The 59,865-nt window shown below is 36.4% G+C and overlaps 8 protein-coding genes and 1 pseudogene across 8 annotated transcripts; 6 read left to right on the plus strand and 3 right to left on the minus strand.

The window, feature by feature from the left end:
• Positions 1-4,317: 4,317 nt before the first annotated feature.
• Positions 4,318-12,184, plus strand: LOC103319476 (Protein kinase superfamily protein). The gene is made up of 15 exons (XM_008221019.2): positions 4,318-4,474; positions 4,769-5,067; positions 5,155-5,299; positions 6,785-6,900; positions 7,390-7,598; positions 8,185-8,679; positions 8,790-8,830; positions 9,258-9,326; positions 9,454-9,554; positions 9,643-9,727; positions 9,812-9,910; positions 10,001-10,069; positions 10,717-10,848; positions 10,967-11,061; positions 11,759-12,184. The coding sequence occupies exons 2-15, from the start codon at positions 4,829-4,831 to the stop codon at positions 11,853-11,855; spliced, it is 1,992 nt and encodes a 663-aa protein (XP_008219241.2). The 5' UTR covers positions 4,318-4,474; positions 4,769-4,828; the 3' UTR covers positions 11,856-12,184.
• Positions 12,185-13,304: 1,120 nt separating this feature from the next.
• On the plus strand, positions 13,305-14,373 carry LOC103319477 (uncharacterized). Its single transcript, XM_008221020.3, has one exon. The coding sequence runs from the start codon at positions 13,576-13,578 to the stop codon at positions 14,230-14,232; it is 657 nt and encodes a 218-aa protein (XP_008219242.1). The 5' UTR covers positions 13,305-13,575; the 3' UTR covers positions 14,233-14,373.
• A 1,043-nt stretch (positions 14,374-15,416) lies between these two features.
• Positions 15,417-16,556, plus strand: LOC103319531 (agamous-like MADS-box protein AGL80). The gene has a single exon (XM_008221081.2). The coding sequence runs from the start codon at positions 15,693-15,695 to the stop codon at positions 16,380-16,382; it is 690 nt and encodes a 229-aa protein (XP_008219303.1). The 5' UTR covers positions 15,417-15,692; the 3' UTR covers positions 16,383-16,556.
• Positions 16,557-20,252: 3,696 nt separating this feature from the next.
• Positions 20,253-22,794, plus strand: LOC103319532 (agamous-like MADS-box protein AGL80; annotated as a pseudogene).
• Positions 22,795-24,805: 2,011 nt separating this feature from the next.
• Positions 24,806-29,628, minus strand: RGTA1 (RAB geranylgeranyl transferase alpha subunit 1). The gene is made up of 7 exons (XM_008221021.3): positions 28,862-29,628; positions 28,609-28,769; positions 28,386-28,490; positions 26,564-27,358; positions 26,285-26,465; positions 25,561-25,747; positions 24,806-25,399 (listed from the first exon to the last, which is right to left on the minus strand). The coding sequence occupies exons 1-7, from the start codon at positions 29,138-29,140 to the stop codon at positions 25,011-25,013; spliced, it is 2,097 nt and encodes a 698-aa protein (XP_008219243.2). The 5' UTR covers positions 29,141-29,628; the 3' UTR covers positions 24,806-25,010.
• A 2,775-nt stretch (positions 29,629-32,403) lies between these two features.
• On the minus strand, positions 32,404-36,114 carry HYL1 (dsRNA-binding domain-like superfamily protein). The gene is given in 4 exon segments (XM_089046796.1): positions 32,404-33,406; positions 33,409-34,179; positions 34,300-34,562; positions 35,711-36,114. Coding segments are annotated over 4 exon segments (1,686 nt in total). The 5' UTR covers positions 35,736-36,114; the 3' UTR covers positions 32,404-32,779.
• A 3,560-nt stretch (positions 36,115-39,674) lies between these two features.
• On the plus strand, positions 39,675-43,177 carry SIC (hydroxyproline-rich glycoprotein family protein). The gene is made up of 3 exons (XM_008221024.3): positions 39,675-39,874; positions 40,542-40,886; positions 41,401-43,177. Exons 2-3 carry the CDS (start codon positions 40,547-40,549, stop codon positions 42,345-42,347), a joined length of 1,287 nt encoding a protein of 428 aa, XP_008219246.2. The 5' UTR covers positions 39,675-39,874; positions 40,542-40,546; the 3' UTR covers positions 42,348-43,177.
• A 408-nt stretch (positions 43,178-43,585) lies between these two features.
• On the minus strand, positions 43,586-48,330 carry LOC103319482 (VIN3-like protein 2). The gene is given in 5 exon segments (XM_008221025.3): positions 43,586-44,649; positions 44,934-45,227; positions 45,230-45,252; positions 46,244-46,910; positions 48,117-48,330. Coding segments are annotated over 5 exon segments (1,887 nt in total). The 5' UTR covers positions 48,166-48,330; the 3' UTR covers positions 43,586-43,795.
• Positions 48,331-54,985: 6,655 nt separating this feature from the next.
• Positions 54,986-57,203, plus strand: CER2 (HXXXD-type acyl-transferase family protein). The gene is made up of 2 exons (XM_008221026.3): positions 54,986-55,457; positions 56,225-57,203. Exons 1-2 carry the CDS (start codon positions 55,041-55,043, stop codon positions 57,086-57,088), a joined length of 1,281 nt encoding a protein of 426 aa, XP_008219248.2. The 5' UTR covers positions 54,986-55,040; the 3' UTR covers positions 57,089-57,203.
• Positions 57,204-59,865: the final 2,662 nt, after the last annotated feature.

Genomic DNA, 59,865 nt, shown 5'->3' on the forward strand with positions numbered 1-59,865 from the left:
TATTGGGATAGATATTACAACGCCTTGAAACAAAAAGAACATAACATGTTCCATTTGGTGACGTCATGGCACGCGGTATAACAAACCAAGCTTTTTGAGGTGTAGGATTTGATTCAAATCATACAACAATACGAAATTGATGACAACGCCCACGATAGTTTAGGCACACATGGTTTTAGTTTCTTCAATAAGGGAGTGTTTGGAAACTCAACTTCAAACTTTTGTAACACTTGAAAAAGAAATGTCACTAGCTAAGAGCTAATTGATAGCCCGAAAATCCTCTTCTTCGTAAAAACACTCTAGAGCCATTTTCACTTTGAGGGGAGAGGATGCCATTGTTCTTCCTCCCTCTCCCCTATCCCTTTTCCTCTCTTCTCCTCTCTCCCTATATTTTCAGAGACAGAAGGTTTCCCCTATTTGTCTTTGTTTTGTTATGCTTTTCCTTCCACTCGTCATAGGTAGATGCATCTCAGCATCAGATCTTCACTTGTGTTTCAATGTCAGATCATTACCACCATCTTTTTTGTGATTTTTTCATGTTTGAAATAAGTCAAAAAGGCTCTTTGGGGTTTTTGTGTAGTTTTTTCCTCCCATTTTGTGAGAATTTTTCACCTCTCCTGGTACAGCCTCACCTCTCAGACCTGCCTCTCCTCTCAGACCCGTAAGCCCAACATCTCGAAGGCCCACTTGGTTATGGTACCAGTGTCCTTTGTCTTTCCTTAGCACTAAGAGAATAACAATGAGTAGCATATCTACCTTGGGATTGTTGCCACATGTCCCCAATCATCTAGGGTTTCCTTGTCTGTATCTATAAAGATGTAATGAGTCGTTTCTTGGCATAGGCTGAATGTAATTGAAACTTTCCTTCATTTCCTTACTCTTTCATTAACGTCTTCTTGTATTATTCTACTCCTTTTCCATCTTTCTATAAAGCCATACTCTATCATCTCCTTTATGAGAGTTTTCCACATCTATTTTGTGAGAGTTTTATTTGTATTGTTATGCTTTATTTTTTTCAAGCTTTATCTATTTTTTATTGTTTTGAGTTTGCACTTTTAGTTGGGATGTCTATGCGATAGTTTCTTCAATCATGTGTGATCATTAATGGATGAGCTTTAGATTGTCTTAATTTTGATGTTAGATCGCTCCGTTATTGTAATGATCATTTGTGACTAGTTTGTATTAGTCATTTGTGTCTAATGGTGTTTTTTTTTGCTGAATTATGAATGCAATTCCAGAATTTCTCAAATAAAACAGGTGATTGATAATTTTACTTGTAATTGCGCAATGGTCTATATCGAACTATGATACTAATGTAATGACATGTTACTTACTTAGAATTTGAATAAGACAGAACCATAATGTAAAAGCAATCAAAATCAAAATCACAATAAAATTGAAATTGACATTAATTTAAAAAAAGCAAAATATTTAAATGGGATTTGACCAAGTTTGAATGCGTCAACCATTTCAAACTTATGCTCACTAATCTTTACTAAATCACCCCACATTTTGATTCATGTTTCTTTTCAGTTTAGACCAAGTTGTTGTAATAAAGTAATCCATATAAGTTGGCTGAGACTGCTATTTCATGTGATGGTATGCCCCTGTGGATTGAAGATGGTCCACAAAGGCGGGATGCAAGTTGTTTGGCTATAAAAGGACTGAAAAATTGTTCGATAAACAAACATTTTTAGAAAGATATTTAAAATAAGGATATTCAGCCTATACCAATTAGTCTTTGAATTAGTGGTAGTAGTCTAAAAAGAGGTTAAAAAAATTTAGCTCACATAAATTGAATGACAATACTTATTTACGGTGAATTCAAAATCTGATTGTAACGGATATGTAATTTTGATTAGATTGAATTATCCCGTTGTCATAATAGACATAAATAATATATCTCCGCTTATATTTTCTTTTTTCTTCTTTATGTGAAAATCCCACGTATCTTTATATCGTAATATACCAATTACAATCACATTGCCTGCTCAAATGAGGCACTTTGAACTTCCAATATAATAAACAAGCAAATTTTATAGGATTTGGATCCTCATGCCTTCAAGATAATATTTACAAATTGCTTGGTACGGACCAATATCTTATCCATAATTCCATGACAGTCAAACAACTAGGCAGAGCTAGAAAGATAAGATATGCACGCAAATGCACTCTTGGAAACAATAATTAACGACCCTAATTGTAGCAGAGGCTAGATTAGAGAAAACAACAAAAGAAGAAGAAGAAAAAAAACCAAGTCGATGATAAAGTGGAAAGCATCACGCATACCAAGTGAATGAGAGAGAGAGAGAGGAAGAGGGTCAAAAAGATTACCCACCCAAAACGCATTAACCTCCAAAACATAACACCCAAAAACGACGCATCACCGTCACACGGTATCAACCCCCAACAACCCCGTCACATGCCAACATATCCAAAAACAGCACAGAAAAAGGCGACAGGAGGCGGGGGTGATTCCGTCATTTCACCACGTGTTTTCCGAAGACGATATCTCCCCGGCGTTGCCATTTCTGTACGACAGAAAAGAAAGAAAACAGTATTTTAATCACGCAACGCGAATCATAACCCCGCGATTCGAAGCCTGCCCCGCTCTAAGTTACGCCGGGTGCGCAGTGCGCGCGCTGGCGTCCTAGGCTCGCGTGTCGCGAGGAGTTTGGTTTATAATTTGACGTGGAGGGATTTTTAAAGGGGTGCGCATTCACTCCCCGTGCGCTTTTTAGCCTCTCACACTCTCTCATCATCCTTGGTGAAGAACTCCTCGTGTATTATTTTTCTGGGGATTTCACTAAAATATTAAAAATAGGAGCTGAAATTATAAAAAAATTCAACACTCAAAACACTTTATAAACACACCTAAAATCTATCATTACACACATTCAAAACTCATTTATAAACACACTCAAAAAATATACAATTGTTAATTTGAGATTAATTTTAAATGTGTTTCTATGTTTAAATAGTATTTGAGTTTTTTTATAAATACATGTAGGATTGAATTTATTTATAAATTTGTATATTTTTTTCATCACCTCCCATTCGCTTAAAATACTCCAACGCCCACTTTGGCCCTCTCCATTCTCTCTCTCTCTCTCTGAAACCGAAACCGCCATTGCTGGCTCTCTCTCTCTCTCTCTCTCTCTCTCTCATCTAAAGCATTGTTTAATTCACACAGCTAGCTCGCTAGCTAGCTTTTCCACCGCTTCAAGCTTGGCCTCAACAACCAAAAAAAAAAACACAGACGAAGCGAAGCTTGGGATAATTTCAGAGCGGTCGATCTGTTCAGAAATATTTATTCACCTGCAGCTGAATGCGCTTTGGTTTGAAAACAAAATACAAACCAAAGCCATACACAGCGATTGTACTATCAGTAGGGTCTTCTCTTTGAAGCACATATATATATATATATATATTTATTTATATATATATCTTGAGATCGTTCTTCTTCTTGTTGGGGAGTATATTGGAGTAATCTGAGTCTGGGAAACGACGTCGGAGGAAGTTTTCGGGTTGGCGCACGTGAGGTGGCACGTGACGGTTAGGACTTTGGGGGAGTTTGTTATTATTTACTATATTTTCCCGGTCCCTGAAAAATGCCTCACAGAACAACTTACTTCTTCCCGAGGCAATTCCCGGATCGCAGGTTCGACTCGTCTTCCAAGCAGCTGTTGCAAGAAGATCACAACGATCACGAGAAGCGCAAAGACAGCGACGCTTTTGAAAATGGAGATCACGATCAACAACACCAAAAGGTGCCCAAAACTGCCACCAACAACTTGTACAAATCATCAGCTGCTTCCAGAGATGACAGTGCGCAGCCCGACATTCAGTACTTCACGGGCGGCCACCTGAAGAAGCCACAGTTGGCGGCTTTCTGCGACTGGTTCCTCCATGACAAGAAGAAGGGTCCCAGCGCTCGATCCAAGTCGAGCGCTGGGCATAACCTGAGGGCTACGAGGCTGTCGTCATCCTCGATCTCCTCGTGCCACCTGGTGGATGAGGATCAGGAGCTGTTGATCCCGCAGCCTCATCATGATGATCATGATTACCACCATGAGGCTGCTGCTCCGCCGCAGCCGCCGGAGTCGTCTACAACGACGACGGCTCAAGGACAGGAGCGTTGACCGGAGCTTTGACCGGCAGGTGTCGCTGCCGAGGTTGTCGAGCGGGAGTAGCTACGCGGGAGCTTGTTCTCTGGAACGACGACGTTGGATGGGAACTTCTCCGGGGATGTTAAGGACTCGTCGGCCACGACGAGGAATATGGAGGAGGAGGAGGAGGAGGAGAGTAGTAAAGTGAGTTTGGTGCAGAAAGGTATAAAGAGAGCTATTATCTGCAGCTTCTTTTGGCTAAGAGGCTTAGTTCTCATGCTACTCTTGGTAGTGAATCATTGCTCTTGCATGAGAGTGCTGCACTTGAGGTTTCCGATGCTGAAACGGTGTCGTATCGGCTCTGGGTATTTACTCTCTCTCTAACACACTCTCACTCACTCTCATCTTAAACAAACATGCCACTCAATCTGATATATGGTTTAGTTCTCAATGATCAATATCAAAGTATTTTTCTGTATCAACATTACGTCCTTGAGTAAAATATTCCATATATTAAGATTTTGGGGAACTGGTACAACTAGACATGTTTCTTTGAAGTTTAAGTTTGGAATTTTGACTTGAGATGTTTTCTAAATTGGTACATGTCTAACCTTAAAACTGATGTTTAATGCGTAGATTGTTGCCTGTATGCTTTTCAGGTTAGTGGCTGTTTGTCATACAATGAAAAGATATCTGATGGTTTCTACAACATTTTGGGAATGAATCCATATCTATGGGTGATGTGCAATGATGTCGAGGAAGGTAAGCGAATGCCGTCCTTGACGTCGCTTAAAGAAATTAAACACGGTGAGACGTCAATGGAGGTTGTTCTTGTTGATAAACAAGGGGATTCTCGTCTGAAGGAGCTTCAAGATAAAGCACATGAACTTTCATGTGCTTCAGAGAATACTTTAGTGTTGGTGGAGAAACTTGGCAAGCTTGTTGCCATTTACATGGGGTGGGTTTCAATTTTCCCCCCTTTTAAAACTTGACACACATATTTGGTTCGTTGATTATAATTTTTCTGAGTCACTTCAATTTGAAGGGGTAATTATCCTGCGGAGCAAGGAGATCTGCACATGCGTTGGAAAGTGGTTAGCAAGAGATTGAGGGATTTTCATAAGTGTATTGTGCTCCCCATTGGCAGCCTATCAATGGGGCTTTGCAGGCATCGTGCCATTCTTTTCAAGGTACCTCATTGGTTTGTTTATTTATGTTTATAATCTTCACCTTGTTCATTCTGATTGGCACTACTGTACCAATTGTAAATTAATTGTTTTCGACATATTTAATGTTGTAGATAACGAGTGGTATGTTCTACATTTAAGTTGATGTCTTTATTTGGATAAAGAAATTGAGTCATCTATATGTCGATTAGTTTGCCAGTAAATCTATTGTAGATTTGTTTTGATCTTTTACATGACGCACATGTGCGATATGAGAATGCTATCTAGGAGAACAAACATATTATCATTGTATATGTGGGAAAAAAGAAGAGTCTAGTGACTCCCTTAGTGTGTCATAGAGGCAGTCATGTAAATGTCTTGCAGCAGCTTATTCATTAGAGTTGAACTGGCCAAAAGGGGACATCACTTCGTCACCAATTTATTGTGCTGCTTTAGAAATTGTAGCCCCCAGAATACTTGTCAAAGAACATCCTGGTTTCTTTTGCTGAAGAAGGATATAAATGTGAGGTAGCAGTGTCATAGGGACCAATTCTTGTTAGATAGAGAACTAGCCATGGTCCTAATTGACTGTAAAAGTATATGAGTGTTATCTGAAAGGTAGTACAAATTAGTTGCCTTCATTCTAAGGCACAGTTTTCCATAGGGACGTTTCTTGGATTACATCTTATAGCGTGTTTCACCCAGGATAGCAATTCTAACTTCTGATTTTGTTCTAATTTACAATTATGCATGCCCTTGTTTACAAGCTAATGGATAGTGCACTTGTTGTGATATGTCTTTCTCAAAATTCATTTTCTTGCTTCAAAACTGATTATTTTGCTGAATGTGTCTCAGTAGTAAAATTCAGGACTCATGTATCCTAATTGTTACGAGAACTGTTTGAGCATACATGAATCTGTGAACAGGATGCATGGGTTTCACATGAGAATGCAACTGAATTAGAAGCATCAAGTGACACACAATTATATAGAGCTATGAGTTTTCATCCTCTGATCATTCGGTGAGGTATATGTAGCTTTTCGAGGTGAACTAACAAAATTCTTGGCGATATGATTCTTATGGGGTTTAAATGGGAAGATCATGCCTATTCCTGTCCTTCTGCACCTAGTCAAATGTTTTGCAAATTTTAATGTTGTTGTTTCTTGTTTCGTCATCTACTTTTGAGTATATAGTGTACAAATGAGCAGTAGATGGACAAAGAGCAATGATATATCTTGGAAATGACAGAATTGTGTTAAAGGAGCCTACAGGACTGCTTATGTCATTTTTAAACAGAATGAATTGATATTGAAATAAACCCACATAATTCATGCAACTCTCTTGCGTTTTGATTGGTCAAAATGAGGTACATCGACCATCACGTCGCCTGTGGGTTCGTATATGTTTGTGTGGTGTGGGCTGATCATACTTCAAGGGCATATGAAATATTTTTCATTAGTTTGACATATTCTGGAGTTAATATCTGAAGTCTATATTTTCCATGTGCAGAATTTGGCAGACCACATAGGTTTGCCTTGTCGGATAGCTCGTGGTTGCAAGTATTGTGTGGCAGATCATCGGTCTTCTTGTCTTGTCAAAATTGAAGATGACAGGCAGGTTTTGAGGTTGGCATTTTAATTGTGTGCAATGCTTTGTTGCTTGCAGAATATTATGTTGTTAATATGATTTGGCATTTAAGTTCATTCTGAAACGCAGATATTGACAGTCTAATTCATCGCTTATGTTCTTTTAGTATCTGTTGTTCGAATGTTGTGTAAGAATATATTCTTTATAGAATTATAATTTAAGGGTGTCAATCTGTTGTCTTTTGGTCTATACATTATCAGAATTGGTCAGTAACACACTGTTGTTTCTCAAATTCACTGTTCCCATAACATTTGATGTTGAAAAGATTTAGGCATAAGCTCAGAATGACTTAATTTCGTGTCAAATACGTTCACTTTATCTTCTGTCATACCAGGTTGTGTTAATGGCGGACCTTGATATAATTGATTCTATGTACTATGTCACATGTTCAGTTTTTATTAACTTAAATTAATTTACAAATGTTGTTTCATGCTTAATTTGATGGTTGTATATGTATTTCTTAACAGGGAATATGTGGTTGATCTAGTTGGGAAACCAGGAAACCTCCATGGTCCAGACTCCTCAATAAATGGAGGATCTCTTTCTACGATACCTTCACCATTTCAAATTTCTCATCTAAAAGAATTCCAACAACCTTACAGGAATAATGGATTATGTTGCCAACTTACGAACTCAAAGCACACACGTGCTCCTCCCGAAGATCCATTCTATTCAGGTATGTTATGTTTTTCATATCTTGAAGATATATGTTCCACTACTTTAAGTATTAGAAAACAAAGGGAAGCTGAATGAACTGGGTGAAGAAATCGTTGTTACTTAACGAATATATAGAACTTTATTTTTACATATAATTTGTATCTCTGATAGGATACAGTGCTGTTGACTGATTCATTGACGTGGTGATCCATATCAGTGATAAAGATTTAATTGCAAGTTATGATACTGGATGGGTCTTTGTGCGTAGCATTAAATTGCCACTTTGATATGAATGCATAAATATTTGCGCTCCCTGGCTATATTCCTTTGCCTCTTTGCCTTGAGTTCTTTGACAATAGGCCAATATCGTTTTTGGTTTTTTTGCTTATATTTGGGTAAGCTAACGTAGTGGTTGTTGTTAGCAATATTGTTGGTGTTGCCATTAGACTTTATGTTTTGTGTATTGATACAGAAAAGAAAACATTTATCATGTAGCCTGATTTCACTTATGATGGCTTGCAAAATGCCTGTTACTGTCTTTATCCTTTTTGCAAAAATAAAGCAAACCTTAGCTTCTTAAATGGGTAAAGATCTATCTCTTGCAGGCGGTGGGGAGGGAGGTCAGGTCATCACGGAAAGCAGTTTGCTTCCAGTTGATCAAACTAAATTTGGGATGGAATCTTCTCTGGTGCCTTTGGAGTTGAAAGGAAATGCTCAAAATTGCCTTCTTCAAAGTACCATGCCATCTTGTGTCCAGGGTGATGCTTCTCAAGCTCTTGATGTTGCGGATGCTGCTGCTGCTGCCGTGGCATCATTAGAGGAATCTGCTAGAATTGGCGAAGAAAATATTGTTGTACAACAAGCGTACAGAAAGGAGATTGTTGTATCAAGAAGTCAGGTTATAAGCAACAGTGTCAAGCAACCTGAAGTACGTGTGTTCAATCAATCAGAGATAGAGGGGGTTCATGGTGAACTTGTGAAACAAGGTAGAATTACTGCTGTGACTATCCCCAGGTACTTGAATCTTGAACCCTCTCTTGCAATGGACTGGCTTGAGATCTCATGGGACGAGTTAAATATCAAAGAGCGCGTTGGAGCTGGTATTTCATCTCCCCCTTTTTCTTTTATGACACGGATATATCTTTACATTTTTTATTACTCAACCACTACTTCTTTTCCTCATGAAATCTTATGCTTCGTTTTTTTCCAGGCTCATTTGGGACAGTGCATCGTGCTGAATGGAATGGATCGGTTAGTAATTTGTTCCTTGTGATTTGATGGTGATTACTTGTTTCTCTGAGTAAAAATTCGTTTGGATATGACATGAATACTTAATCTGCTCTATATGCGTGGCCCTTTCAAGTGGATTAATTTTATGAGTGATGCATATAATGAGATTGCTTAATAGCATGTCATTGTAGAGCTTGGCCTCTGTGTGTGCTCTATTTTTTATTTGTGTCTTTGGGGTAGGTTTTGTAACTTTTGGTGTTTCCACCAATTTGATTAGATGGTTGAGTGGAATTTAGTTTTCTGCTTAATATGTTCCTTACTCTTGAGATGTCTTCAGTTGGATGCTGAATAGCTTCCTTGCAATACATCAGTGCAGTTTTCTGTTAAAGCTTTTTCTTTGTTGAATATTTTCCTTAAATTAGTAAAATTTAGTGATTGTCCAATGCAGGATGTTGCTGTCAAGGTGCTAACTGTTCAGGATTTCCATGATGATCAATTGAAGGAGTTTTTACGAGAGGTAGATTTCCATGTTCTGTACAGATCATCAGATTGTAGATGATCACATCTTAGCCTTTATTTTACTATTGTGTATTGTGCTTTGTGTTTATGATCATACTTGAAGTTCACTTTCACATTGTATTCAGGTTGCAATTATGAAACGTGTCCGCCATCCGAATGTAGTCCTTTTCATGGGTGCAGTTACAAAGCGTCCACATCTGTCAATAGTGACAGAATATCTGCCTAGGTATTCAATTCATTTTAGTTCTTCTGTGTATAATTCCATAGCCATTCTTGTGTCTAAACCTTTTACAATCCTGGTGTCCGTGGAGCAGGGGTAGTCTATATCGCCTCATACACAGGCCAGCTTCTGGGGAACTTCTGGATCAGAGGAGGCGGTTGCGCATGGCATTGGATGTGGTTCGTATAATTAATCATCATTGTTTTTTTGTTCACTTGCTGTGTTTGCTGTTAGTGAAACTATATATGCTGTTTTCAATGCAGGCCAAAGGGATCAATTACCTCCATTGTCTTAACCCTCCTATCGTCCATTGGGATCTTAAATCTCCCAATTTGTTAGTTGATAAAAATTGGACAGCGAAGGTACGTTAACAAAAAACGGTTTAACATTTTGCTTTGAGTTCTCCAATTGGCATGCTGTGGACATAATTAATCTCTTTCATTTATCCTCAGGTATGTGATTTTGGGTTGTCCAGATTTAAGGCGAACACTTTCATCTCATCTAAGTCTGTCGCAGGAACAGTAAGCCTCTCCTCTCTCTCTCTCTCTCTCTCTCTCTCTCTCTCTCACACACACACACACACACACACACACACAGAGGTTGCGCGCAAGTGTGCACAACTAGCCTTTGGGGTGGTGCCTATAGCTCTCCAATCAGAGCAAGGTTGCCAAACCAGACCGTACCGGAAAATCTTTATCATCCTTGATGAATCTTTATTTATTTATTTTCTTTTGGCCAATGTTTAATCTTTATTTATGTTAATGAATGATCTGGTAGTCCAGTTCCTTGTTCCTACGAATAGGATGCAGATTGGTCAATGTTTGTTGATGTGGTTTTTGTCTCATAAATACTTGTTACAGGGATTAAATTCTTGATTTTTGCCATCATGAAGTTCCCACTTCGCATAATTTCTTTTATCAAGTAGAGCTTTCTCTTAAAAAATATAGAGGTGTTCAAACATTTTTCTTGTTTTGTTTTGTTTTTTCCTGTGTTTCACATTTAGTCTCTTTCCTCATTTGGTGATGTATGAATGCTTTGAGTAAATGACTATGAACTCTTTTTTTATGTTCTCCATATAAAGTCAGATATTTCTATCAATATTTTGCAGGTTGAAATTTTACTTCGCAGTGCATCAATTAACATGTAACTCACGAATTTTTCTTTTCAGCCCGAGTGGATGGCTCCGGAATTTCTTCGCGGAGAGCCCTCAAATGAGAAGTCTGATGTTTACAGTTTTGGAGTAATCCTCTGGGAACTTGTAACAATGGAACAACCTTGGAGTGGTCTTAGCCCCGCCCAGGTACGAGTCATGATTTGCATCTACTTTATTGTGCTTTCTCCTGCACATTAAATGTCAACTTCAAATCTTTATTTCCAATTTTTTCGCCTTTTGTAAACAAGTTTGTTCTATGTCTCAGGTAGTTGGGGCTGTTGCCTTCCAGAACAGAAGGCTTGCTATCCCAGCCAATACTCCGCCAATGTTGGCTTCACTTATGGAATCCTGCTGGGCTGAGTAAGTCTACGCAAGTCCTCCCTTTTTTGCCATGTTTTAAGGATGACCTGATGAGAAGAAATGGCTCTAGGACCCTCTAGATGCATATGTTGATCCAAGAGGTCTTTCTTTTCTGCATGTGGTGTGAACAGTATAACGTTGAAGAATAATGTGGCTAAGGCTCACTTTACTTGCAGTAAATCTATGTGCCGTCTATTCTCATCCCAAGTTCTATAGCGAATCAAATATATAACATTGTTAGCATTAGAATTTGTTCAAATGCACTTAGCTGAGGTTGGCGAGACAATACTGGCGAAGCCCTGGATAATGCTCGGCGGTGTCTTTCTTTGTATATGTTGCCATCTAGGATATTAGCTACTAAGACAGCAGACATTAACTGGAATTCAACCACACCTTGTTTTTTACTGCTTTAATACCAGATTAGTGTGAGCTTGATATACAATGTCGGCCCATTCCCCCCCCAGCTTAAGCTTCTTGATCTAGTGGTTGCCTAACAATTAATACTTTTATTCAACGAAATATTTGGATGCAGTGCTTTGAAAGAGCATTTCCATCATATTTTAGAACTTGCAGGTGGCAGCATCACTTAGATCTTTCCTTGCCTACTTTTTATCTACAAACAGACTGATTGTAGTCTTTATCTCTCTTGACAGGACTTGTATGTTTAGTTTCTCATTTTGTGTATTGTCTTTGGCAGTGATCCTGCTCAGCGCCCGTCTTTTGCTAGTATAGTTGAGTCCCTAAAGAGGTTGCTAAAGTCTCCTCTGCAGTTGGTACCTGTGGGCGGAAAATGAAGGGTGCCTCTGCCCATAGCTGAATCGAAGAGTTGATCGTTATACTTTCGGTAGTTAAATCCCTACAACTGACTGAGCTTCTTTGGTTCTTGGCAATTATACAAGTGTTTCTTGTCTAACCCAATTAGAAAGCAGTTGTACCCCTCATATGTACTGATGGGAAATGAATATAGTTCCTTCTGTATTTATGTGAGTTTCTAGTGTGGCCAGCGTTTTCGTGATAAGCTATTTAGAACCCCCTCAAATCTGTCTGAATCAGAAGGGAAGAACTTGCATCAGTATCGCAATTTCAATTCAAAGAAGAAATCGGTTTGGTTCGTTTTGATTGAGGAGCTGGAATTCAACTTTGATTTGTATTTTGTTTTGTAACTGATAAGTCTGATATGCATCTGGGCTTCCACAAGATTTGTTACTAAATCATGTTCTTATATTACAATGGCAGAAAAATGGAGGGAACATCTTTAAGCACTTATACAAGATTTGTTACGAAAGCATGTTCTTATATTACAATGGCAAAATCTGTAGGCAACTCCTACCCAAAATTTTAAGCACAACGGAAAAGAAATTTGGTTAAGTGCAAATATGCTCGGATTGGATGATGCTGTTTAACCTAGTTAACTTTCTTCAGTATATTCAGTTGTTACTTATTCCAAAGTTCAATCAAATTTCATGGCAAAAGGACAGAATTCCAAGTCGAATTGATTTCCTTTATTCTTTCTTTAGAACGATCCTAATTGCATTCAAATTTTCATTCGCTAAAATAACATTAGATAGATTGTTGATTGAATCGATGAGATAAGCATCCTTATAATCACCAATGAGGTGTTAGTTGGATTGGTCCAGATTTTTGGTGTGCTTTCAAGTGATCCTCGTTCAAACCTCTATAGTACCCATATATATGAGTTTTCCCTCCTCCTCTTCCTAACTTTAACAACAACCCAAAAAAAAAAAAAAAAACTATAATCTTTTTTTCAAGAAATCAAGCAACTATCTAAACCCTAAACACGAAACTTGGGGAAATGGAGCTACAATCTTTCTATCCGTGATTATATGATGCAACCACGAGATTAGCGAAACTCAATAACCAAGGCAAGCATGTCCAATGTTCCACGATTATGTTATCGGCAACACACCCATGAGTTGTACTTGTGCATCATGGAGAGACATAAGAAGTATGAGACCCGGAGCCAAAGACTCAAATGCTTAGAAAACTCACGAACACAAATAGGAGAAAAATGTATGATTTAGAACGTTTTCTTGCAAGTATCTCCGTAGCAATTGATGGCAAGCAAAGATGGCATCAAGTTGCCAAACGTGAACACTAGATTTCTTAATGCACAGATAAAGTCATCTAAAATAAGTACATTAGATAGCTGGTGGCGATCTAATCATCTTCAACTCAAACATGAGAGTTCTTTATAAGAAGGTGCGTTGTTAAAAATTACGTCTATAATTCAAGTAGTTAAGAACATTTGCTCTGCGGTTCAAGGTTGATTCCACTATTCTATCAAAATAATAGTCATAGCTCATTGGTCCCTCCCAACACCAACAAGAAGGCGGCTTCATTAAATATCCAAATCCAAAAGCCAGGTTCTAGTCAACATAGTCGACCCAATTCACAATCTAATCCCAATCTCACAATTCACAAACAAAATTCCCAAAATCCAACACACAGACATCCAAAACAATCTAGTCCAGTCCAATCCAATTCAATCCCAAAATGATGTCGCAGATGGTTAAAGACTTGTTTCTCCAAGCAGGCCTCATCCTCGTCGTCGTCGTCGCCTTCCTTGCCATCCACAACATCCCCCAGAAGCTCCTCGCCAATCTCCGCTTCCGCTTCCGCAACAAACCCAAAGCGCAAGCCAAGCGCCACTTCGTCGTCGGCGCCCAGCTCCTCGCCCAAGCCCGATCCGCCGCCTCTCCCTCCTCCGCTTCCTCCCTCTCCCAGCAAGCCCTCGACGAAGCCGAAAAGGCCATCTCCCTCGACCCCAAGGACGCCGCCGCCCACATCCTCAAAGCCCTAGCCCTCGACTCTCAAGGCTACAAGACCTCCGCCCTCGACGCCATCGACGTCGCTCTCTCCCCTTTCGCCGCCAAGAGCCTCACTGAGGAGGAGCGCGGCGATGCGCTCGTCAAGAGGGCGGAGATCAGGCTGTCGATGAACCGACGCGGCCAGGTTGACTTGGTGATCGCCGATTTGACTCGGGCTGTGGAGCTGAGCCCGGAGAATGTGAAGGCGTTTTGTACGCTCGGAGAGTGCTACGAGGGGAAGAAGATGACAGAAGAGGCCAGGAAGGCCTACGAGGCGGCGCTGAAGGTCCAGCCCAGATTGAAAGTCGCGAGGGATGCTCTCGACCGGCTCGGTTCGAGTTAGACGAGTTGACTCGGCTCAACTCGACTGGACTCGACTCGGTTTTATTTATATTTTGTTTTAAATTTGTGTTTATTTTTCAATTAGAATGATCAGAAGGCTTTTGTGACTAACAGTGTGGTGCAAATGCAACGGTATTAATTATGAGTGGTTTTCTTTGTCTTTTTGTTAGTCGTAACTCGTAACATGGAGGAAGAAAAACGAAATTCCAGTAATGTCAAAAAAAAGAAAACCAATTAATTCAAGTGATTGAAAAATGGAAATTTTTGCAACGCTTATCAGAATTTTTCTTATTTATGTATTATTTCATTTTATAGAAAACGTTTAAAAAAAGTCCCTTAGGACAGACATCCGGCATAAAAAAATCAACGAGCATGAAAAATGCAACTCGACAACTTCATTAGGGGTGGACATTTAAACTGGTGAATCGAATCGCAACTTTATTAGGGGTGAACATCTAAACTGGTAAATCGAATCGAGTCGGAAACTCAAAAACATGATAACCTAAATCAATAAAAAAAAAATCACATATTCATTATCCAATCAACTCAGGTTAATAGATTTTCTGAATTACATTACAACTTCAGTTTTGCTAATAGAATCCCCTGAGATTTCACACTATCCTACCAATAACTAACTCATAATTACCAATTATGTGAAAACCTCATTTCCCCTAACATAAGTCCTATTTAGAGACCCCACTGGTTTTGTCATGCCCACACATATTTGATAATGGCTAATTTATTCAGCAAATCAAGATGAACTTCAGTGTTAATTTAGAGTAATGATCCCTAAATTTATATCCATAAATTATATTTTATTACCTAAAAATAAAAATAAATGAACAAAATTGATTAAATTACCCCGAGTAACCCAACTCCCCCACAACTTTTTCTTACACCGATTAGAAGACCGACCAATCCCCCACTTTGTAGACCCCATAAATATCATATGTCTCTAAATTCCTCATCTACCCCTAAACTTAACAAAACAATTTAAATGAATTGACAGAAAGACTAATTTGTGAGGCCGGCGTGGTTGAGTTGAAGGACTACATAAATTAAAAAACGAGTTAAATAACTAAAATGTAACTCGTGGATAAGTTCAGAGACTATTGGTCCAAATGAACATGTACATAGAACGCTATAATCTTCTAACATAGTAAAGTTGTTAGCGGTCATTAAATTTGCACCCAATCTACATACAACACCAAATCTCCCACATTTGGAGCCGAGTGTTCATTCCCCCTTCGTGTAATACCAGATTGTATGGGAAAAGAAAAAGAAAAAACCAAATCTCCTGAATTAAATTCTCATTCAAAATGGAATCTCCTAGAATTTATTAGGTTGCCCTTTGCTACTCTATATATAGGATAGGCTTGTCTGTTAAGAAAACCAACAAAAGCATCATCTTCTTCCTAGTTTGCAATTTTCATTTCATTTTTTGTTGTCTGAGAGAGAGTCATGTCTAGAAAGAAGGTGAAACTGACTTATATCAGTAATGACTCTGCTAGAAAAGCAACATTCAAGAAAAGGAAGAAGGGTCTGATGAAGAAGGTGAGCGAACTCAGCACCCTTTGTGATGTTGAGGCATGTGCTATTATTTATAGCCCATATGATACTCAACCTGAGATTTGGCCATCCCCTCTGGGAGTGCAACGCGTTCTTGCAAAATTCAAGACCATGCCGGAGATGGAGCAGAGCAAAAAGATGGTGAATCAAGAGAGTTTTTTGCGGCAAAGGATTGAGAAAGCCAAGGAGCAGCTCAAGAAACAAAGGAAGGACAACAGGGAGAAAGAGATGACAAGAGTGATGTTCCAGAGTCTCACTGGGAAGCCCCTCCAGGGTTTGAGCATGATCGATCTCAACGACCTTGGGTGGCTCATCGACCAGAACCTCAAGGAGATTCACAACAAGATTAAGAGTCTGAATGAGGAGGCTGAGAAGAAACAAGTCCAACTGGAACCAACAGGATTGCCAGTGCATGCGACAGCAGCAGATCAAGGAATAATGGAGAGGCAACCATGGTTCACAGACATGATGAACCCTCAAGAACAGCACATGGGGCTTGGTGCTGGGGAAGAGATGATGCTGCCATTTGGAGATCAAAACCACATTAATGCCATTTGGTCTAATAATGCCTTTTTCCATTGAAATATTTTACTACTTAGCGTTTGTTTTCTAGGCTAAGTGATTTCTTTGATAATTTTAGCCTCTTCTTCAAACGAAGCTGTGTTCACATTTAGTTTCTTGATGAATTTTATGCACTAAAAGTAAACTACAATATATATATATATATATATATATATATATGTAGTGGTTGGTTGGTGGGTGTGTTAATAATCTTGTCACTGTTTAATTCCAATATATATATATTGAAGTATTTACTTGATTTATTGTAATTGCATATAATTGTGGATCTTGTTTTGCTCTACAAGTAGTCTAACTTTGTATATAGCTCTACCTAGCTCAGATTACCTCGAAAGCTATCTATCTGTCTATGTATCTCTGTTTTCTTGGATAAGAATTACATAAGATTAACATTATTCATTGTATGGATTTCCGATTAGCACTGGTGATCTTGTTGTTATGTAACGAGCTCTGTGGGAGCCCACCACTGAATCCAAGCATGTACAATTCGTCTTCACTTTATCCACCTAGGTCAATACATTGGCCCAATAGACCTCTATACGAGGGACTTTAACTGAAAAGGCCTCAGTGCAATTAGTAGCTGACCTAACTCAACCACCAATTGTTATGTCACGGGCCATACAAGAGCCCACTATTAAGCCTTAGCATGCATCAATATTTATGCCCGATAAGTAGGCTTAATGGACGTCTATATGTTGAGTTCTAACTCAAAAGGCCTCAGTGCAATTAGTAGCGAACTTGACTCTGAAACCAATTCTTGTGTCACCAGCACTGTAAGAGCCCATTACTAAATCTTAGTATGCACCGATATTGTCCCCACCTAAACCACTTAGGTTCAATACACATTGGGTGGGGTTAGAACAAATGAACCTCAAAGTGTGACGTTTTAATTCAAAAGCCCTCGATAACCTGTACATAAAACACCATAATCTTATAATAATGTAAAATTATTGGTAGTCATTAAACTTTCACCCAATCTATAAATATAATATCTTAATAGTATAGCCAGGTAGCACTCTATAAATAGAATATTTTAAAAGTCTAGATGTGCAGCCATATGCCAAAAATAGAATATTTTAATAGTATAGCTGCACGGCTATACTCTATAATTGTAATATAATGTATAGCCGAGCGGCTATACTCCAAAATAGAATATTTTAAAAGTATAACCGGGCAGCGATACCCTTTAAGTAGCATAATATGAATTTCTCTTTTTTAATTACTTTGATTAGTAATTATGTTTTAGTTATTATTTACTTAGTGAATATTAAAGAAAAAAATTGAATTCATATTCATTAAGTAATGTAATTCATGAATATTTCATAAATTACTAAATAAATAGTAATTAATTATTTTAACTTATTTTGTACAATTTTCAAACCACAGCAGTTATAAACCTAATTTCATTCAAATTTAAATTGAAAGGATATGTCAAAAACGAAAAAAATAAATTACTTATTTTCGTTTGTGTGTCTTAATTAAATTTCTCAAAAGCCCAAGGGCCCCAAGGCCCAAGTCTTTGATTAATATAATTATTATTAATCAGCGCCAAGTCCAAAGCCAAGCCTATAGCCAAGCCCATTACCCCAACTCTCCAATTTTAACCACACTTACCAAACCATCATAGTGCTTTGTTTATAAAGACCTTTATAGGATTGTGGATTTTCGATGTGGGGTGTTCACAAAGAGCACCTCAAAAGAATATCTTAAAGTACAGCCGCACGGCTGTACTCCAAAATAATAATATTTGAAAAGTCCAGTCGCGCAGCTATACCTTTAAGTAGCTCTCTTTTTTAATTACTTTGATTAGTAGTTATGTTTTACTTAGTGAATATTAAAGGAAAAAAGAAAAGGGAAAAATTGAATTACTATTTATTAAGTAATATAATTCATGAAGTTAATTAATAAATTTAATACTAATTATTCACTAAATAAATAATAATTAAAATATAATTACTAATTTAACTAATTAAATAAGACAAATATATTATTTAATTACTAACAATAAAATTTTAAAAAATTAATTAACCTAAATTGCAAATGGCATTTAACACTAGTGGATAAGATGTGGTACTCAAAGGAGTGCCACCTCCAACAAAAAAAATGGAAAGTGAACGTGACGTTTGGCAAGAGGTGGAGGAAAATAAAGATGGAGCTCTTCCCCAAATCTATTCCCCCGATCTCAATTTTTCAGATGGGGGAAGGAATGTCACGTGCTTAGTGGAATTGTTTAAAGTAGTGGCTACATGTCTTTAGTTGATGAATACTGATAGAGTTGCATGTCTTTTAAATTTTAGTTGAGTAACTGTAGGAGTCATAGTGGAGAGATGTCGTGAGAAAGTATCTCCTATTTTTATGCTTTTAGGTAGAATCTGGTCTATGTATAAATTTCAATGAGTTTTCATTAATGGGACAGCAGATAATATTCCTACTATTAGCTTATCTAACCTGGATGTTTTGGGTTCCCTCGAAGCAACCCTTTTCATCTAATTCTTATCCCAACTGAGCTTTCTAGATATTGTTGCAACCATAGGAGGCTGTAAGAAGAAGACTACATACCAACTCCTTGTATCTAATCGCCCAATCACACGAGCCATGTCCCAAGCATTGACCAAAACATGAAGGAGATTCACTCCTAGATTAAGAGTCTGAATGAGGAGGCTGAGAAGAAACAAGTCCAAGTAGTAACCAACAGGATTGAGTGCCTGTAACAACAGATCATGGAATAGAGAGGCATGCTTTTTAGACGAACAATATGAAGACTATGCAGAGGCAACCATGTTTCATGGGCATGATGAACCTACAAGATCGTCATATAGGGCTTGGTGGTGGTGGGGATGAGATGATTCTGCCATTTGGGGATCAAAATGACATTAATGCTATTTGGTATAATAATGTATTTTTCTCTTGAATTATTTAGTGTTTGTTTCTAGACATCGTCTCTAGGTGATTTCTTTGATAATTTAGCCTCAAACCACAAATGATTGAGTTTTTTTTTTTTGGTCAAACCACTGTGTTATTTTGGTCAAACCACTATGATATTGGAACATTTACTTGATTTCTTATTTTTGATTTATTGTAATTGAGTATAATTTATAAATATAAAGGCATACGCCTCAAATGATGAAAACATTGAACAATAATCTGAAAAATATTTTGGATTAACTAAAATGCAAAGAAACCACAGTTTAATATCAAGAGGATAAGATAAGAAACTTTGATTAAGAAAAAGGATAAGAAACTTATACTAACGAGGTGTTAGTTGCATTGGCTCAGGCCTTTGGCGTGCTTCTAAGTTGTCTTGGGTTCAAACCTCTTAGTTCCCGTGTGTGTGAGCAGTGCAGAATCCATGAATCATTTTCAAGGGAGCATGTCAATATTTAAAAGGCTAGAAGGTAAAAAAAAAATTAGTCAACCACATGGGTCTTAAGTCTATTACTAATTGATTATGATCTATATAGTATATCAATTAATATATAAAAAACTCATGTCAATTACATAATTAATTGACCAAATTTGTACCAAATCATCAATTAATCTAACGAAAATCAATATGAAATAATCTAATAAAAATGCATATCAAATTATCAATTAAACAAACAAATCATAATTAATTTACTCGAGTTTGCTATTGCTCATGTGAGAATACACAGAGAACCAAATCAGAAAAATAAAAAAAATAAAAACATAACATATTATAAATATAAAATACCAAACAAGACCAAACAAAAAAAGAAAGAATCGGTTGCTGAAGAATTAAAAAAAAAATCAGAACCGGACCTTAAGGTTAAGGCTTGCTGGGAGGGATGAGAGGTGTCAAGTTATCAATATCAAAGCGGGTTGGGCTTTCCTTCTTCAACACAAAGTCGTCCTATGGCTTTTGAACACAGTGCAAGCTTTGGATTGGAGGCAGAGGTAAAGCTTCTTCTTCGTATTAGGTTTCCTTTGCCAATGCGTCTTTTTCTTTTTATTAAATTTTTTTTTTACCTAGTTCAAAACGATGTTGTTTTGGCTAAGATCCTTTAAATAAATAAATACAATATATATATATGTCTCTCATTCTATTGAGGAAACCCTCAAATAAAGCCCTTTAGGGCATCCTACAATTTTTTTTTCCAATGATCCAAATCATCTATTTTTTAGGTCTTTATTCATAGATCATCCTTACAAAAAATTAGACAAATCGGAAACCGTTTCGATATCCAATTGTGTCCTACAAAATCAATGAACACGGTGTTTCAATAAAGTACTAAAATTTCAATAACTCAATTGAATGGTCAAATGATATCGGATTCAAGTGATTTTTTGTACAGATAATCTTTGAATGAGTATCTACAAAATAGATGGTTTGGATTAATGAAATATAATCCGGAGTGGGCCCTACAAGGGGTGTCCCTCAAATAAGCTTATTTGATGGATCCCTCAATGGAAGCTCTATGTATATATATAAACGTGCAGTGTAGGCTGCTCACCAAAGAAAAGAATTAGCCTCTTTGATGCATTTTTACAAACAGTTAGTAGGCATCTGCAGAGGGGCAACTTCTAGAGCTACCAAAGCTTTTTCCAGCGAGGGGAGGTGCAGTTGCACCTCCTTGCGCCTCTGTGAGTCCGCCAATGTGTGTGAGTTTTCCCCCTCCTCATTCCTAAATTTGGCCAAAAAAAGGGATAAGAAATTTATCAATTTTTTTTTAATCAAATAAGAAACTTATGACAAAACACACCTTTACCCATTGTACTATAATATATATCATTTCGTTTAACAATTAAATATAAAACAGAAAACAAATTATCTTCCACTTATTCTAGAATTTCCTAAACTCAAACGTCATGAATATTAAATAGATTAAAATAATAAAACAAATTAAAAAGAAATGTCTACATTCAATATTAACTAACCTCTCTATACGCATCTACACTTGCTAGAGGCTTTTTTTTTTTTTTAAAAAAATTTATTTTATTTTATAATTAAAAAAGATAATGAGTAGTTGTGTTCCATAAAAATAGGATTCATTATCTGAATTTTCTTTTAATTTTAATTTTTTTAATATGAAAAAGTGTGAATTTATCATATTATTTTCATTTAATTAATAATTTCAATTCTTAATTTTTGCATTAACCAAGGACTGAATTTGCATTGACCAATATGCAGACCCAAACAATTGAATTTGGATTTAGGGACTGAATTCCAAATCCACACCCCAAATCATCCTTTATCCAAACATGCCTAAAATTAATCAATTCAATAACAAATGCATCTATACATTTATAAGTTCATTTGTCTTTAGAAAAGGTATGTAATGGGTCGAATCGGAGGTGTGTATGCCATATTCATCCCCATTCCTGTTTAGCTTTTTGTCCCATTCTCGTTATGATAAAATACCAAATCTCCCGCATTTGGAGTGGAATGTTCATTCACCCCTCCCGTAATATCCGTTTGTATTAAAAAAGAAAAATGCAAAACATATCCCCGCATTTAATTCTCATTCAAAACGTAATCTCCAAGAATTCATTAGGTTGCCCTATTCCTACTTTATATATAGCGTAGGCTCTCCTCTTAAGAAAACTCACAAATGCATCATCTTCTTACTAGTTTGCATTTTTCATTTCATTTTCTCTGAGAGTCATTTCTAGAAAGAAGGTGAAACTAACCTACATCAGTAATTACTTGAGTAGAGAAACAACATTCAAGAAAATGAAGTAGGATCTAATGAAGAAAGTGAGTGAACTCAACAACCTTTTTGATGTTCCAGCATGTGCCATAATCTATAGCCTACATGAGATTTGGCCATCCTCTCTCCAATTGCAATGCGATCTTAAAAAATTAAGACCATGCTAGAGATGGAACAAAGCAGAAAGATGGTGAACCAAGAAAGTTTTCTGAGGCAGATGATTGAGAAAGCCAATGAACAATTGAAGAAACAAAGGAAGGAGATGACGAGGGTGCTATTCCATAGTCTGATTGGTAAGTCCCTCCACAGTTTGAACATGGTTTCTTTGAATGATTTGGGTTGGCTGATTGACCAGAGCTTGAAGGAGATTCACATCAAAATTAAGATTCTTAATGAGGAGAAGGAGAACAAACAAGTCCAAGTAGAACCAACAGGACTGCTAGTGCCTGCAACAACAGATCATTGAATGGAGAGGCAGGCTTTCGAAACTAACAGTATAGAGACGATGCAGAGGCATCCATAGTTCATGGGCATGAAAAACCCACAAGATCAGCATATAGGGGTGGGGGTTAGTGGTGGTGATGAGATGATTATGCCATTTTGGGGTCAAAATCACATTAATGTTATTTGGTCTAATAATGCCTTTTTCCCTTGAATTATTTAGTATTTGTTTCTAGGCAGTCTCTCTGTACTGGCCAAAAGTGTAAAGTGATTTCTTTGATAATTTTGAATTCATAATTCAAGCCGAAAGTTCGTAAGTCACAAGGACCAATATAAATACAAATAATTATATAAGGTTAATACAAATATGGAAGCGCAGTAACCACAAGAGATTAATCCAAATATAAAAGAGTTCACCAGCAACAACAAGCGCACAATATATACCTTAAATGGTGAACCATTGAAAAACCTAAAAAAGATTGATTAAAATTTTAAAAGTTCTCATTGGAAAATTGCATTGGCCTATAGACCAATAGTCTAGGTTTGAACCCCCGTGGTACCTACCTTCCAAACCTTGGCACCACTATTTAATGTCACGAGGGTAAAAGGGTATGAAACTTAGTATTAAATAAATAAAAACATTAAAAAAACCCACATTCTAAAGTTGGCTAGTTACCCTCCAAAGGAAGTTGAGCCCATATTGTCAACACGCCCCTACACATGTGAAGAACTTTCAAGCCTAAGACATGGGAGTACGTATGGTTGTTGGGTCCAACACGTGAATATATGCTCTAATACTATGAAGGATGTTGAGGTTCCATCCCAAAATTAATTACAAATCAGGAAAGTAGCTCAACTCCATATAATCTCATGCTAACTCCTTTAACAGTTCAAAGTTAGACAATACTCTCAACATCCTCACCCTTTCACACATTTTCCCTTTTTTTATTTATATATTTTTTCATTTATGTTAATAAATCTAAAACAGAAAACACATAATAGATGACAAATTATCCTCCACTTCATTAGAGAATGTATTAACTAGGATTTATTTTGTTTTTAAATAGATTAAAATTATTAAATAAATTAGAAACAAATGTAAAGGCCTGAATTAATTGTAGGCTTAACAAAGGAAATATGGGTTGAGGCCTCCCGGTTTGAGTCACAAAGAGAACAAAAATGTGGGAATTGACCTTGTCATGCGTCTTCTCTAAAAAACAGATTTCTGATTGTTTTATGTGTGTGTGTATATATATATATATATTAAATTCTGGGTTGACACCGTGCTCCTCAAGAACAATTTGCTTATTATTAATTTTATTTAAATCACCGCTTAATATTGATGTGCAAGGCTTTTAGCATTGTTAATTGATTTATTTTAATAGCAAGTTAGTTAGGGAATATTTGTATGTACATAATTTGCAATCCCTAATCAAGGATGGACCAAGTGGCTTTGACCAATGAAGCTTCTAATCTTTAATAAATCAAAAAGAAGTCCGTTGGAAGCCAGAGCTTCAAGTATCTTCTTGTATAAAGGAGTGCCTCTGAGCTCATTGAAAAGCAGGCACTTCTCATTGCATTTCAGTTGAGAGAGAGAGAGAGAGAGAGAGTGGCGTCAATGGTGTCAAAATCAAACAAAATGAACAAGCATATTTGTCCCTATGCCCTACTAGGACTGTTTGCAGGTGTTATTTTCAGCTCTTGCTTGCATGGGTCTCAAATGAATTTGGAGGAGCAACTTAATAGAGCCCCTGTTACAGAGAGTTTTGGTGAGTTCAAAATCTATCTCATACCTTTTGTTGGCTGAAATACGTACCTTGACGGTATGAAGAAAACATTTGTTAATGTAAACCTACAGAAGAAACAGAAATACATTAAGAGTTGATTATGCAAGAAGCATTTCACCTTTTGATTTTAGATAAAAACATTATGTGCTCCTAACAAACACTGTAATCTGGCTGTGCAGTTCAATTACAAGGCACCGTGGCTAGAAGGATACAAGATGGCTCCATCACTCTGACAGTTAAATTCCTCCATTTCTTAATTGCAAGGTTTCTACAGTTCCGACATTTATCCCCTGTGCAGCCACCACCTTATTCTACATCGATGCTATTCTGGGTAGCGGTTACTCGATCAGTTTCTTCCACGTCCAACCTCTCGTTGTAATAAAGATAATAATTTTAGAAATTTTGGTCACCATTCTGTAATTACCTAACAATTTCAATCAAAATTTGCCAACACCACTGCCCCTTTTTTTCCGTGTTACTCTAGTCTTTACCGTCAATGCAAAGGAAACACCATTCCACGCGGCCCATATTCATGAAAACACAAAACTCCATTTTCACTATAACAAAAATTTAACGGGAAGCTTGCACTTGAACTGTTCCATTCTATAGTCAAATCTGTACCGACAACTTAAACATAACAGGGGAAAGACTAGAACATGTAACATGTATAGGACCACTGTATTGAACAAAGTATAGTGTTTTTGCTAACTGTAAAATAGACGAAGAATTAAAGGTCAATGCAATTTATCACCATCCAGCCACTCAAGTGTAGGAACTAACTTGACCAAAAGCGACTTGAAGTTTTCACCAGAAATTGCATTTCCCACAATGGCTAATTGTGTCAAGCTCATGCTTTTAAATATCAGAACAGCTTCCCAATTATCTTTCACACTGGCACCCCCAGTCACAATTTCGTCACTGTTCCAACTAGTTTCTTCTGTATGGGAAAGAGGAGTAGAACATAGATACCTTGTCGTATCAATAGTGTGTGAGCCTATCTCATTGTATGAGATATCCAACACTTCTAGTGACTTCAACAGTCTCAACGGCCCCAGAGCAGTTAAACTACCAAGCTTGTTGTTACTCAGATTTAAGCAAGACAGAAGCTGCATGGCCTCCAATCCTGTCCAAGGGACCAAGTATAAGACATTCCTCTCAACAGAAAACAATCAAATACATCTTATTGGCTACTAAGATGCATAACGTACAGACAAAGCCTTAGATAACCATGCAAGATGCACCACAAAGGGTACAAGATGCACAACATGAGCAAAAGAAGCATACCTTCAATTGAACGAAGTTCATTGTGGCTGAGGTCTAGCATTTGGACCCACAGTAATTTCTCAATTGAACCCATTCGTGATAAGGATAATTTGCTTAGTCGTAGACATATATCATTACCAATGCTTGAAGAAGCCAAGTTTTTATAGCTAAAGCAGTGGTTTAACAGAGACTCCCTGTTGGAAGTTACCTGCAACATATAACAAACTATGAAACTTCAAAATGCGAAAACTAAAGTAAATGGAAGTTCTAATAAGTTCTCACTTGTTAATAAATCTTAAATGTCACTAAAACACAAAAATAGTTGCCTACCAAAATTCAAATGAGGTTTCTCTAAACAAATACCAACATTACATTGGACCAGTTCTCCCAAAAGACCAATTGAAACAAACAGAAACATAATCTTACAAATATATTAAATATTTTTCACTTCAGAAATCAAAATGTCGGATATAAGTGTAGCATGTATTCTATAAGCCAGCAATGATGGGAATCCAGACGCATGCAGCATCACCATATAAAGTACATATATATACACTTTTCCATTGCAGAAATTAGATTATTTAATTGCAAAATTATGAGTCAGTGTAATCCAACAAATAGTTCAGGACCTTCAGCCACTGACACAATCACAGAATGTGAATATAAATCCAGATGCACACGTAGCAGCATTATGAACAAATAAGAATGGACCATGACTTACTACATTAGGAGAAATGATAATTACCTTCTGCAGCAAAACTAAGCTGTGCTCATCTTTGTAATACTGAGAATGTAACGGGTCCAACTTTATTAAATCAATATAGAGTTCAAGAACTTCTTCAGAATGGGCCATTTTGCTTGTACGTGGAGACAATATAACATCATGCGCTGTTAATAACCTTGCTAGTGTAAGCTTTCCAATTTTACTGCAAAAAAAAAAAGTGTTTTACTTATAGAGATAAGGAATAATACCAAAATGGGAAATTCAGACATTAAAGCTGCACATGAAATGTAACCAGCCAACCAGTTAAGCTCTGACAATTCCCGGAAGAGAGCTATTTCATTAGCAATAGTCTCTGCATGCCAATTTGACGCTGTCGGCTCATGATCATTAATAATTAATTGATCAATAGGAACTACTTCATCTGGCTCCTGAGATTGTGGTTGGTACATATGAAAGTTTTCATCTCTCCACAAAATTCTCTGCCCACCCTGCTTTGTAGCTGGTTCAGTTTCAATAGGGTGTAAACACACTTTGAAAGCAAGCTGTGTAGGATGGCTATAGTGAATGCCACTAGCAGAGATGATGCCCTGAGACTGCCCAACACTAATTTTCAGCTGATAAGCTTCTGAAGAATGGGGCTTTACATCTGGAAATTTAATATGTGTAACCCAAACTTGGGACAGCTGGGAGTTATTTTGTAAAAGTGGTTTCCAATTAAGATCTTTTGTGCAAAACAAAGATTCAATGGTTATAGTGGATGAATTTACACCTTCAACAGCTTGATTGAAATAAAGAATCAGTGGAACTGTTCCTGAATCAGACTGGAAACTATCAAACGGAGAAAAAGAAGAGTCATCTGAGCGCCTATTTCTCGACAAAATGACATCAGATTCATGGGCAGGCCAAGAAGCAACAAGAAGAGGAGCATCTGTTTTCACCATTTGATCAAGAAGCCAAAGATAATAAAACCAACCACTTTGATCATCTGGATCCGTAAAAATAGCATCGTGTACATGCTCATACTCATCATTCAGAACCTTCTTTTTTGGGAAAAACCCTTGGGATTTTTTCTTCATCAAATTACACAGGAGTACACTGCAATTTGATCAATAAATTCAATGAATAATAAACATGCTTCATGAGGTAAAACATACAATCAGAAATTGATCTTTTTTCTGGATGTTGTAACTGTTTAGTAACCTAACCAGTGAGTACATAAAAGTGCAAGCCAAGAAAAATGGCAAGGAATCCTAAGGAAAATATAAATCAATTTTATCTTTTTATTATATCTGTTTGATGCAATTACACAATTCTATTTTCCAATTTGATTTTGCCTGGAGATTACTAGTGCAAGTAGTATAACCAACACACTAGGAACCAAGTCAATACAGTACAATATAGCAGAAGGGCCATATTCAGTTCAACATTTGAAGAAACTACATTCCTTTGGCTTGTAAGTAAGCAGAGGAAAGAAAGTAGTTTTTATTTACAAATGTAGAATAAAAAAGGCAATTTGTTACAACAATATGTCAAATTGCACTCAGAACCGCCAAAATTTTATTTTTCTTATCTATACATTCACTCCAAGTTCTTGGAAATAACCAAGGAGGGACAAGTAATACATTGTTCTAAACATAGGTGAGAGATGTTACTAAAAGGCTGAATTTTCTTTTAAACTTAAATAAATTTGAATAGAAAGTTAGCTGTAAGAGATAGTTCACAAAAATTTGATTATTTGTTTCAATTTTCAGTCCACGGTCTAATAAAATGACTCCCTTCCACATTTTCTTTTCTTTAACCAGTTACAGTGTTTACTCAGATCCAACGAGGCTCAAGAACTGGTAATTTAACATCTGCATGTGTGGTTTGGGACAATGTAACATGCATGTATGTTAATATACACTAACTACAAAAAACAAGTAGCATCCAAAACTAACCAAAAAGGAATGTGAGTTAAATGTTTGTACATGAATCTACTGATATAATTGGCTGCGGTATATAAAAAATAAATAAAACACATGTTTCATGACAACGTATTCAATCATACATTCCAATCCAATTAAATTCATAATTGATAAATGAGTACCAGAATGCTCATGACTAAAATCAAATACTGCCATACCTCCGATTATGCCATGCCGAATAATTGCTGAAATTGTGTTCTATCATTTCCCTAGTGTAATCCAATTCTTCCTCCTCTGATCTATTCAATAACGCAGCTACAAATCTGGAAGGTAAAAAAATTCATAAAACAAACAAACTAATGAGTAAATTGATATCATTCAACACAAATTTGAAATTGAGGGCTCCTCATTCCTCAAGCAGGAGTTGCAACTAAATCTTACCGGCGGTAATTCCAAGCATTAAAATTCCGGGGATCCAACTGCTGGAACCTTTTGAGAAGCTTCAATTCGCGGTCTAAAACCGAATGGCCCTTGCTCAGCACCCATTTTCGATGATGCCAAGCTCCGTAGGATTTGAAATTGTGTTTCAACGCGCTTTCTACCTACACAAACACAAAACTCGACAATTTCAGCATTTCAACTAATTTGAATTTCATCTCAACAAACAAAAGCAAATTTGAATTCAAATACATACAAGTCCGAGTTCTTGGTCGAGAATGGACTTGAGCGAGTCAGGATCGGACTCGGACTGCGCGAGGTTGTGCTGGACGACGAGTTTCCTGTAGTTCCAAGCCGTGTAGGACTCGGGGTTCTGCTGGACGAGCTTGGCGCTCAATTGCTGAGCTTCGTCTGTGTAAATCTTGTTGTGGTGGTTGGAGAGCAACTGAGACTGGAGAGCGCGAAGCCCTTGGGCTTGGGCGGAGGAAGCAGCTTCATCCTCTGGCTTCGCGGCTTTGCGAGGTCGTCCGTGCATTTTGCTTTCGTCTTCGGCGGGATTTGGAGATCGCTTTCTGCGTTTGGAGAAGTGGTTCTCGCGATTTAAATCCTTCGATTATCCAATCAGAAATAAATTTGTTTACTTAAGCCTTGAAACTAGAGATATTTAGTCTAAACGGGAGCGGATCTGCCTCATCTCTCCCTCCCGTTCTCTCTCTTCACGCCAACAACAGTGGCAACGGCGGTGAGCTTGCCAAACTCCGAACTTGAGGTGACTGACATCAAATTTCGAGGCCAATCTCTCCCTCTCTTTCTATCTCTTCTTGGCGGCCTCCGATGTGGCTGATGCAAAGTGAGAGACAGATAGGGAGAGAGGAGAGTAAGCCAAAACAGAGAGATAGGGGGTTTGGGTTGCACTGTGGGAGAGGGAGAGGGGCGGTGCAAAAAGAGAGAACGAGAGGGAGATATGAGAGAGAAGGGATTTCAGTTGCTGGGTTGCATAGGATGATGAGCAGAGGCAACTATATTTTATTTTAAATAAATTTAGGTTTTAGTCATAAAAAAAAATTTCACAAGACAGAAAAATTTCTCAACTTTAAAATCAAAGACATACAAATGTAGAGGATTCCTTAGGAAATCAAAAAATAAATAAAGGCAATTTTGTTCATTTTGACTTTTTTTGTTAAATTTCTCTCTCTTTGGTCTTTTCCAAAGTCTTTATTTATTTTATTTTTCAATTTTAATGGGTACAGTTGTCGAGAGATCATTGGAAGAGGATTGCTTACTCTAGCATCCCTGTGTCAGGGAAGTTTTTTTAAAGGTTTTTTAGGTTTTAAATATAAAAAAAATTTCACTTTTGGAAAAAGCCAAAATTTTTAAAAAGACAAAAAAACCACTCAACTTTCAAATCAAAGCATACAAATGTATTGGATTCCTTAGTAAATCTAAAAATAAATAAGGCATTTTTGTCCATTTTTGCTTCTTTTAAAAATTTTCTCTCTCCTTTTGCTTTTTCCAAAATGTCATTTTCGAAATAATGTATTAACAAGGCACACATTTCAATTTTTAATTGGACTAACATTGTAAATTCATTAAAAGTCGTATGTGCTCTGAAAAATTCATCGAAAATTATCCCAAACTTGTAATCACATCTATTTTTAAGTCGTGACGTCCAAATCACAGGTACTTTTGGTTAGATTAATTTGTATTAATTTTAGTTAGATTAATTATGTAATTGACATGGATTTTGCTCATATTTGATAAGAATTTTGATAGACTAATTGTATAATTGTAAAACTCTTATTTACATTTTTTTTAAATTGATATTGTTATATATTTTTTATTTTCTTTCTTTCCCTTCTTTCTTTTTTTTCTTTCTATTTTATAATTAAGTGGGTTGATGTGGAAATGCAGAAAACATGGGTGTGTAGCTCGAGATAGAAAGCCAAAACATGGGTGCTAGAATAAGGAATGAGATCCTAACATGCTTTCGTTATTCAAGATGATGTCTGATTCTTTCATTACTATTTAAACCATAACGTCTTTCAATCTGAAAACAAAAGCAAAGTAGAGAGAAATTAATCAAAATGGAGTTCCCTTCGATTCCTGGAGCCTCAATAGATTTAAATTTATCCCTTGCTCTTTCTTCAAACCAGGAAACAACACGTGAAAATGTTGTGTTTCCACACTCCAATTTTCACACCGGTTCTACTTTTGTGCAAGCTGCAAATATCCACAATGAAATCCCAGCAACTATCAACATGCTTACACCATTGCAAACTTGGTAATGGCAAGGAGGTTTGACAAGATTGCAACGGAAGAGACCAATTTTTTTAAAGCTCACTGTGTTGCTTCGGTAGCAAATGTAGGATTACGTCTGCTAGCGAGAAACCAAGAGTGTGCTTCATTGACTGCTCTAGTCGCATTCTTGAAGGCCGAAGTTGTTGAATTGCATGGGCAACTCAAGCAATCAAACCGACATATAGAAGCACTAAAAAAGAAAAATCGAGACTTTGTTGAACTGGTGGAGGTCTTACAAACTTGAGTATCAAGAAGAGACAGATAAAGTCTCATATTGTGGAATCAGGAAGCGCGCCATGATGATAACGTCTTCACTTTTGGGTATTAGACAAATGGTTTCTAGCGCGCCATTTGCGTGTTTGTATGTATTTTTATAACAAAATTTATTAATTTATATTATTAGTTTTAAATAATTAGATAGAAAATGACTCATTTGTCCTAAAAAAAATGCCTCAACAGTTTATTCTAAAACAAATTCAATATTTTTACACTATGACCCTATGACCCGAAAATTATGGATCCACCACTGCTTTTCCCGTCCTTGAAATTCCCTCACAATGCAAACTACCTCAGGACCCTTCAATTCATTCAATAAAATTATAAGATCACTAATTCAAGCCTTTTTTTTTTTTTTTCATTTTTTTGGTTGCATGAATCCCAGAAACCCAATTGAAAGACCATCAAAATTGAAACCCTTCCAATTATGAAACCCAAATTTGAGGGGAGATCAGGAAGAAGAGGATGTGGTAGTGGAAGAGAAGGGGGCCACAGGGTGGAGGTTGTGTGTGGCTTAGGTTTGGGGCTGTCGAGGTTGGGTACTTGGCTGGGGAACTTTGTGACTGCCCTTTGTTTTGCTTAAGGGTTAACAGTGTTATTATTAGGGTTAAGTGGGTGATCACGTGTCAACAAATTATACAAGGACACGAAAGGACATGAAAAATAGGGACAGTGGATCCCCTCCCAAGACTAAACACTGATCGGAAATTTCTCGCAAACATTATTTAAACATTCCTTATTTTCTATGAGGTTTTAGATCACAAAATGGTCATATCAGTTTTTTTTTTCTTCTTTTCTTATAATTCTTCGATGTTTATATTTGTATTATAATACATGTATCATTCACTTATATTATAGCACTTCAATTGGTAACACATTATACCATGAGAAAAACTTATGTCTCACACCTTATAGTTTCTGGAAAGTCGCAATGAAATGGAGGAAATAAATCATCTTTCGTTCCTTCATCATTTAACTAAAATGAGTTTTGGGAATTTGAAAGAAGATTATTTGGCCTTCTTTTTTTTAATTACATTAAAACGGTTCTAATCCTATCCCTAACCCTACCCATTAGGCAACAAAGGCTTCTTTACCAAAAGAAAATAATTAAGTTGGCCTTCTTCGTTTTACTCATTTGGAGGAAGAGACAGCTTTGTTCACGCAGTAAGGAGGAAGAGTTTATTTATAAAAATAAATATAAGGCTGACAGATGAAACCCCAAAAGAAAGAAAAGAAAAATAATTAGCAACGTCCATAATTCACTATTCCAAAAGAAATCCTGGCCAACAACATACACGCCTTCCATCCACAAGATTAATGGGGTATTCTACGAACTGGGAAGTTAATCAAATCAGTTCAGTGAACACAAGCCGATGCCATAATCTAAACTACAAAGGGGAGGGGGGATTTCTCACACATACACTACCAAGGTGCCGTGAGGGTTCAAACCTAAAACCCCTGTTCTGCAAGTCAAGGCTCTTTCTCACATCCTTGTTCAAAACAACTGCAGGCCTCACTTTCTGTTAGATAATAATAAGTCCTACTCCTACCATATATTTCATTTTTCTTTTCTTTTATAGGAATACTCCTACCATATATGTTACACCTGCTTGGATTCATTTCCTGATTGGTTCAGACCAGCCATGACATTTGAAGCCTCCAAATAATGTATGTCGGAGCTGTTTGCAAGTGAAACCGCCTTCCCTGCTTTGGTCACCATATTCGCTTCCTCGGCCACGGAAGTTATATTTCCACATGAAATTGGATTTGCTCCCACATCAAGAGTCCCGTTGTCGTCGTGATTGAAAAGCTGTAGGTTGGAGTTGTCTGCAACTGAAACCACCTCCCCTGTTCCGGACACCATATTTGCTTCCTCAGCCACAGAAGTTATATTTCCACAAGAAATTGGATATGCTCCCACATCATGAGTCCCATTGTCGTCGCCGTGATTGAAAAGCTGTAGGCTGGAGTTGTTTGCAAGTGAAACCGCCTCCCCTGCTTTGGACACCATATTCGCTTCCTCAGCCACGGAAGTTATATTTCCACATGAAATTGGATCCACATCAAGAGTCCCATTGTTGTCCCCGTGATTGAAAAGCTGTAGGTTGGAATTGTTTGCAAGTGAAATCGACTCCCCTGCTCCAGACACCATATTCTCTTCCTTGGTCACAGAAGTTATATTTCCACATGAAATTGGATATGCTTCCACATCAAGAGTCCCATTGTCGTCGCATGATTGAAAAGCTGTAAGTTGGAGTTGTTTGCAAGTGAAACCGCCTCCGCTGCTCCGGACACCATATTGACTTCCTTGGCCAAGGGAGTTATATTTCCATATGAAATTGGAAATGCTCCCTCATCAAGAGTCCCATAGTCGCCATGATTGAAAAACAAAGCTGTTGACTGTCCCTTTTTTGCACTAAAAGTATTAACCTGGGGAACCGAACCAGGTTCCGAGGCAGATGTTCGATTCTCACTTGGGATAACATGGGACATCGAGTCATGAGCGTTTGGTGTAACTTCTGCATCCATTGGTTTAACAGATGGATTAGCTCCCCCTCCTGATATTTCACTACCACCTACATTTCGAACTTGAGTCTGGCCCACCATGTCTCCTGAGAGTTTCTTTTTGAAGTTTCTCTTCTTAAATCGACCTTTCTTTGGTTTAGGAACATTAGCAGTCTCTTCAGATTTAGTATTTGATTCTGCCCGCCTTTTTTTAGATGGAAGCACTGTTAACTGAGTGTTGCCAACTGGTTCCATAGATGACTCAGATTTACTTGACCGGATAGCTAACAGAGCAGTTCTAGCTACTTTTATCTCAGCTTCTTTTTTCGTTTTTGCCGCAGCTCCAACATAACGAATTCCCCCGATCTCTACAGTACATGAAAATAGTGGCACTCTACCAGGAGTTTCTTCCTTTTGGCACTGATATAAAGGAATAGCATAATTCATCTTCTGTGCATACTCTTGAAGCAGATTTTTGCACAGACCAGTTTCATGCTAGAACAAACAGCCAAATCAAAGTTAGCCATGATTAAACTGAGATGCAATGTCAATGAGTCAGCAATAATAACAAATTTAGCTTTTCTCAGTAATTCAGTGAAGGATAAATCAACTTACAATAGGTTGTGAGATGGATTGATTGATATCACCAGACTTAGCTAACTCCACGAGAGCAACTTCGGCAGCTGACTGCTCTGCTAACTTACGATTGGAAAACCCAAGCAAAGAATCATATCTGACATTGTTAACTATTACTGTGGACTTAAAGGAAGGCTCATGAGAAGGACCTTCTTTTATAGTCTCATATACTGGTGTAGGTATTTCCACTTTTTGTGCATATTCTTGTAACTGGCTCTTGAATACATAGCAATTTGAAACACCTTGTATAGGACAGAAAATATATGAAATAAGATACATAAACCCAAGCTTATTAAATCCATGAGAAAGATACATATATACGACATGAAACTAGATAGGTATGAGCCTTCTTTCCAGGGGAAAGAACATGATTCCATAGCCAGCTGACGTACTATTACTTTCCCAAATGCATCTAATTCATTCTTTTTCTAAACTATCTAGCAGAGAAGGATTTTGACACACAATAATGGTAACACCTTGATTCTTTTATGTGAGTGCAAAAATTCTGGAAACAGACATTTGCGCATCCTTCCATACCTTTGCACATCATACCCACATACAGGGAAATCAAACAAAGGGGAAAAGGACTAAGATAATAACACAGCAATACCCCACCCAGGGAAAGAAAAATCTAGAGCCAAATAGTACATCCTTTTGCTTCCAACAACACGCACTCCTAAGGGAAAAGGTAAGAAATCAAAAGAAAGAAAAAACAGTGATACCAAGTAAGGTCGACTATTCACCAAACTAAAAGTCTAAAACCAATGTTAACTATTGACTTCTATTTGTGGTAGCCAATATTAACCACTGATACATTACCCGCACCAGTTTGGCACTCACAAGTAAAACGATAATCAGCTTAAATCACATTTCCGCCACATCCACACGAAACAACGACGGTGTCTTTTTTTCTAAAAAGAAAAATTTCAGATCAAATGAGAGAATTAAACTTTTGAATTTAGCTACAGTTGATGAATCTATCAACTTAATGACCTTGTGTCTCTTCTCCACATAATTCCTATAAACTATGGGGTGATAAAAACCCCAAAGAAAAGAAAGAAAAGAGAAAATTTATCCTGGCTGCATTATTTCTCACACAACCATGTATGGGCAAATAAGATCATTCAATTTTTCAATGCCCAAAAAAACCCATTTTATTAAAGGACCTCAGAAACAAATGAGTAATTACTAAATAGCTTATTCTCCAAGCAAAAGGGAAAAAAGGATTTTTATTTTTATTTTTATTTTTTTATAACTTATTCTTCACGATCCAGTCTAATATTGAAGCTCCAAAAAAAAGGATTTCTTTTTTCCCAGGGAACGACATATACATAGCACCAAGACAAAACAAAAACTTAGGAGAAACAAAAGGGGTTAATATTGTGAATACCTTGAAAGCCTTCGTTTGTGGCCATAGCTCTGACAGTTTCTTGACAACAGAATGAAACCCAGTTCTTTGTTCGTGCTGAAAATCAAACAAACAAATAATCAGAAAATTATGAGTAGCTAGAAGTATAAGAAACTAAAATGTAGAAGCAATGACTCCAAACCCATAAAAGAAAATTTAATATAAAAAAAGGAGAAAAGTTAAAAATGAAAACTTTATTCGCATAATCACTAAAGCCCAACTCTTTGTTTTGTGGTGGAAATCATCACAAGAAAGCACGCAGAGTAGAAGCTAGGAATTTTGAATCAAAATAGTAAAATAAATGTAGAAGCAAGAAACTATTGTAAATGAAAAGCTTTTTCATTACAACAATAAAGTGTAAACTGGATTTAGAAAGGGGAGCGAACAGTTCATGAAAATTACGAAATAAAACCAGGAAGAGACATATATAGTGAAATTGATTGAATATCAAATTTAAACCCTAGCAGAGAGAGAGTACCTGGAGGTTGTCTGTTTTGTCTTCTGGCCGGAGCACCTGGATTTGTCTGATAGGTAGAGAGAGAAGGTTAAATTTTTTTAAGGCTTTTTCTTTTCTTTTAAAAACTAGAAACCCATGAGAAATGGACTGGGACTTTTTCTGTTTCTGAAAAGAAAAGAAATATCGGGCCGGGCCCGGGACTAAAAAGTTTGGACAAAGTGGTTAGGATTCAATTCTCCCCTCCCCAATAATACTTGTAAAAAATAATAATACAAATTTATAAATAAATTCAATTTTAGACATATATTTATAAAAAAATTCAAATATTATTTAAACATAGAAACACATCCAAAATTAACCCCAAAATCAACAGTTGTATATTTTTTTTTTGTGTTTATAAATGAGTTTTGAGTGTGTGTAATGATGGGTCTTTGATGTGTTTATAAAGTGTTTTGGGTGTTGGGTTTTTTTATAATTTCAGCCCTCATTTTGGATGTTTTAATGAAACTCCCAAATATAATAACATAAATTTTAATTTTTATAATAAAAAAAATATTTTCAGCCATCTATTGCTTGTTTTTTTCTTAAATTTTATTTACAAATCAATGATAAAATCTTGGTAAATAAACAAGAGACGTGGCAAAATCATAATGATCCGATGACATGCATGACATGAATACGCACGATCTTAATAAGTTGTCTTGATAACAAATGACCCCATTTAATGACCGGTTAAAAACATATTGTGTTTGTATTAATCTACAAAATTCGTTATCGACTAGCTAAAAAATAAAGTTATTTTACTTTATTTATTCCTTATGGGACTTTTTTTTTAAAAAATGTTTATTGTATATAATGTTTTCATAATGAGCTTATGTTGTAAAATGCATTTTAGTTTTTTTTTTAAAAAAATTATTCTTTTTCAATAACGAATATAATGTCTCTAACATGCCAAACATGCGCAGGTAATATACGACATGTTTCACCTATTAAGGAATCTAATTATGATTAATATTGTGTACATTTTTGGTATGTTAGAGCCATTAAATGCATTATTGAAAAATAATAATTTCTTTTAAAACAATTAAAACTTAACTAAAATGCATTCTTCAACATAAGTTCCTTATGAAAAGCATTAGTGTGATGTGAAACTAAGAGTCTCTAATGCCTAAGTTAGTTATGAAAAGCATTAGAGATAGGTGAATCAGAATAGAGTTCTTAACTCTAGTAATGGTTACCTTCTCCACAAGGTGGTGGTTGGCTTTTACACGGCTCATGGCTAGTTTTTAGTAGGGAGACTTTGAAAAAACACAAAGGAGAGAGAAATTTTGTAAAAGAAGCCAAAATTGACAAAATTGTCTTTATTTATTTTTGGATTTCCTAGGAATCATTTACATTTGCATGTCTTTGATTTGAAAGTTGAGAGGTTTTTCTGTCTTTTTTTAAAAAGTTTTGGCTTATTCAAAAAGTGATTTTTTTTTTTTGGGCTAAAACCTAAATTTACTTTTTTGGTAATGGTGGGAGACACGTCGTGCATTTATTGAGCCTGTCAATACTCGTTATTTGACACGTCAATTCAATAATCCGTTTGATTTGTGACGCAGGATGATTAATGGGTTTGATAGGCGTGTTCTTTGGTCCATTATTGTTGTGATGATAATGGTCGCCTATGATCAGCCTGATTTATAGGATGCCTTTAGACCAAAGGTTGACCTGGCTGGACTTCTTTGTTTATCCATAGTAGGCCTTTTAAGGACATTAGAGTTGAGCATGAGCCAAACCTTGCATTTACCATGCCACAGAGGAAGCGTTCTCTACCAACTATACCAAATGTTACCATCCATTCCTAATCAATGCTTGATTAATAAGTGTGGACCTTCATTTCTTGTGATTCTAGTAGGTGGAAAATTCTCAATAAAGAGTTGGTGAAATGGAGAGATGTCTTGACAAAAGCGATGGACAACTATAAAAGCGGGAAAAATCATAGCAATGAGGTAAATTATTTGTAATTTTCATTTTGTTAATTTTAATGTCATATTAATTTTTAGGGAGTTTCACTAAAACACCCAAAATGAGCACTATTGAAACATATAAACACACCCAAAACCCATCATTACACACACTAAATTTATTTGACTTTATGGTTGATTTTGGGTGTGTTTTATGTTTAAATATTATAAATACATGTCTAGAATTGGGTTTATTTATAAATTTGTATAATTTTTATTTAAATGTTTCTTGCATTTTCTATATTTTGTTCCATATTTCTTGTATTTTCAATATTTATTTAAATATTTCTTGCAATATCTATATATTTTTTTAATATTTCTTGCATTTTCAATAAATTGTTAAAATTTCTTGCATTGCCAATATTTTTTAAAGTTTCTTGCATTTCCATTTTTTATTTTTTATATAGATTATGCAAGCATAAATGTGGTATGGTGCTATTGGGCAATGCAAAAAAAATTTCAAATGTTGGGAGGCGGTGAAGAATTGTAAGAGATTCAGAATTATTCCAACGAGTCCAACGGTTGTGTTGAACGAGACGCCACTCCATGATTCACGGGCATCGGATTTGCCTATGGATTCCCCGATGAGTCAAGACTCATCCATCGAAAATGAGCCAAGACCTATTGGGAGGAAGGCGGCAAAGGCGAAGAGAGGGAGTAATTCTACTAATGCATCTAAATTTTTGGAGGAAATTTCAAGGTAAAACGCCATGAGACTTGAAATAGACATGAAAACCGAAGAAAGCGATAGGGCAATCCAACTAGAATATGCAAAAGAAATGGAGTATAAATGCAAAGAAAAGGAGTATGTATGCTAAGAAAATATTGAAAAAAGGATCGAGAAACTATGACCATGGATACAAGTCATATGTCCTATGAAACAAAACAATTTTAGAAGATAGAACGAAGGGATGTTATGAGACGAAAACTTTTACGTGACAATGGACCTAACAACACGGATTGGTTAAATGATCAAAACCATTAAGTTAGTTTGCTTGCCTTTCAGTTCATTGTATTTTAATGTTTTGTTTAAAAAATTAGTTGTAATTCATGTATTTTATTTTATTAATTGTAATGATTTTATTTTAGTGAATAAAGAAAAAATTCTTTATTTTATCTGAAATTTGAAACAAAAATCTTATCCAAAAATTTTATCCGATTATGAGATATTAATAGTATTGACACGTAAGGTACCCAATGAAAAAAAACAAAAAAATGAATAGTATTTGTCATGGCAAAGAGCAACTACTGAAACACACATTGTTTTTTAAGGACATCCACTATTCACGTGAATAGAAAGCAAACTACTGGAAGTACTCTGAGGAGCTTAAAAAAGAAACAAACCAGTGATGCAATAAATGTGACCTCATTAAAACCTTATCATAAAAAATCCTAGAATTGAAGAAAAATTCGGCCAAGTAAAAAGAAAACCACTACAACACAACCACAGTGTAAATATTCTGGTCCAAACTTTCTCCCTGACCAATGTATCTTTTTCTTTTTTCTTGACAAAATGAAAAAGTCCCAGCCCATTTTAGGTTAACCCATCGTGGGTTCCTCTTGCTGGTTTTGAAAAGAAAAGAAAAAGCGATTAAAAAAATATAACATCGTCTCTCCCTCTCTCTCCCTTGGGACAAATTCAGGCATTCCGGTTCACAAAGACAACACAGACAACCTCAGGTACTCTCTCTCCTTCTTCTATTTCTCTCTGCTAGGGTTTAAATTTGAGACTCAATAAATTTCACTATATATGTCTCTTCCTGGTTTTATTTCCAAAATAATTATTTTTATTATCTAATTTTCATGAACTGTTGGCTCCCCCATTCTAAACCCAGTTTATACCTCATTATTGTAATGAAAAAGCTTTTTCATTTACAAATATTTCTTGCTTCTACATTTAGTTTTACTATTTTGATTCACAATGCCTAACTTCTACTTTGTGCTATCTTGTGATGATTTCCATCACAAACCAAAGAGTTGGGCTTTAGTGATTACTTGAATTAGGTGTAGAAAGCTAATAGAGTGAGTGAATTAAGTTGCAAATTTTGAAGAACAGCAATTGGGACATTTACAATTTTAATGATGAAGGTTTTGGGGTTCTCAATTTTATGCGAATTGTTAAATTCTCTTTAAATATTACTCTAGGGTCGATGTTTTTTGTACTTGTTATCTCATGAGAATTTAGGGTTTTTCTTAAGTAGTTTGAGGTTGACAAGTCTTTTGCCTTAAAGATTTTATGACTTGAGGTTTAGCTTCAATTGATGTTATTTTGACAAGAAAAAAGAGAGTGTCTAGATTGATGAATATTAATTTAATCAAATGGGTTTTTCTCAACTGTTGTGTTCAGGTTAAATGGACGAATCTGAGAAAAGAAAGGAACGACTAAGGGCAATGCGCACAGAAGCTGAAGAAGCTGAAGCTTCTCATAGTGTTACAACTTCAGCTGTACCCGGTTACCTTTCCAATCCGTTGGCTGAAGATAGTGCAGCTATACCAGTGCACGAGGAACCTTGTGCTCCTTCTAGGTTTGACTTTTACACAGACCCTATGGCAGCCTTCTCTTCTGACACTAAAAGGGTTAAAGTTAGCAACCAGATTGCGCCGAGTAATTTTGGACGTTCAAATACGGGTGGTTCTCCTATGGCAAGGACGGGTGGTTCTCCTATGGCAAGGCTTTCGTCACCTCTTTCAGGTAGTGTGTAATTATCCTCAGAAAAAATTTCTTTGAGCTGGATTTCCTATAATTCATGCATGGTTGGCCTATTTGATTTGATTTTGATTAAACTCTAGTCATGTGGGGGTGTATGGAAAACTCCTATTCTTGAATCAGTGAATAAGATATTGGTTTTAAAAGTGAAAATGAAATAGTTTCTAAACCATAAATTTTCTTCTTCAATAACTTTTGCCAGCTTATGGTATGAAGTTGGAAATTGTGGGTAACATTAAGGTTCCTTGTGTCACTATCAAATTATTTTCTTCGTTGGTGTGTGCTGGAAAAGATTTGGCTGTTTTTGTTTTAATTTCATTTCACTGCAAGTGTCATATACTTATCCAAATAGAAGTGTGGTCTTGTAATATTTGATGCATGCTCGGATTGCTTTCTTCCAACCAAAATATTGAACACTTGAAGTTCATCTTAGTTATCTGCCTTTTAGTTTTTGTCTTTTGTCTTTCCTCTTGATTTTGGTTTTCTTAATTTAATTTAGGAGGACCAAGGAACCCTGAAATGACTGCTCCTCCATCCCATCAGTTTCAGAGCAATTATTCACCAGATCAGAGAATGTATCAAGTACAACAAGGTTTCTGTCAAAACTTTGGTCCTCAAAGAAACCCCATAGGAATAGTGAGACCATTCCCTATGCATCATGGAAATCCACCCGAAGTCTGGAATGGAGCTGAAGGTGCTGCCAATTATAGTTTTCCATCTGATCCTTCAAGAGAATGCAGGTTTCCTGGCCCTGGGTTTAGACCACCAGGAAGCCTTGGATTTAGACCACCAGGAAGCCCTGTACTTGGACCACAAGGAAGCTCTGGATTTGGACCACCAGGAAGCCCTGGATTTAGACCACCAGGAAGTCCTGGATTTAGACCACCAGGAAGCCCTGGATTTGGACCACAAGGAAGCTCTGTATTTGGACCACCAGGAAGCCCTGGATTTAGACCACCTGCAAGCCCGGGATTTAGACCACTAGGAAGCCCTGGTTCCAATAGTGGGCAAGGCAGGGGGCACTGGCGTAGCAATAGTCCAAGCCCTCGTTCAGTACATGGAGGCAATACTAGTCCTAGTTCAAGTTCAGGAAGAGGTGGGGGGCACTGGAGCACAAATCCTGGATCGGGACGGAGAGGTGGAAGAGGGCTGGGCTCTCATGGTCGTTCTACAATGGAAAAACAATTGGGGCCAGAGCGGTATTACAATGATTCCATGGTTGAAGACCCATGGAAGTTTTTGAAACCTGTTATCTGGAAAGGGGTAGATACTCCCATGAAACGTTACTACAGCCCTGGCTCTTCAAAACCCCCAATTGAAAAATCTAGTAGCACAAAAGATGCTAGCATTTCAGAAGGCTCAAACAAGTCCACTTCACAGCCAAGCTTGGCAGAGTACTTAGCCGCCTCATTCAATGATGCTGTCAAGGACACACCAACTACATAACCTTTGCTTCTGAGTTCCAGGAAGAGCCTCTCACTGTATTAATGTACCGGTAAAAAAGATGGCAAACCAGAAGATAGAAGCAAGCGGTACAGAAGGTTCAAACAACTGCACTCTACAACCAAGCTTGACAGAGCACTTGGTCGCTTCATTCAATGAAGCCATCAATGGTGCACCAAGCAACAATTGCTCCTGATTTCCTGGAAGAAGTTCGAAATATTAATGCCCTTTAGAGAAAGATGGAAAACCATAGTGGTGCTAAGTAGGCACCAACTGGATCGATGGATTTCTAAAAGCACTGAGAGTTTGATGTGTTGGCATGTGATAATTTTCAAAAACAAAGGGAGATGTCAACTGGCTGCTGGTTTCTGGAATTTGTTTAAGACGGAATCATGGTATCAGTGTTTTTCAAGTTAAGGTTGCAATTAGAGAAGTTCCATTTGCAGTTGAATTATTTTCTCAGTTTTCTTTGTTCATGTTCACCGGAGAAAGATATCCTTGTGCTACAATTTTGCGTGCAAGCAATGCCATTCCTTTCAAGAATGTATTGGAAAAACCTAATCGCCCTTTTGCAACTTACTGTCCCCAAAAGTTGATTTTGAAACTGGCTTTTAGCACTAAGAAGTCTGTCTTTTGCAGCTTGAAGTCCGAGAACTGCGAAGATGTGTGCTTCATGTTTCTTTTTGTGAACCTAGTGAAATCTGCAAGTTTTAACTGCATAGATTATGCAATTCATCCTTTTTGGATTGCTTTTCAAGTAAAATATTCAATTTTTTATAATATCAATGTTATTCTAGGATTATAGCAATTGAGCTCTGCTACACGTCAATTTATTCATCATATTTTGTTCACCAAGTGATGTCTCAATCTACATTTAATCAAATATGGACTCACAAACACATCATTTGGTGAGTAAAGTTGAAGAATAATTTGGTGAGTAATATTATTGTTAGTGATATGCTTGCATGGTTTGAAATTAAAAACTCTTGGCTGTTTTGTGCAGATATTTGTAATTGTGGTCATTATAAAGGGAATCCTTATTCACTGTACTAAAGTCATCTTACTCTCCTTTCATACCATTTCACCATTTCAATAAATGAATGTGAACCATGAGGATTGCATGATGATTTTTCTTTTGTAGTGTTAATAACAGCACATCAAACCTCTGATGAAGAAAGGTAAACATTAAACCACCATATCATTTTTACGTTTCAATTTAGAAAAAAAAAAGAGAAAAATTTGGATGATCATATGCAATTTAATCTCTAATCCTAACTTTACTAAACGAGAAATTAAAATAAAAAAGCTTAACCCTTTTCTTTGATCAAGAAGATGACTATTTTCCTGTCTCCCTAACAAAACCTACATTTGTTTCAACCAGGAAAAAAAAAGACCTACCTTTCTAAATCATGTCCTATCTACTAAAAATTTTCACATAAAAACAAGTCCCTTCAAAATTTGATGGCACAACCTTGTGTAAGACCAATGCTAAAAAATTGGTCATTCTTTTGGTGACAGCAAATCTTATCCCCAAAGCTATGGATGAGCTGCCCAGCCAAGCTTGATGGATCATCAGTGAACGTGTCCACAAATACTCTGACCACTCTTCGTTCTTGCATATTAGCTTTCAGACTGAACCAAGTAAGAAATTTTACTCTAAAATCTTCATCTATGTTGCCCTCATGCTCTAGCCATTTGATTGCTCTCACTGAGTAGTCGTAATCACTTTCCTCTGCTCGCTTTGTACACCTGAAACCTGGTACTTTACTTATTCCGTTGGATTTACAAGGTGTCAATGGAGAAACTGCTTTGATCAAAGAAGCAGTTTCTGTTAGAGAAGGCAGTGAGTAGAGCCTTTTGCTCTGGTTCTTGTTGATGCCATTCGAGGATTGATGCTTCGTAGTATGGTCTCCAGAAGCTAATTTGATGTCACTAGAATTGGTTGATTCTTCTTGGGAATGATTTTGAACAACTGCTATATTATCTTCCCTTCTCTGATTCTCTAACATAACAGAGCTATCATACAATGCAGGTGTGGCCCATTTAGCTTCCCAAACACCCAATACTCCTGCGTTGCTAAACAAAGAAACCTTGCAGAAATATTCAGCTGAGGGATGGAGATTGGTGAGAGTAAATTTCTTCTCTGGCCTCAAAACAATGAAAGAGGGTTGGTCTGGATAATCCTTAATATCAAACTTACGATGCCACAGCCTGCAACCCAAGAAGTTGTTAAAAAGATTATCCTCATATTCTAGCACGATGACAACAGAAGTAGGGGTTGAGTCTTCAAACCGGATGCGGCAAGCTGATACAACAGAATTATTAAGCAACATCAGCGAACAAATAATATATATGAAAAAAAAATTCAGTTTGTTTGACATCACCATACAGGACTTTATTTATTCTCCTTCTAATTAACTAACTGACTAACTAGGGTGATGATACCAGCCACCAGTTTGCATTTCCTACTGTAGTCAGAGACTCACACGTAACCCATATAAAATGAATTGTCCAGTGTTGTGTTCCATCTGGATGCTTCATATGCAAATGGGGATTTCAAATCATTGAAAACAAGAAAAAACGACTTACTTGCTCGCTCTTCCTTTTCCACATGGACAGGGCAAGGATCAGAAAGCATTGAATCAAAAGATTCCACTGCAGAATTGCACAACTTCTGAACATCAGCACCACAAGAGAGCCTGTTAACAATTCCACGCGCCATCTTTGCACAGACCTGCTCCAGTGGGCCTACTTCATTCTTCAGCTTTTTAATAGCAGTTTCTAAACTGTTCTGTAGTTTCTGGTATTTCTCCTTTCCTAAAAGAATTTTGTAAGATAGAGAAATTCGTAGACACAGTACATCCACTCTTCTAGCCTCCTTGCAATCATTAATTGTTTTCTCCAGGTTCTGCACAAAATCAATCTTCCAATTAGCCAACATTATTATTTGGTGCTAACAGCAACTCAAGTTCGGTTGGTCAGTTTGGGATTGCAACTGGTTGTACATCATTCATTCTGATAGTTGATTCCCTATAACTCTTTGAAAAAACAGTACAAGTGATATATCTTGCTTATTAGATTAGGTCAAATAACCCAAATTGTCAACCTCATCTCAACCAATCATAGGCCACATTAGTATCAATAGAAAATATTTCCAGGACATAAATTTTTCCTAGGAATGTATTCTTAGTAAAATGTTCTAATTCTTTTAGTTTTCAGTTTTTGGGGATTGATACAAATTTTCTTGGAAGAGTTTGTAAAAAGAGAGAAATATTACCAATCAAAACATGTATAGGTGACTTAATTAAAATGCTGTTTTCTAAACATTATCATAACCTAACATCTTAGAAAATATTTTTCAAGTTAACATTTGTGGTGCCATTTCCTATATTAAATTAAGGTCACACACGCCAGATGCTCTGATGGCTAGTACGATCTAAACTTCTTTGAAAGGGAGATTCACTAATCAGATGCTCTGATGGGTATGCATTTTAGACATCTTTGTACATGTTTATATGGCCGAGCTTGACACCTAGAAATCCTGGTTTGTTTATCTAGTGTCAGTGCACGTGTATGTGAGTAGATAGCATGCTTAAGAGATTTCCTAGTAAGTTCTAGAGACTTTGCTACTGTGCAATAACTGCTACTTATAATCATAGAAGCAAAATATGTAGCTTTCGCAGTACACATACTTGGGTGTTTGCATGTGTGCAAAGACACACAACCGCAACACCTGCAGATGTCTATATAATTCATGAATAGGCAATTGGTTTTTTCTAGGTTGGGTCTGAACTGACCAGGTTGTACACAACTAGTACCATACCATACATTGGGTATGCAGTTAAAGAGTAAGTAATTGAGATTTAAATATTCACAGGTGTTTATAAAATATTAGTTACCTCATTAAATCATTAACCTTTCCACAAGCAATGCAATAGAAGCTTCCATCCAACTCTGGGCAGCAACCATTCTTCATAATGCCAGCTTTTTCATGCTTTAGAGCACACTCCAGATGGCATGAAATTCCACAAGGACCATTCTCATCAGCAGTATCAGAGCCACAGGTCAACCATAGACTAGGGTCCTTGTTATCGTCGAAAAGATGACAGATACAGCAAGAACATCTCTTGCAAAAAGACTCCTCTGACCCTAAGGCAGCTCTGCAAGCTACATTCTGACAGACTTGGAATTTAGGGTGTCCTTCTTGACTAGTCACAGGAGAAACATGACCTGGGCCAGTGAGTGGTTGAAAGGAAGCTTCTACGTCCCTTTTCCTTTTCTTTCCCGTTTGATTTTTGGCAAGAGAAAATGCAGGAGAGCTTTTAGTAGTAGTCTTAGATTTCTCAGATACTACCTTTAAAAGCTGTGCTATCATTTTAGGTTTTGTATATCCTCTGTACTTCCTCTCCTTACCCATTTCGGCACAGATAATTTCAAGAAGCTCCTTACGAGTAAACGAACTAAGGATTCCTGGGGCATCTTTTGACCATTGGGCAATCTCATGAACTAGTTCTCTCTTCTCTCCCAAGCTTAGCCTGCTACACTTTTCAGGGTCAAGTACAAAACCTGAGGAAACAAAACCAAACCAAATATCAAAACTGAACTTCAGATGCCTTATAAGCTATGAAGTTGAACATAATCACAGGAAACTAGCAGATACTTATAAAGGACACTTTACAATTCATCTTCATAGTTTATCCTGGGTAATCATATAAAGTAGTAAGAATGAGACCAAAAAAGAACATTTATGCCCTGACAAAGTACCATGAGAGTAAGGTCACAACTAAACCTACGGCAGAATAACTCATTAAAACATCTCTTCGGTTTGTTGTTTCTCTCTTTTGCTAGTTAATTTTCTATTTTTTAAGGGACACCAACAGGCTTGAACCTGAAATGGACCCTTGAATTTTGGTAGACTTTGTCACCATGTTGTCTCCATAAGGACTGATTCCTTTTGGTACAAAGGAAAGCAAAGGGAAGGGTGAGGTTTGAACTACAAACACCAAGGAAACACATTGTTTCTTCATAGCAAAGAAGTAACTCTCAAAACACAACTGTTCTTTACATCATCTAATGCCTAATATCTCATATATAACGCACTGCCATTTTTTATTACCAAAACCTTGTAAACACACACACCATTAAGCTTTTTATTTTATAAAAATTTCAATTGAAAAAAAGGAACTTATAAAACAGATTTACCATACCACCAATGAGTTATTATTCTCCCTATAGGCAATGCTTTTTTTTTTTTTTTTTTTTAAAAAAAAGGAACTTAAAAAGGAGAAAACAAAGTTCTGTAAACTACTCGTCTCTTGAAGGGTTAAGTTAACGGTTCCAATAGGCAATGCTGGTCGTTGTCATCAGTCAATCTAAACAGTGTCCCCCTATATGCTTTCTAGGAGGGACCAACAGCCAAGTGTGGTTTAAAAAAAACAAAACAAAACAAAACCCCCAGAAAAAGAAAAAGCCTTTTAATCATCCGCAAAATACTTCTTGCATTTTGGCAAATCCATAATTATGCAAAAAATTAGACCTTGGACAACGTACATTGGGAATAACAGCAAGAAAGATGTTCTGAAATAAGGGGAAAAATCAAAATACAAAAAAAGGGCAAACTCAGATGCAAAATACTTTTGTGGTGACATACATTGTCAAGAACAATAATCATAAAGTAAACAAAACACCACAATCCATTGCAAACGAGTAAACCCACAAAATTTTTATTAGGAAAAAAAAGAGAGCATGAAAAAAAAGGGAATGGTGACTGACCTGAGAACAGAGACTGCATGTCTGAAGCCCTCGCTTCTGGGTTGTTCATTGTTTTCCAAAGAGGAGGCAAAGACTCTATTTTTATACAGGGCCTTGTTTAGAGAGAGAGAGAGAGAGAGACGATGATTTACAAGGACAAATTCATGGAAAGGAGAGAGAGAGAGAGAGAGAGAGAGAGAGAGAGTGAGGGTCAGAGGAAAAGTGGCATCCGAGTAAAGAAATAATAAAATAATAAAATAGCCATAAATAAGAGATTTGGTATAAATGAGGCGAGAGAGCAATTTAGCCAATTGGTTTTTATTTATTATTTATTATAAATGTTTTTATGTTTCTTTTGCGTGATAACCCACGCGCCTGTCTGCGTCAATTTTTACTTTTAAAAAAAAAAACAATTAAATTAATGAATTCGTGGATGTGTGTTTGGGTGTAACTCTATTTGCTTTCATCGTTGCACAACTTAACACCACAGGGCACAAGCCTTTTTTTTTTTTTGAAAGGAAGACAGAAGCCTTGTTTGTATGAAATTGAACAAGGGCAAAATATATAATATCAAAAATAAAAAGGCCAATTTATATTTTATGCCCCTGTAACTTAACCTAATTTCAATAAAGTTTTTTTAATAGCAAATGGAAAAACAACGGAGAGAGATCAACACAATGAGCAACAAGCACTAGAGACAAGAGTGAAGTAAAGGAAAAATCAGTTCGTTACGGTGTCGTTTAGTGTCAAGAAATTCAAAAAAACATATAAAATCAGATTTTGACCCTAGATGTTAAATGAATGCGGTTGTGATTAAGGTTAGGCAAAATTAGGAGGAAGTGGATTAAAAGAGAAGCCAAATTACGAGAAAAACAACTCAATAACCTACATGATGGAGTGAGAAAGCGGCGTACTATTTGTCATTTAGTGTCGTTACACAAGGTCCATCAATGGCGTGTTTGTTAGCCAATTATACATCACGTCATTTTTCACTTAATAGTCAGGAATTTCAAACCGTTGGATATTAATGGTCCAAATTCAAATTTTGTTTTCCAAATAAGTATAGGCTATCTCAATTCAATGGCCGAAATTCAATAATCAAATCAAATCCAATGGTAAAACAAAACCACGACTAAAATTTAAATCCAGACATTAAAATTTTAACATTAATAAATCCAGCTCGAATTCACATAAAAAAATCCAAATTTCTAATTGTTCAAAAATCAGCACAAAAATGTTATGTCTACGAAATAAAATGTTGATGTCATAATTTGAAATTTGATTGATTTGTTTGCCAAAAAAGGACCAAACAAACGGAGGTTAAAATAATTTTTAATAATAAATAAAATTGGCTGGTAAATTATGAGCTTGGAGGGTTGGAGCAGAAACAACTTAACACCTATCGTTAGGGTTGACAATAGGTCATGTCGTGTCAAGTTCGTGTCGTGTCGGGATAATAAATGTGTCAAGAATGCTCAACCCGAACCCAACCCATTTAATCAACATGTCGTGTCGGGTTCGGGTCGTCTTTTATTGTGCGGGTTTCGAGTCGTGTAACGGGTTCATAAATAATAACATGTATGTTATGAAACTCACAACTAAAAAAATTTAAATTAAAAAAAAACAGAGAGAGTAGAGAAAATATAAGGAAAAGAAAGAAAAAAAAGATAGAGAGAGGAGAAAAGATAGAAGGAAAAGAAAGAAAAAAAAATAGAGAGAGAGAGAGAGGCGAGCAGATTGAAGGAAAGAAAGAAAGAAAAAAGAGAGATGAGAGAAAACTAAAGAGAAGGAAAAGAAAGAGAAAAAAAAGGAGAGAATAGGAAAGGAAAAGAGAGAGGAGAAAGAAGAAAGAAGGAAAAGAAAGAAAAAAAAGAGAGACGGAAAACAAAGGAAAACATAAAAGAAAAAAAAACATTATAAATATCAAAAGGCATATCATAGAATCACAAAGTTGTTTGTAGCATGGTGGATAAGATGTTTGAAAGAAATGAGGGTGGTAGGGGTTCGAAACCCCTAGTGTGTGTTGAAGTCTTTATTTATCTTTATTTTTTAGCGGGTTTTACACGACCCGTTTATTAAACGGGTTAAATAGGTATTATAGCGGGTTAGCGGGTTTCAATAAACGGGTCAGAACGGGTTGACCAGAAATTGACATGTTTTTTTATTGTGCGGGTTGAACCCGCTCATTTCTTGTGCGGGTTTCAAGTCGTGTATCGGGTCGTGTCCGAAATTGCCACCCCTACCTATCGTATTGATGAATAGTAACACTGATGTTTGATTTGTAATTGATTGGAGATGACCGAAGTCTATATTTATCTTGCATAACGCCCCACAAGAGGCATGCTAAAGGGCCTATTTGACTTTGTGGTTTACTCCCATTTTCACTCAAGTCTCACTCAGTGGTAACGGGGCATGGCAGGGTTAGGTTTGCCATCCAAGAAGACATAGAGAGATAAAAAATAATTAAAAAATCTCACTTTTTTGTTATTAAAATTGGGCCTTTTTAAGTTGGACTTTTGATAAATGAGCTTAACCAAATATGAATTATGAACTTTGGACTCAAAAATTATTTTTGAGTTTAAAAAAATGAATCCAAATATAATACCAAACGGGGCCTAATATATCCGAAGTTAATAAACGTGCACGTATCTTGAATTATGGTTAAAAAACACATTCCCTATACAGAGGCGGGCCAAAGCCCAAACCAGAAGAAGGAAACTATAGATGTCAAAGCCCTATCGCAAAGCCCATAATCCCAATATTTGTTCATATAATCTTTGAGATTACTCAACAAATGGCCGATTTAGCATTGCTGTAAAACAAAAGATGAGAGAGTGAATAAACCTCATGCACCAATTTTTCTAGAGCTGATACGGCTTTCATCAATATATTCATCGGCATTGCTGTGAACGGAAAGGCTTCTCATTGGCAGTTGCATTTTCCGACTATAAATTACAGCCATAACTCGTATGAACGATCTGCTCATCCAATTTACAGACATACTCTAAAAAAAGAGTTAAAATTTTTTAGTAGGTGCTCAAATTATCCAGACATCAATTCTCTGAATGTGCGCATAGAGACAAGAAAATCAAAAGTTTGACCAAAAAAGAAAGGGACAAGCAAATCAAAATGGCACATCAACTGCAAGGTATCACGCCAAGAACTCCCATTCGCCTACCTATCATGGTCTAATTCATACACATGTTGTTTGGGCCAAAAATTGACACATCCAGCCCAGCGAAAAGATGGAAGCCCAAAACTGTAAGAGTGCAAAAGGCTCATCAGAGCAAACAAGGCTGATTTGGGCCTCACAGCCCAACATAATAGGAAGAGGAGTCCGGAAGAAGGAACAATCCCACGTGGCAACCTCTGGGATAAAAAGTCAAGCAATGACAACTTCGGGATAAAAAGTCAGCAATGGCGAAAGTCAGCAATGGCGGAAGTCAGCAATGGCAACTGCCATAGAAGAAGTGATTGAAGGGTTCATGACATCAAGTTGATTCTGAAGAATGAAGATCAAATCCCTCTTATATATGTATATTCAGAGATTTTTCTTCTGTCTTCTCGAGAAGGTAATTCTCCCAAGAAGATAAGCAAGTTACAATCTCAGAGAGGATAAGCAGAAAGCAGGAGCTGTCCGAAAAGGAATCAAACTAACCATCACGGGTAAAATATCACAAGGCGGCTGAAAAACAGGAAGTGATCGCCTATCGAGAGCCTATCTGCCAAAACTGAAGAAGAAGAGGAAAAGGGGGAAAATATCTTTGCCGCCCAATAAAAAAACACAATCACCCTACTCCAGAGAAGAAACAGTTTTACTATAAATACAAGAAGGAGTGAACAGGGTAAAGGACACCCAAAAAACACAACCAAAAATTCAATCAAAAACAAAAACTCAAAATGATCACTTGATCTCAAAAAACCTTCAAAACATTGAAGCAACCAAAGCTCATTGAGCCACCACAAACAACTCAAAATCAACCAGAAGCTCACTTGAATTCCAAGTGAAAACCAGCTTTAGATTAGAATTCCCAAGGTTCAGACTTAGAAAATAAGTCATTCAAAACGAGATTTCTCTCGTTACAAATTTGGTTCAAAAAACCAAAGCAGCCTCTAGCCCATCAAGCCCTCAAGAATAGCCACCGCCTTACAGATGAAGAAGCCGCAGATTCGCCCACTCGAAGCTTCACAAAAGCTTAAGGTACATTGACGCTCTGTCGAATCAACCTTTGGTATCGATTTATAGTTGAAGCTTAGCAATCGAGTTGTCAACATTCGGTCCGGCCGGACGGTTCAGTCTAGCCCAGCAGAGCCTCCCATCCGGCATAAATGGAGTTCCAATGTATCTTCATCTCTCTAGCATGAGTATTTATTGTTATAGTTTTGTAAAAGGCGATTCGCTAAAAAAGCGATTTAAATTCCATCAACCATTCGCCGAACAACCTCTTTATACTGAGATAAATTATTAAAGTCCTCACCAGTCTGAGGCAAGAAAAGAACTTACTTGGGAGATATTTCTCACCCAAATTCACAATCTTTTGTTTGCAGAAATCAGTAACTTGCAAGTTATCCATTCCAAACTAAGTCTGCTAGAATTTTATTACTAGCAGTGCACGCTCAGCACACCAAAGAAAGCTGACTTGTTGACCAGTCTATGGTTCTCAAGGCAGTGGGGAACTTTGCCCTTCCATCACAGGAGTAAACGCAAAACGGGCAAACACATGTTCCAACCAAGTTTTAAACATTGATGACAAGGAAGTGGCCCAGAATTGAAAATAGCTTGAAACAGACTGGTGGTGGACCAACGAAAAGAACTTATTGCATTGAAAACTATGGTTCTCTGAAAATAACGAATCAATTGAAAGCAAAGTTATTAAAAAAAAATTATGGAGAAAAGGGACTTGTAGGTCGAGTGAATAAGGAGTTTGAGAATAAGAGACGTTGTAGTTTTTATGATAATCAAATAGTGCTATGCCCTTTTTAAGAACATTTGGGTTATGGAATTTCGCAAAAATTCCACAACTTTAATACAACACAATAATATTAGAAGGAAGTACAAGTGTAAAACATGTTTTTAGTCCTGTTAGTATTTCCCTATTAATTGAAATAATGGGAAAAATTGCCAAAAAAAAACCACAAAATAGACTTTGGGAAAATAATATTTCCCTATTAATAGAAATAGTGGGAAAATTCCCAAAAAAAAAACCACAAACGAAGGCCCCAAGTTCCCAACCACAAGTGGGAACAAATTGATAAGTTATATAGGTTTAATTTTGTTTTTATTTAAACAAGGGCTACAATAGGTTAAAAAAATATATTCAAAAAGCTACCTGGCCCAACTCAAGATAGCCTTATAGGTAGGTCCGCCCCTCCATATGTCAACGTTCGTTTTGTTAGAAATGAATGAAAGTGTACCAATGTTCTTAAATTGGAACAATTTGCAAACTGCACGGATCAAATTCGATGCAATTGAAAATTAAGGGATCAAGGCAGAACTAAAATAAGTTTGTAAAGGAAACTAATTTCCCCTCAAAATTATTTTCCACAGTTGTCAGTGTATTAAATATGTGACAAGACATATGTCCGTTTTTATTGAATTTTTCATTTTAATCTTCTGATGAAGATAAGACGAAGAAGGAAACAACCAAAATTAAGGATGCATATGTTTTCTAGCTACATCTTTTAGGAGATTAGTTCTTCATTAGATGAGCATGGATTGAGGATAAGAGGAAAGAAAGAGACCACAAAAGATTAAGATGGAAAGAAAGAGACGAGTCCTGGGTTCCAACTTCCAGCTACTTGAGAGGCCAGTTCTTAATTAGGTTAGCTGCAGGGTCGATATAAGAGGGAGGAGAAGCAAATATTAAAACTGATGAAAGACAAACAACTAACTCCAGAGACATGGGTTCCAACTTCCAACTTCCAACTTCCAGCAATATCTTGAAGGAGGCGAGTTCGTAACTAGGTGAGATTGGAGAAATCAATGCTTCCTCCCAGTTCGGTGGAAGGAGGTGTATTTTGGTTTCTATACAGTGTACCCAACTCAACTATATTTGATATATTTTATCTCACTCATCACATGAGATGAAAAAAATTAAAATTATTTTTAGATGGGCACTTCTTGATTCTGTGAAAAGTGTACCTTTAATTTCTTTTAGTTGTACAACATTTATCATAAGTTTATGATCTAAATCTGATTTATGTATAACAACCGGAGAAAGATTTTCATGAAATGGAAATAACACTATTTTATTATTTTTGGCCAATAATACTATGACACGGGTGATAATATAATCCATGTGATCTATCATTAGTCCGGTATAACAAAACAGTGTTATTCTCATTGCAACCAATTTTTAGTCCTAACAACTAAGGTATTATTTGTTGATGAATAAAGTCCCACATTAGAAATTTGACAAAATAAAATATAACATATAATAAATAGTTATACTACTAATTGCACTACCAAAGCCTTTTATGATAAAACTTCACACCTACTGAACTTTGTAAGTCATTAAAGCCATCTCCCTTAAATTTAACATTATTAACATTCTACATGTCACATAATCTGGTCATCACAATAAACTTGAAAAACAGTGTTGGTGTAACCAGTATTTATGTGTCAGACGTTTATCCAATGCCTGCATGGATAAGAATTCTCAGACAAAATCATGTCACATAAAAAATTTCCTGTTGTTTTTCACCGACTTACGTTATAACACGCAAATTATATGATAACACCACGTAATTATGTTATGATTACATATAAATATTTATCCAATAAAAGGCGATCTAGAACATATCCAGCTACAAAATATAGTCTACATTGAAAGCAGTAGCTAGCAATAACCAATCATACTCCTCCTAGCTAGCTATATATATAGTTCCATCACAAGGTTTTCATTGAACATGCCATGAATTAGACACCATTTTGTTTCACTAAAAATGATTTCAACAGGCTTGAGGCTTTCCTCAGTTGTGCCAGCCACCGTGACAGCTGAGCAAAACATGGTCCATGAGCTCACAGACATGGACTTGGCCATGAAGCTTCATTACATCGAAGGGCTCTACTTCTTCAAGAGTGATGCAGTTGAAGGGCTCACAATATATGACCTGAAGAAACCTATGTTTCATCTGCTGCAGCTCCAATTCACTGCCTCCGGGAGGATTCGGCGATCCGAAACCGGCAGGCCCTTCATCAAGTGCAATGATAGTGGTGTGAGAATTGTAGAGGCATATTCTGAGGAAGTTATGGATCAATGGCTGGCCATGGCCATGGAGGATTCTTCTCTCTTTGATGGTCTTACTTATAACCAAGCCCTTGGTCCTGATCTTGGTTTCTCTCCTTTGGTCTTTTTACAGGTAATTTATAGCTTAGCTTTTCAAGTAAAAATAGACAAAGGAAAGAGGAATTTGCCAAAATCCCAAATCTAGAAACTAAAGCAAACCATATCTGATGAAAATTTCTTCACAAGTTTACCAATCGGGGAAGTGGAAAGTTTGCTTTGACTCAAGATTTGCTCTTCCTATATTCTAGCACAACCACTTATTTTTGGTATTTACTATCTATTTGTTAAATTTATAATTTGCTATTAGTTTTCAATTAAATTGTATATATTCTTAAAAAAATTTAAATCATTACTTCTACATATTTTTTGGTATTTAGTATATATTCAGTGGGTGCCTATATAGATGGGGAGAATTCAATGACATGAGTTATATCATCTACTCACAATTATTTCATTGTGTAACTAACATGTGATGAGTAGCTACGAGGAAGGGATGTTTACCACTTCTCTTGCGTTGCGGCCCTTATTTATGTTCTCATATACGAGCAGAGTTAGAATTATAATGTTGGAGGCCGAAAATTTAGAATATTAGTATAAACTAATACAAAAATTACATGTGAAAGCAAAATGTTTTTAAGTCATTCATGTAATGTTTGTTAGAGGGGAAATTTACTTATACTAACAAGTTCTCTCTTTAGAAATAGGAGAAAACAAACTCTCTTCTTACGTTTTCTTTTTTAAAATTACATGGTTCTTCCCTCTAATGTCACTGCTCTTTTCTTTCTTTCTTTTTTTTCTTTTGTTTTTTCTCTATTTCATGTGATGATTTCTTCTAAGCAGTTCACTTGGTTCAAATGTGGAGGAATGTCAGTAGGACTGAGCTGGGCCAATGTTCTTGGAGATGCATTTTCTGCCTCAGCATTCATCAACATGTTGGGGAAGATCATGGCAGGTCACCTGCCACTCAAACCTTTGCACGTGCCAGTTCCTGGAAAACCTGAATTCCCAGCACCTTCAACCCCTAACACATCATCTTCTCTGAAAAGGGTTGATTCAGTAGGAGATTACTGGGTGACACCCAACAACTGCAAGATGAGGAAACATACTTTTCATGTTTCTGCCAAGAAACTTGATCATTTGCTCTCAAACCAATCAACCAAGTTCTCAGCTTTTGAAGTTCTTTCTGCTATAATTTGGAAATCCTTGTCGAAAATTAAGGAAAACTCAGAGCAGACAAGAAGGGTGACAATTTGCACAAATTCCCATGAGAGAGAATATGAAATTCCAAGTAACAACATGGTTTTGAGCACAGTTGAAGCTGATTTCTTGGTCACAGAAGCTGATGTCTCAGAGTTGGTGGAGCTGATTTTGAACAGAAGGGCAGAAGAGAAAGGAATAGTTGAGGAAATGAAAGGGTTGGAGAGTGGGAGTTCAGACTTCATAGCATATGGAGCAAATTTGGCATTTGTGAATTTGGAAGAGGCAGAGATTTATGGGCTTGAATTGAAGGGACAAAAACCAGTTTATGCAAATTATTGCATTAATGGGGTTGGTGATGAAGGGGTTGTTTTGGTGCTTCCAGGGCCAAATTATGGCAAAGAGGAAGCTAATATTCGTGGCGGCCGGCTGGTGACTGTGGTTCTGCCTGAAAATGAAGTTGCGCAGCTGAAAACTGAGCTCCAAAGAGAATGGAGTACTGCTTGAAAACTGCTCTAAGTGTTTGTGTATCAAGTTTGATCCCATTGTCGTGCATTAGAATAATTTAGAAATAGCTCTTGGGAATAAAGAAAAAAAAAGAACTTATTTGAAAGGGAAACAATTCAAGATGGTGCAAAGTTTGTCCCCATTTTATATTGACTAGTCCTGCTCATCTAAATACCTAAAAATGAGAACCTGTGAAGACTTTTTTGATAAAAGCCATTTGGATAACGACGCATGTAGTTAGTGGTCTTAAAAAATAAAACACGTTTAATGCTTGTCCCTTCCCTACAATTCCCAGTTAGCGCTAACCATGTTTTTTTTTTGGTTGGTTTGCAAATTAAAAGATGTGTCGATAGAGCACCTCCACCCCAAAAGGCAAGGGAAAAGCAAGGTTTGACACTATTTACATCAGTAATGGCACTCTTGTTTTTTTTTTGTTCCACCCCAAAGGACAAGGGCAAGGGCAAATTCTATTAACTTTACTTTATTATTATTATTTTTTAATACTTAACCATTAATTTTGATAAACTTTTCAGATAATATTTTTGGTTACCACGTGTCACTATTTATTATAAAATTCTCACCTAAAGTTTCAGATAACATTTTCGGATAAATTTTTTGAATTAAATTTTCGGATAAGATTTTCAGTTTCCATGTGTCCATCAAATTTTAGATAAGATTTTTGGATATTTATTAAAATATATATATATATATATAATCTCATATTTCAGATAAGTAGTATAAAAATATGAGTGGAGAGTAAAAAATATATAAATTTAGAAAAACCCAAGCACTATTTAAACATAGAAACACACCCAAAATCAACCCCAAAGTCAACTTTTTGAGTGTGTTTATAAATGAATTTTGAGTGTGTATAATGATGGGTTTTGGGTGTGTTTATATGTTTAAATAGTGCTTGAGTTTTTTTATAATTTAAGCTCCCATTTTGAGTGTTTTAGTGAAACTCCCTAAAAAATATTGGAAGGAGAAGAGTTGTATGAAGATTTGGTGTGGAAAGTGAATAAAATGGTTAGGTATTTATAGGGAAAAAATTCAGAAATTTTTGGTATTAAAAAAAAAATCAATTTTGTTAGCCAAAAAAATCAAGTCCGTCGGATTTCTAGACAAAAACTGATCGAGCATCCGAGAAACGCCACATGGCGTCTTCCAGGTAGGAGCTATCAGCATTGGCATCATGCGTGATGTCACGCTAACGTCAGTGGCCTCGGGCTAGAGCCCAGTCGAGAATTGCCCTTGAGCTTGCCCGAGCTTCAGGCTGCGCATTGGAGGGAGGAAACTGGGCTTGGTGGGCCTGTTGCCATGGTTTGGGTGGAGCGGCAAAGGTGCTCTTAGATTAATTCAATGGCTTTCATTAAAGAGGTCTTCATAAATCCTCATGTTCAGGTCCTTAGGTGAGTGGGAGAGAAAAAGACGCCCCACTTAAAAGTTAAAACTAGTTTTTTTAAAAAAAAAAAAAAAATGCTTAGGACTTGTTTATTTAAAAAAAAAATTCCTGGGATGGAGTTTCTAGTATTTTCTATGAATATAATTATCAATTTATGAAATGGTTTGAACTTTTTTTTCCCAAAGTAATAATGCATAAATATTTTTCAAAGTAAAAATATGATTAAATATTTTTTTCGAAGTAATAATATGAGTAAATGTTTTCTCAAGTAAAAAGAATAATAAAACACTTAAAATTCAATACACTAGTTGTTGCTGACATTGATATAGATGCAAAGAAAGAAATCAAAAAGCACAAAACATAACAATATATATATATTGTTATTTATTTATTTATTTTATGGATGCAACTGTTATTTATTGAGGACAACATTCCACAGACTGTCATTCACCTTTCCCTACAATCTTTCTAGGGAAATTTGCATAAATACCACCTAAACTTTTAGGGTTATTTGTGGTTACCACCTAAACTTTTAATTTTTACTATTAACCACCTAAACTTTATAGAGTGTTGTAATGTACCGCCTACGTCTAACTCTGTTAAACTTTCTGTTAAATTTAAGGGCATTTCGGTCAATTTCTTATAATTATAAAATTGCAATTTGTTAAAACAAACATAAAATAAATAAAAATTATAAATAAATAAATAAAAAGGAAAAAAAAGCCACCCCTTCCAACACCAACTATGCCGCACTGCCTAATGGCCCCATCGCCCACCCTCTGCAATGTCTTAATACACCCTAATTCATCTCTCTCTCTCTCTCTCTCTCTCTCTCTCTCTCCATCGAAGAAGAAGAATATTTAATATATGATCGTCTGCAATATTTACTTATTAAACAACATCTCCTACTCCTATAGCCATATTGCAAATACACTTCAATTCTTGTCGAAGGTTACCATATGCCAAACAATATATTTGTCTTTTGATCACTCAATTCTTCAACAACCTACCCCAAAAGCTTTTTGATTCGGGGGAGGGAGAGAGATATATAAAGTAGGGTGTATGCAGAGGGTGGGGGAGGGAGCTACTCGGTAGTGGTGGACAATTGGTGTTGGAAGATGCATAAATAAAAAATATATTTATCATTCTATTACTTTCAGAAATTTTAAGTTTTTTAGTTATAGTAAATTTATAAAAATACCCTTAAATTTAAAGGAAAGTTTAACAGAGTTAGCACTAGGTGGTACATTGCAACACTATGTAAAGTTTAGGTGGTTAATAATAAAAATTAAAAGTTTAGGTGGTAATTTTGCATATGCCTCAAAGTTCAGGTGTCATTTATACAAATTTCCCATCTTTCTATTGTAACCTCATC

Source organism: Prunus mume, linkage group LG2 (genome assembly GCF_029339155.1).
Source record: "Prunus mume cultivar Tortuosa linkage group LG2, ASM2933915v1, whole genome shotgun sequence".
Lineage (NCBI taxonomy): Eukaryota > Viridiplantae > Streptophyta > Magnoliopsida > Rosales > Rosaceae > Prunus > Prunus mume.

Coding starts and splice junctions, on each gene's coding strand:
- LOC103319476 (XM_008221019.2), top strand. CDS start 4,829: ATGAATCCATATCTATGGGTGATGTGCAATGATGTCGAGGAAGGTAAG. Junction 7,599..8,184: donor CGAAGATCCATTCTATTCAG/GTATGTTATGTT, acceptor TATCTCTTGCAG/GCGGTGGGGAGGGAGGTCAG. Junction 9,555..9,642: donor GTGACAGAATATCTGCCTAG/GTATTCAATTCA, acceptor TCCGTGGAGCAG/GGGTAGTCTATATCGCCTCA.
- LOC103319477 (XM_008221020.3), top strand. CDS start 13,576: ATGATGTCGCAGATGGTTAAAGACTTGTTTCTCCAAGCAGGCCTCATC.
- LOC103319531 (XM_008221081.2), top strand. CDS start 15,693: ATGTCTAGAAAGAAGGTGAAACTGACTTATATCAGTAATGACTCTGCT.
- RGTA1 (XM_008221021.3), bottom strand. CDS start 29,140: ATGCACGGACGACCTCGCAAAGCCGCGAAGCCAGAGGATGAAGCTGCT. Junction 28,491..28,608: donor AATGCTTGGAATTACCGCCG/GTAAGATTTAGT, acceptor TTTACCTTCCAG/ATTTGTAGCTGCGTTATTGA. Junction 25,400..25,560: donor TGAACTTCGTTCAATTGAAG/GTATGCTTCTTT, acceptor TCCCTTGGACAG/GATTGGAGGCCATGCAGCTT.
- SIC (XM_008221024.3), top strand. CDS start 40,547: ATGGACGAATCTGAGAAAAGAAAGGAACGACTAAGGGCAATGCGCACA. Junction 40,887..41,400: donor GCTTTCGTCACCTCTTTCAG/GTAGTGTGTAAT, acceptor AATTTAATTTAG/GAGGACCAAGGAACCCTGAA.
- CER2 (XM_008221026.3), top strand. CDS start 55,041: ATGATTTCAACAGGCTTGAGGCTTTCCTCAGTTGTGCCAGCCACCGTG. Junction 55,458..56,224: donor CTCCTTTGGTCTTTTTACAG/GTAATTTATAGC, acceptor TCTTCTAAGCAG/TTCACTTGGTTCAAATGTGG.